The 69,256-nt window shown below is 34.4% G+C and overlaps 7 protein-coding genes and 1 non-coding gene across 10 annotated transcripts; 4 read left to right on the top strand and 4 right to left on the bottom strand.

Moving 5' to 3' along the window:
- Nucleotides 1-2,763: 2,763 nt before the first annotated feature.
- Nucleotides 2,764-7,080, bottom strand: LOC121243998 (pentatricopeptide repeat-containing protein At3g09040, mitochondrial). Its single transcript, XM_041142048.1, has 2 exons — nucleotides 6,936-7,080; nucleotides 2,764-6,109 (listed from the first exon to the last, which is right to left on the bottom strand). Exons 1-2 carry the CDS (start codon nucleotides 7,068-7,070, stop codon nucleotides 3,167-3,169), a joined length of 3,078 nt encoding a protein of 1,025 aa, XP_040997982.1. The 5' UTR covers nucleotides 7,071-7,080; the 3' UTR covers nucleotides 2,764-3,166.
- Nucleotides 7,081-8,843: 1,763 nt separating this feature from the next.
- LOC121243997 lies at nucleotides 8,844-12,241 on the bottom strand. Its single transcript, XM_041142047.1, has 5 exons — nucleotides 11,615-12,241; nucleotides 11,274-11,341; nucleotides 11,015-11,190; nucleotides 9,872-9,980; nucleotides 8,844-9,264 (listed from the first exon to the last, which is right to left on the bottom strand). Exons 1-5 carry the CDS (start codon nucleotides 11,895-11,897, stop codon nucleotides 8,956-8,958), a joined length of 945 nt encoding a protein of 314 aa, XP_040997981.1. The 5' UTR covers nucleotides 11,898-12,241; the 3' UTR covers nucleotides 8,844-8,955.
- A 538-nt stretch (nucleotides 12,242-12,779) lies between these two features.
- LOC121243996 (putative UDP-glucuronate:xylan alpha-glucuronosyltransferase 3) lies at nucleotides 12,780-17,650 on the bottom strand. The gene is given in 6 exon segments (XM_041142046.1): nucleotides 12,780-13,828; nucleotides 13,831-13,995; nucleotides 14,560-15,197; nucleotides 15,467-15,673; nucleotides 17,167-17,269; nucleotides 17,381-17,650. Coding segments are annotated over 5 exon segments (1,935 nt in total). The 5' UTR covers nucleotides 17,229-17,269; nucleotides 17,381-17,650; the 3' UTR covers nucleotides 12,780-12,965.
- An 11,605-nt stretch (nucleotides 17,651-29,255) lies between these two features.
- On the top strand, nucleotides 29,256-35,920 carry LOC121243993 (vacuolar protein sorting-associated protein 45 homolog). 2 transcript variants are annotated; one of them, XM_041142044.1, is made up of 13 exons: nucleotides 29,256-29,542; nucleotides 30,389-30,590; nucleotides 30,711-30,790; nucleotides 31,171-31,398; nucleotides 31,506-31,631; nucleotides 31,737-31,817; nucleotides 31,908-32,049; nucleotides 32,162-32,340; nucleotides 32,876-33,031; nucleotides 33,170-33,277; nucleotides 33,355-33,476; nucleotides 34,864-34,998; nucleotides 35,486-35,920. In XM_041142044.1, the coding sequence occupies exons 1-13, from the start codon at nucleotides 29,453-29,455 to the stop codon at nucleotides 35,544-35,546; spliced, it is 1,710 nt and encodes a 569-aa protein (XP_040997978.1). In that variant the 5' UTR covers nucleotides 29,256-29,452; the 3' UTR covers nucleotides 35,547-35,920. The 2 variants fall into 2 exon arrangements, with proteins under 2 accessions (XP_040997978.1, XP_040997979.1); XM_041142045.1 differs by having other exon boundaries at nucleotides 29,258-29,542; nucleotides 34,867-34,998.
- Nucleotides 35,921-38,471: 2,551 nt separating this feature from the next.
- Nucleotides 38,472-41,032, top strand: LOC121244773. The gene is made up of 5 exons (XM_041142981.1): nucleotides 38,472-38,682; nucleotides 38,771-38,851; nucleotides 39,240-39,302; nucleotides 40,175-40,360; nucleotides 40,982-41,032. Exons 1-4 carry the CDS (start codon nucleotides 38,617-38,619, stop codon nucleotides 40,310-40,312), a joined length of 348 nt encoding a protein of 115 aa, XP_040998915.1. The 5' UTR covers nucleotides 38,472-38,616; the 3' UTR covers nucleotides 40,313-40,360; nucleotides 40,982-41,032.
- A 3,022-nt stretch (nucleotides 41,033-44,054) lies between these two features.
- LOC121243992 lies at nucleotides 44,055-45,394 on the bottom strand. The gene is made up of 3 exons (XM_041142043.1): nucleotides 45,111-45,394; nucleotides 44,759-44,972; nucleotides 44,055-44,678 (listed from the first exon to the last, which is right to left on the bottom strand). Exons 1-3 carry the CDS (start codon nucleotides 45,264-45,266, stop codon nucleotides 44,353-44,355), a joined length of 696 nt encoding a protein of 231 aa, XP_040997977.1. The 5' UTR covers nucleotides 45,267-45,394; the 3' UTR covers nucleotides 44,055-44,352.
- Nucleotides 45,395-47,115: 1,721 nt separating this feature from the next.
- On the top strand, nucleotides 47,116-52,168 carry LOC121243991 (protein LAZ1 homolog 1). Of its 2 annotated transcripts, XM_041142041.1 has the most exons (9): nucleotides 47,116-47,272; nucleotides 47,630-48,019; nucleotides 48,228-48,284; nucleotides 49,178-49,286; nucleotides 49,588-49,772; nucleotides 49,881-49,969; nucleotides 50,274-50,529; nucleotides 51,254-51,499; nucleotides 51,584-52,168. In XM_041142041.1, exons 2-9 carry the CDS (start codon nucleotides 47,804-47,806, stop codon nucleotides 51,878-51,880), a joined length of 1,455 nt encoding a protein of 484 aa, XP_040997975.1. In that variant the 5' UTR covers nucleotides 47,116-47,272; nucleotides 47,630-47,803; the 3' UTR covers nucleotides 51,881-52,168. The 2 variants fall into 2 exon arrangements, with proteins under 2 accessions (XP_040997975.1, XP_040997976.1); XM_041142042.1 differs by lacking the exon at nucleotides 47,630-48,019 and having other exon boundaries at nucleotides 47,168-47,272.
- A 1,335-nt stretch (nucleotides 52,169-53,503) lies between these two features.
- On the top strand, nucleotides 53,504-53,604 carry LOC121245146. The gene has a single exon (XR_005936558.1). It is a non-coding gene; the product is annotated as a small nucleolar RNA Z221/R21b (small nucleolar RNA).
- The last annotated feature ends 15,652 nt before the right edge of the window (nucleotides 53,605-69,256 follow it).

Genomic DNA, 69,256 nt, shown 5'->3' with positions numbered 1-69,256 from the left:
TTGAGTGCAAGATATTCCTAGTTAGTATCAGTGATTTGTCTATGTTTGGTTTGACCACTTTCAAATTCCAGGGAGGACAAAGAACGCTTGAAAATTGTCAGGTTTTGCACGTATATTGCATGTCTCCTTCATGACTAATAAATTATCATTGTTGTGTACTTTTGTCTCAAATCCAGCAATTTTGGGCATATTGTTTACACATGTTGTGCAGCATAAAAGATTATTCAGGTACTTCATCAAACTGATGGAGCATGCTAGATAGGTTTCTATATGTATTCATGTTTTACGAAGTTGGAGTTGAGTATACACATTTTTATGCAAATCTAATTATTCAAGCTAACATTAAAAAGAAAAAATCAGCTAGAAGTCCAGAGTCAGCTTTTATGCAGAATACATAAACATCATAGGTCAAGCCTTACTCCAGCCATTGTACTGCTGAATTTGGTAAATTTCTGCTTATCATTGTTGTTGTTTAGCCAAGTATTTTGTACTTATGAAGGTTATATAATTTTTCCAACTGCTCACTTGTTTTTTCCTGTAAAATCTCAAGGAATAGCAATCCAGCTTAGGCCACTAGATCATGAATAAAACATCCAAAAATTATTAATTGACGGCAATATATTACAAAATACTAATCGATCCCTAGAAAGGTAGCATCAGATTGGGCATTTCTAAACTTTTATGAGACAAATCTGTTAGATGAGCATCCATTACTACTATCTTTAAAAATTTTCTTATCATTCCTTCTGGATGTATTTTAGTTTTTGATTTGGGTGTACTAGCTATGTATATATTATTGAATAAATTGGTACGTAAATATTTTATACAAAAAGATTCACTTCATTTGACCTAAAGATGAATGCTTCAGTAGTTCATGTAATGGTCTGAAATAAATCTCTTTGCATATACAGCAGCCTCTCTCAATCTCGGGGCCTTGAATTGATGAGTGGTGCAATCAGAGATCAGCTTATACATGTGATGCTTGATCTGAGCCTGGATGATAACAATATTGATCTTGGATCACAATTTTGCTGTTATTAATGTCATTTCCAAGCAAAACTTGATTTCCTCGTTAAAGATGTCGTCGGTTTGGACAATGTACACTCAAATTTGAAACTTCAGCTGCAATGTATTGCAATTTAAGGATTAGAGAGGTTTGTTTTGAGTGTGTAATGCTTTCTTTTTCAGCATGTTGTACTACTTTAATGTTTAGAGAGATGACTGTTATGGACATTTTGCTTTTGAATTTGTCATATTTAACGTTGAAATTCTTGAGTTGTATGCAAGGACAAGCAAGATGTCGATTCTTCATATGGGCAAATATACTTCATTTGATAGAGGAGAAAATTTTGACAAGAGAGAATGCAATTCGGAAGAGGGAGGATGATCATGTATTGCTGTGTGAGTTATGAAACTTAGAAAAAAGAAGATAAACTAATAGAAAGAGAGAATGATCTTCACAAGCTTGAGGACGAACTTTGAAGGCGGATAGTAGATAATAGATATGCACTTATATTATTGTGTTTGTACCAAGTTTTATCTATTGTAATAGTTTCTAGTTAGTTGAGACTATTTCTATTAGTTTTATCATCAATGTGTACTGAGTTTTATTTATTGCTGAAGATGAATTTAGTACATTTTATTCTCTCTATTACTTCATAAGAGCGCAAAGCTCATGATGTGACTGATATTATGATTATAATGTACTAAAGGTACTAATGGAGGTCCTATGGATTTCTCATGAATTTTTTAATATAGCCTAAACGTTTAAGCAAAGTTAAATCTGGTTGATCGTTGCAGAAGCAACCATGACTGAACAACATTTTTCTTTCTTTTGACTGAACAAGAAATCATGGTCAGACAAAAAATAAAGTGCAACAGTCAACAACTAGCAAGCATCAAAATCTAATTTGGAGTCTCCAACCATTACATTTACTTACCAATCACACAAATATTATGTTTTGGCATACAGTGACAAACATGGGGCTAGAACATAAAACCCATGCCAAGAAAGAGTATTACAACAAGCTACAAATTACAAATTACATTACAACCAACTACTCCACAATAATAATTAAATGAAAACAACACAGATTCTGAAATGGCCTCAGCTTCTCCATTGAAGGACCTCTTTTCATTACATTGTATCTTCATCTCCTGCACCTAGAATTGAACGCCTATTTGTAGCAAGCAAATATTTGAATATATGTTTTGCATTGTGTCCAAGTTTTTAGTGACTTGACTCCCATTCTAAGATTTGAGATAGCTGGTTTGAATTGGAAAACACTCCTCAAAGTTCATTATTTTCTTTGAAGCTTATTAATTTCATTCCCACAAGGTACTGAGATTTGATAGGCGCGATAGACACTTACATAAAAATAATAAGCAAAACTACATAACAGAGATATAATTCTGAACATAATATAGATGTTTTATTAGTGTTAAAAATAAACTCAGGGAAATTAACACCTAGGTCTTGTGGGAGAAGGGAGAGGGAGGGAGGACCTTCCTCCAGGAGGGTCTCTTGGGAGAGCTTGTTTGTCATTTATGCATGATGTTCTTCATCCTTAGCCTTGTAAATAAGACTTTTGTCCACTTACGACAATCTGGCCTACCATCTATATTGTCTGCATAAAAAACACTTCTCTTTCATCTTCATCACTCGGGCAGTCTTCATATTTTCACAGATAGTTGTCAGATAGAAATTATCCACAGGAATTTTTTTTTTTCAAATAATTCAATTTGTTAAAAAAGAATGAAAAATGTTATTCATGGTGCTTATTTTACCACGAGAGAGAAGATTTTACCAATCTGACTTCCTATATAGTCATCTCAAATTCAAAAGGTGTTCAGTTTTTCCCGCAGCATCTATTTGGCAAGACATTATTTGAGCCCTCAAGAAATTTCTTACCTCTCCACATTGATAAGATGCACTTGGGTGGCAGACTTCCATGACTATCATCAATCAACCCACACGTAAAATCAGAGAAGATGAATTTCATGCAGATCTAGACCTCCAAAACATCGGTCCAGCCAACTTCTGCCTCAAAGCCAAATGGTCCTTGGGAATGTCTTCTCACCAATTTATGTTCTCTGCTCTGGCATACACATGCAGGATTTTGACATTGCGTTTGCTAAGACAAGGATAGATATAAGATAGCCTTTATCACCCTTCATCAAGCAAGAAAGAATCAGTCTCAGCAACATAATCATCTTCTTTCATTAGTGCCGTCAAATCCTTCAGGGTTTCATGGATTTCTACAGAACTGGCGTGAGACTTATCCCCAGCAACAAATAAGTCCTTCTTTTGTCCCACTTCAATCCAGCTACATCCAGGGAACTTCCTAACTCCTTTTTCTTTCATTGCCCTCCTCAAAAAGTTAACCCCATCCCAGTTTCCCGATGCAGCATATATATTAGAAAGTAGCACATAGGATGAAGAATTTTGGGGATCCAACTCAATGAGTTCCTCAGCAGCCCGCCGCCCCCTTATGTCATCTCCATGTAATCTGCAAGCACCAAGTAATGTGGCCCAAATCATAGCATCGGGTTTGAATTTTAGTTTGTCAATGAATTCTTCCGCTTCTTTAAGGAAACCCCATCGGCCATAAAGATCAACCATGCAGGCATAATGATCTACTCTGGGCTGAATGCAGTAGTAATTCAACATTGTGTCAAAGATCTGATGGCCTTCAGATATTCTCCCCGCATGACTACATGCAGTGAGAACACCAAGGAAAGTGACATCATCAGGCATAACATGTGTTTGCTTCATCTCATTGAATATCTGAAGTGCACATTCTGCATAACCATTTTTGGCTAAGCCCACTATCATAGAGTTCCAAGAAATAACGTCATTTTTACAACCCATTTCTTCAAAAACTTGCACAGACCCTTTTACATCCCCACATTTAGCATACATATCTACAAGAGCACTACTCGTTAACTCATCTAAGTGAAAACCAGTGTGGAAAATGAGGGAATGGATCTCACTACCATCTGTCAAAGAAGATAAGACAGCACATGCACGAAGAACACTAGCAAATGTAGCTTGATCAGGTAGGACATTCTCGCTACGCATTTCTCGATAGAACTGCAAAGCCTCCTCACTGCAATCAATTTGAGTGAGCCCTGAAATAATAGCAGTCCACAACACTCTACTTTTTGGATTTGGGAATTCTGAGAAAAGAATATACGCATCTGCTTTTCTATGGGATCTCAAATACATGCCCAAAAGAGATACACCCAAAAAGTCACCACCATACAAATGGCCCCACTTTACGGTAAGGCAGTGGATTTGGATTCCCAGTGTTAGCAGAAGTGGTCCATTACAAGCATCTAAAAGGCTTGCGAAAGTAATTTCAGTTGGATTCAATCCTACTTCATGCATCTCACAAAACAAATCTATTGCTTCCTCCAAATTATTTTGAGCATACCCAGCAATCATAGCATTCATGGAGGCCACACTTCGCTCAGGCATGGAAGAGAAAACTTTGTGTGCAGCTCCAATCACTGCACACTTTACATACATGCCAATAAGCGAGCTCGCGGCATAAAGGCTTGTTTCCAGACCAGATTTAACCGAGAGACAATGGATTTGTTTTCCTTGCCTAAGTGCTTGAACATTTGCACAAGCACTGAGTATACTGGCTAGGGACACCTCATCAGGAACAATTCCAGATAAATTCATTCTACGGAACATGTAGAAAGCCTCATCCTCCTCCTCTTCCTGCACATACCCCACAATAATTGCATTCCAAGAGATATTATCTCGATTGCTTATGAGCTCAAACTGTTTCCTTGCCTCCTTGAGAGCCCCAGATTTAGCATACATATCAACCAATGCATTACCCACGAATAAGTTTGACGACAATCCACTCTTGATAATAAAAGAATGCAATTGGCGGCCCATTTCTATGTATTCCAAGCAAGCACATGCACTCAAAATGCTAGTGTAGGTAAAGTCATCGGGACGAAAGCCACATCCTTTCATGTTAGAAAAAAGCTTGATGACTTCATGGGCATACCCATTCTGTGCATAACCTCCAAGCATTGCATTCCACAAGACAGCATTTTTCTCATTTAAAGCATTGAATATTTTATTTGCAGCATCCAGTTCCTCGCACTTAGCGTACATATTAATCAATGAACTTCCTGCATAGACATTAGAATCCAACCCCTGTTTAATTGCATGAGCATGAACTAACAAGCCATAATCTAGAGCTCTCAAACTGGCAATTGCACTTAAAATACTTCCAAGTGTAGACCTTGTGGATTTTACTCCAGCGTTCCTCATTTTCAGGAAATAAGTTATAGCTTCCATATAGCAACCATTCTGGGCATGCCCTGAAATCATCAGGTTCCATGCAATAACATTCGGATTAGGCATCCTCGCAAACATTTCACGTACATCATCAAGCCTTCGAAGATTGACACACGCACTTATAACAGTCACAAAGGCCACCTGATCTGGAACACGGCAAGATTTCTGCATCTCCTCAAAAACTTTCAGCGCCTCCTCAGGCAAACCAACTTGAACATAACCAGAAATCATGGCAGTCCAAGAAACTGTATCTAAATCCACAGCCCCATCAAATATTTTCCGAGCATCACTCACACAATTGCACTTGGCATACATATCAATAAGTGCACCTTCACAGAAAGTGATTGACTCGAACCCTGTCTTAACAACACAACAATGAACTTGCCTACCATACTTGATGCCCACCAGTCTTGCACAAGCAGACAAGATGATTGCATACGTGAACTCATTTGGAAATACCCCAGAGTTCATCAATAACCCGAAATACTTAACAGCCTGTTCCAACAAACCCAGCCTTGAATACATAGACAGAACCGAGTTCCAAGCCAATACACCCCTCTTCTCCAGCAGGTTAAACGCCTTCTCGGCAAAGTCCACATTGCCACACTTAGCATAAAGATCTAAGATGGCGTTTCCTAGAGACCCTTTTGACCCAACACCAAGTTTCACGCTCAGTGAATGGATAATTTTTCCGGTATTTGAAGCATGAGCAATCAGCTGAGGCATTTCGTCGAACAGGTTGTGTTTCTTGACCCGGTTGCATTGTTGTAAGCAGGCTTTCAAGAGATGGATAGGCCTACAACCCAACCAACCCAGGCTGTGTCTGTGCACGACCTGACCCGATCTGGCTCCCATGACAACACAAACCGGCTAGACCTGACCCGAGTCGGGTCAACCCGACCCCGTAAGAACACGCTGGAACCTTCAGTGCTTCATGCCCAAAACACTTGATGATCCAAACTCTGATTCATCATCATCACTATCGAGTCACATGATTCTGATCCAAACTCTGGACAAGAAATACATTGAAGTAATATGAAATCTAACACATTCAACAGAACCAGGGAATCAACAGCCACACAAAGATACTCAGGTGGGCAAAGGTCTGGAAATCAATCAGATAACCTTTACTGGCGAAATCGAAAAAAGAAACAAGAAACAAAAATAACCTAGAATGGGCGAGAGCCATATTTGAGGGCGAGAAGCTCGGGACTATAGAAGAAGGCATTGACGGCACGAGACATGGCCCTTGCTCGGCCTGCAGATCCTCCGCTCGGTTCCCTCGAAAGACCAGCCCGGAGGCGACCCCACCCCCAGCCCCAGCCCCATCTCTCAGCACAAGCACAGTTCTCGGCTTCGGCTCCACCAAAGCTGCTCGGGTTGGTTCTTCTCGGCAACCAAATAGAAACTAGTGAAGAGAAGTGGGGAGGGAGGGAACGGTGGCGCACTGGCGATGCAAAGAGAAGTTGGGTGGGGTGGTGGTGGAGCCAGCGTTTCAGGTTGTTTTAAGAGGCGGGTTGTTAGCAGGTCAAACCCGATTATCATTTCAAACCGGTTTTTCGGTGCGGGTCGGGTCCTTTATTTATTTATTTTTTTTTTTTCAAGGCCTCAGATGGGTATATAAATGATTCTCTGAAGCCAGAAGGGGTTCTGGGTTAGGGATCAGCTGGGTGGAGAACTTGTGTCGATGAGAGATGGAATGAGCGTGGGAGATGATTGATGTTCTGTTGGGAATTCTGAGGCGCATTGACCCGAAGGCGTTTGCGACATGACTCGGTTGGGTAAGTTCGTTAAGTAGTGCTCGTTGACGTGGCCTTTCCAAACGGTTTGCGTCGTGGAAATTCTTTTAGCACGATATACATGTTTTTTTTAAATAAAATGAGGCATTGGGAGGTGCTAACTGAATATTTTATATAAAAATAAATTTACAAATTAAACTGTTTTGATATAATATATCAGATTTAATATAATAATGTCATTTGAATTTATAAATTTATTTTTATAAAATCTGTTTATGGATGAATTATTTTTATAAGGCAAACAACATTTTCATCTTATTATAAAATAATCTATTATTAAAGTTATTTACATGATCATTACTTTTTTTAATAATTTGATATTTTGTAATTCAACGAAAGTGCTCGTGTTCGTATTTAAAGACTACTCAATAATTACACAAATAATAACTTTTAGAAGTTAAAAATGAGTTAATAATGAACTAATACCAATTAATCCTATTAAAAATATATCTCTTGCATGTTTAAAAAAACGCATGATAATTTAATAGACTGATTCAAAAAATTTCCTTCCAACCCAGTTTAATTCCTATAAATTAATGAGATGGAAATTTTGTGACGGGTAATAATAGGCTTACTATTCTATTACTATTTATCTACTACCTAAGTGTATTACAAGTTTTTTTTTTTTATCATTTTTTAAGTATTTTTTTAACATCCTTAATCATTAAGAAAAATTTAAAAAATATATATAACTTTACTAATACTCACTTTCTTAATCATTAAGTAAAATAAAAAATTAAAAAAAAATCAAATACAAAAAGAGTAGTAGATGGGTAGTAGTATGGTAGTAATCCTATCATTATTCTTAAACTAGTTTATGTGAATCCATGTCATTCTTCTCGTGGGGAGGCTTTACCTAGAAAATAATGGCTAAATCTTAACTACTTCTCGAGTACACTACCAAAGTGGTAGCTCAGTTGATACGAGTTGGTATTTCATGGCTTCGGATTAGGAGTTCAAGTTAGGACATAAGTTGAAACCACTTATAGTGGTAAAACTTGATTTTTAGGGCCATGAAATGAGATTTGGACCAACTAGATACTTTGAGGCTATTGTGGTGCAGGAATGATTGCTACGTTGGTCGCCCCCACCTCTCATTTATTGTTAAAAAAAAAAAAAAACTTCTAGAATACAAATGAGATTATACTCTCAACATATCACATGATTTCATATAATTAAATTTTTTTATATGATCATCGATGTTTAATAATGTAACATCGGATGATTGGATATCAGTACCATTTGTCCATATTTTGAGAATATCTAAAATTGGCAGAAGATAGTTAATAGAAGGTTGAAAACACAATTCTTAGAGCCTGTTTTACATTTTTCCAAAGCTTATACATGATCAACCAACCCTTGGCCAAAACCCCAAAGCCAAAAATTCGTGCAGCAACGGTTGTTGATGCACAAGCCTTGGATAATAGTTTCTCAGGCATGCCTCTAAGCACCTAATGATATGCATTCTGTAAACATTAATTAGGACTCGTTTCAGAAAGTTAAGAGACATTTTCCTGACTAATCACAACTGAAATTTCTTTCTAGTACTTGCCTATGAAAAAACCGTGTCACTTCAAGAGCATACAATTGAAAGCAGCCTGATAGTGATGGCTAGACTTCTAAGAAACTTGGATCTATTCATCAAAAACCATGTAATACAAAATTTGCAACTCATCATTTTGGAGACAGAATTATGTGCAAAGGATGGAAATTTAAGAAGATGAATTTTAAAGAATGGAGAATTATTTATGTGCAATGCTATATCTAAGAATATTTAGGGAGTTTCCTGGAGAGGCACATGATTTTTACAGAGAACTATAAAAAATAAAACTATCAAATATCAGAATACAACCGGACTAAACATAAGGAATCAAATGGTGTGTTCAAACGCCACTCCCTTTGCTTTTTGCTAAGTGGTCTCCCTTTCCCTGCTTTCTCTCTATTTATCCTCACATTGGCTAGACCCCAAGTGCAGCATTTACTTTCCATGTCAAAAGAAACAAGCCTGAAAACACCATCACTTTCTACTGATGAACTATTTGCTGCAACCTGATTGGCATATTTCACATACATAGGCCGATCCTTGAATCGATCAAGGTCGTGTGGAATCCGAACTACCCTTTCAACACCAGGAGATGATACCTGAAAGGAAATAGATAAATTTAGATCCAAAAGGTGAAAAGATCGCAGACATGAACACATTTTAGATTTCCTTTCTAAAAGATAAACATTGAACCAGATACCTATATTTAAAACCCATTGGCCTTCATTTTAATGAAATGAATATCAGTGCCGGCTCAATGGTTAGGCCATTAAAAGGCAGTTGCCTAAGGCCCCCCAAAGAGCAAGGCCCCAAAAACTATAAATGCCTTGGTGTATTTTGGAAAAAATAAAATAAAATAAGGTCTAAAATGAGATGAATGTTTATTTATAAATGATGATGATAGAAAGCCCATGCATTGATGAGTAAAAAAAGTCAACAATTATTTTAAAATGTAAATGATATTAAGTGATGTCATGTTAAAATCTAGTGGCTTTATTTTAAGTTTTTGTCTTAGGCCTCAATTGACATTGAGCCGCCCTTGATGCATATACTGCTCATCTCGTGACTTTAAGCCATCACAAACCTATATGTCCTAAGACAGGTCTACGTGTCAAAGACACAGGTTGATGAATCTTCACAAGGTTTCTCCTCTGCACAGTTATGTTTTACCCTCCAAAAGCATTAAAAAGAACTAGGAAAAGGTACCTCCAAAGATATATTCTCAGGTATTGATTTACTGAGCTCTGCTTCATCCAAACGTGCTCTATAGGTTGCTGAAAAAGCTTCAATATCTTCCATGCTGGGGGAACCAGACCTGAAAAAGAAATGTAGGAATCTCCTACCTTAAAGATGGGCCTTAAATCAATTTCAAAAATTATTTGCATAGAGTCCGTTTTCAATCCCTCACAATCATTTGAGGGCTACAGGTATTTTCTGAACCTGATCTAACCAACCTTTCCAAAACCACAACTTTGTTCAAATTCAAATATGTCCATATGGAAAATGATGAAAAGTAAAAAATAAATAAATTTTTTATCAAAAAAATAATAATAAATAAATTTTGGATAAGTGAAAAAAAAAAAAAAAACCTGAGTAGGTTCATAAAACTATTAAATAATATGAGTAATGTGTTACAAAGATCCCATAGAACATCTTGACATACTTGCCAATCATCAACAATGCTTCGCACAACTAAATACTAGCACACTGTTCACTTCTGTACTTCTCCACTGCCAAAACACAATGACTTGTGCAATTCATACAGTCACACATGAAACATGAGCCAAAAAACTGAATTTGCCTTAAAAGCTCCATCCCATCAACTTCAATTTGGTAAACACAATGTATATTACATCTTAATCTTATGAATTCCACTCAGAGAGACTTTACAGCAACATATCTAGCCAAATTCTAAACAGCTGAAAGACGATATCTTTTTGGACAGGTTTTCATAAACAACGATGGTAGTCTTATCTGGTGCAGATCTTTACAATATAAAAGATGTGATTTTTCACAACAGAAAGCTCCCTCTCAACAGCCTTCTAGTTGATTCATACTTGATATCAAGTTTCTCATAAAAAATTAGGATGGAGAAATTATGATTCAAACAAAAGATGCTAAAAGAGTCAGTTTGGGAACATTTTCTAGCATATCTCATTCAATACAATTCATGGCTACTTGAATGTGTTAAGAATGCTCGGCTATTAAATATTATGACAAATAAAACAGATTTATTGACTCATACAAAGCATCCAAGAGAGAACCTAGTGAGAAAGTTTTCATATATGGTGTTCTTGATTGCAGAGACTATCATTTTTTTTCTTATAGACAGTGTCAATAGATTTTTACTTGTTTGAGAGCTTCTCGATGCGCACTTGAATGGTGGAATTCAACATTGTTTTAAAGGCATATATTCTCAAGTCACCATCGAAGGATTGGGAAACCTCTTCTGCCATTCTTAGTGCTTCTTCGTCCCACCAGGTCCCAGCAAGGGAAATTCCACCTCCTCCAACTCCATCTCCGGCCTTCAGAAAAAAGGGGCAACGTGATGTTCAGTATGGAATCAACTTCATTACACAGAAGTACGAAAAGGTTAACTAAAACTTACACAGACTTCGGCCTTGTCCTCCTCGTACTCTTCTTCAAAATAATCATCAACATCATCCATTGTTGTCTCTAAACAATCGAGTATTTAATTCAAACTTAACTTCAAATTATATAACATACAAGAAATTTTCTAATACTAAGAAATGGTAGGAAAACAATGAAGTTACTACTCTACTTGGGACAAAGTAACAAACACATGACAACATAGTTATTGCACTTTTATCTAAAATCTACCAAATAAAGGAAAAATATACGATAGTTACTATTATCTTCAAAAGTCCAGTTTGATAATTTTCAATTTTATATAACAAATATAGAAGAAGAGAGTAAATGGGTCCTTACCATCTTCAAAGTCATCAAAGAGAGCCTCGTCTTCCTCATCGACCAGCGATACTTCTTCAACAATGGATGGTTTGAGAACTGGCTCAGCAGCTTCTGAGTCTCTCTTCCCGGCGTAGATTATATGGGTCCTGTTGGTGGTATATGGAAATGGGTACGTCCAAAATGGAAACGGTAAGTTGCGGTAGGGTGAGAGAGAGCGCCTGCAGAAGCAGCTCCTCATAGTTATTGTTGGAGGAAATGAAACCGCAGAGGTTCTCAGATTACATGATGCTATCAAGTTCATCTTTTTGGGTTTCCCCGAAACTGAAATTGTGCTCGAAAGTGTTATGAGTTCGCCAAATTGGATGAGAGAGAGAGAGAGCGAGCTGAAACCTGCTTATCCATTTGTTCCTCGAGAAGACGGGGGATTTGTTTCGAAAAGAAAAGTGTAGAAGAAGGGCTGTCGTTTAAGTCGTTCGTTTATGTAATCCTACTCCGACGTCGTTTGAATTCATTCTGTCGTTTTTTTTTTTATCCCCTATGTTTTGTGTGTGAGATCTATATATCCCTTGGTGGGTTTTGAGCAAGACATTAACTTTAGGAAGTACTGCATCAGTTCTAGCTTCATGGAGCTTCAGCCAAAACGGTTGTCCTGCAAACATATGTTAACATGCCTGACCTGTGCAAGTCCTAAAGTCCAACCCTTTTTATCTGCTGAAATGTTCACAGAATGGTAAATGTGAGTTGTAAAGCCTTCCAATAATCACCACAACCTCCACTAATCGAAAACCATCTTGTCCCAGTCCAAGAAAGTAGCCGATCCGCTAGGCCAGGTAATTTTCTTTTATTAATGACAATTTGGGAGATCATTCAAAGTTATGGAGTTGGAGAATCTACAATCCAATTTGCAGAGAAGAAATGCAGAAAAAAGAGCATCAAAAAAGTGTTTCAATTTTTCAACTTGAATGCAGTGAACTTGAAGACAAAATGTATTGCTAAGCATCCAACAAAGAGTTATTGAGATCTTTGCAAACATGGTTATAGTTAACTATCTATGCACAGTAACATTAAATTGGACATAAATTCCGAAAAGGGAAAAAAAAGATTTCTTGAGATGACTACAGATCATGATAACTAACGCCTTCAGCTTCAAAATGAATTGAGGGCGTACAATCTACGCTGCGAGTGGGGAAACCTGTATAAATATGTTTTGAAAAGAATGGTATGGTAAAGTACATGAAAGTCATAAACCGATACACAAAAGATATAAGATGAAGTAGACACACTTCTTTATGATATGTTTCAGAACAAAAAAAATGAGCTGAAACGCATCGTCTGGATGGAAGACTGAGTATGCAGAAAAAGAACCAAGTCACAAAGAAGAGAGAGATTTGGTAGTAACTACAGGTAGAGCTTGAGTAACAGTAGCATTATCTGTCCAGTTTTTTTCACCCCAGTGCCATAACATACTCTCCCAGAAGCAGAAATCCTCAAAACATGTCTTCAAACGCTTGTCTTTTATCTTAATTTTCCAATGACCATCAGTGTAATTTCCTTTCTCAGCTTGCCTCCGATCCCACTCCAATGCTGCCTTTTGCTTAGACCTCAGCAAACAAAACTTCTGCAAATTTTCTGGCATGGCATCATGCACCTTCCACCACCTTTTATGCGCAACATCACTGGCAAACTCCTGCAAAATGTCCACATTCCAGTTGCAATCATAGTCCCGAAAGCAAAGCCAAGGCTTATTGCCCAGGTAGTGGAGGACATAAAGGATTGGAGGTTCAGCCCCAAAGAGACGAGTTTTCATCTCTTTCTTTCCCTCCTCATCGCCTTCCCAGAAGTGCTTCAAGAAATTCATATGTTTTGGAATTCGGTGCCACCATGTGAAGATTTCGTTTAGATACCCTTGGTCCCCACCATTATAGGACACTATCTCATTGATGTGTTCCATTAGCAGCTGGAATGTACACTCTGACGGTTCAATCACCATCACACCTGAGTTGAACAGAGTAGCATTATTTCCTATAGCAGATATTTCTGGCATCTCAAACAGGAAATCGATATTTCTAAGAATAAGCAGGTCAGCATCAATGAAAATAATCTTGTCATATTCTGTCAACTGCCAGAGACGGAATTTGCTGTAATTCCATTCATTGTACGCATCCTTCTCAGCTTTTGGGTTCCTGATCCTTTGGATTGTATGGACTTTCCAGCCAGCAGCCTCCAATCCTCCCTGTGATATTCGCTAATCGTTTCATCAACAAGGATAACAAAATCTCGAGTTGAACCAGCCATACGGATGCTCTGAGCAGCAACTATGGCCCCACAAACATACACATGCGCAGAGTGCAGAATTGTTGCATAAGCTTCACGATGTGCTCTCTCTGAGTAGAAATTTTCTGTTTACAAATAAGTTAGTTTCTCAATTTCATGTACTTTTGCAAGTAAAAACACATTTAACTCTAAAAAGAAATCATTAATCTTCTATTCTTTTTTCTTTCCTTTTTTGAGTTTGATTCTTTTCATGCATGTGACATCAGATCAGAGGACTGAACTTCATCAGCTATATGGTGAGGAATTTCTTGTCAAGAAAATCGAATAATTAAAAACGTCATTTTCTTTGACAACCAGAACTAGGTCCAGTCAAGACAGTTAGGATTGCCTAATCAAAATATTAAGGAAGTACTAAAACTCTTATTGGCTTGTTCTTTGCCAAGCTGAAATGGTTGGTCTGTGTACTTCTTTGATAGATTTAATTTAACTCGGAAAAGCCTAATTATGGATATGAAAACTTCTAATCCCCCTCGTCCCGCCCTGCCCCTTGCATTCCCCTAAAAGAAAAATAAAAACAGACAGATGACCATCAGCTTTTTTCAGGCTGACTTATAAAAAGTTGAAGAGGGGGAAGGAAACACACACACACAAACCAACCCCCAGCAACATGCGCTTGGTTTAAAACTGACCTTTAGCCTTGAGAGGGACGGCAAGTTCACATGACCCGACTGGAAGCTGCAGCTTATTCCTCAGGGTATTCAGGTCAGGTTGAAAGAGCCACACATTCCTTTCATGTATGAGAAGTTCCTTGCACGTGAAGAGGTTTGGTATTGGGAAGCACTCGGTTACTATAAGCACTCGCACTGGATGATAACCTTTGGATGCGGCAGCAATCCTTGCTGCTTCAAGCTGCAAGTGCAAACGAGCCACATCTCTTGACCAGCTCCCTGACTTGTTGCAAGGAAGTTTGACTGCCACAAGATCAATCCGTGGTTTTCCAGGTACTTTAAGTTTGGGAAGAGAAGGGCAGGTAGGAACCTCAAATTCTTCTTCTTCATCTATCCATTCAGGGTATAGGGATTCCCATGTAATGTTGTGTGACACGTAGTCCAGGTGCAGAACAACATGCTCAACATCCGGTATCAGCTGCTTCCAGTGATCAATCTCATTGTCATTAAAGTTTAACAAGCCAATTCCCTGATACTCATTACTGTCAGTCAATTTCTCAATAATGTTTGAGATTTTATCCCAGTTAATGTCTAAAACTGACAAATAACGTGGATCTACAGCAACACTCTCTCTTATCCATCTGTCTACAAAAGTTGGCCTGCAAACAGTAAACATCTCCTTCAAAATCTGCTGAAGATAAAAATAAAACTTAAATGCTCCATGCTTTATGGTGAATAAAGATTTATGTGACAATTGCAACTCCAGAAAAGGAGGCATGAGCTTTTAGTAATTTTTCATAAAAGAAGCAAATCAAATTGTAAGCTTATAGAAGCTCGATGTAATGTGAACTAAACGAAAAGCAAGAAACTGCCAAGTGGAAAACTAAATGTGGTAGCAAGAAGTGAAAGCAAGGGGAGTAATACTTACCACGGTACAGAATTTGATCGATGATCTGTATTATAAATGCTTGGAGAGTGGAAGAATGTTGCAAATGCTCCCAAGATAATAATCACCAGCACAAGTTTTAAGGTAGGTTTGCAATTTAAATTCCTATCTTGGACGGATATGTGGAGGGCCTTCGCAACATCTTTAAAATCTTTACTTTTTCGAGGCTTTCTTTTGTTAGATTCATCGCTGTACAAAGAAGGCAAGAACTACATCAATGCATCTATGAAGGAAGTGAACAACAATAGGAATACTGATAATAATGACTGCAACAAATTCTATGATAGTGCAGACAACTTCCATACACAACCGAACTACCTAGTTCAGTTTCGTAATCAGTGCACTCCAAAATTGAGCAGACAGATGCACGAAAACCCCAAATGAAAATTTATGCATCACCAACCCATTCAATTTCCTCTTCAAATAAAACCAAGATGAGCTTTGAAGAAATAGGGAAGGCTATGCAGGGAATTTGTGTCGGACTGTGAGTTACTAATCCACCTAAAACCAGTTAGTATTAGGGAAGACACTTGATTTTGTTATGACATTTCACACCCCTCCATAAACCTGTCTTTAGAGCGATCACGGGAAGTGGCATTGTGGGCTCCAACAATCCCTCCCTTATGATGTGTTCCATGACTCGAACCCATGACCTCTAGTTCTGATACCACTTTTCTGATCGTGAGCTACCAATCCACCTAAAACCAATTCGCATATACTTAAGTCTTTTATGGCATTCAACATTTCACCCAGCTGGTCTGTTTTTAGAACAATTGCAGAGAGCAGTATTATGGACAGTAATAATTTGGAATATGGACTAATAAGAGAGGGCAATGGTTTGATCATAAAAACGCAGATCTGAAGACCTCTCAACATCTCATTTGAGATTCACCCTCCAATATGGGGTTTGAAAAGAAAAAAACAGTTTGTTTTATTCTTTATAAAAACATATAAATAAAATGGACATATCAACTGAAAAGCTAGATAACAACATATAAATGCAAGCAATAGACCTAGAGACGGTACCAAAACCATCTGTCATAGGAAAAAGTCGACTGTCCTAATAAACTCCAATATAATGCCTTGAACACTATTATGTGAAGGTCTTTGGTGCGACGTCAAACATCTTGGCTTGTTATACATTACTTGTGAAGAAAGGTGCTTTACACTTAATTGGAGCAAATGCAGCGACAACGACAATGTTTTGATGTTCTGAAACCATTCCAAGGTAGAGTACCATTTGTTGTCAAATGGGAGTTGACCAAATGCAGAAGTATCAACTATGAAGTATCAAGGCTCTTACTGCACTAGTCAGCCCCCCGAATGAAATAAAGCCTTAATCACAACTAATTGGGGGCAGATGGGGAGCTAAAATGAAAATAGATATGTCAATGGAAACGGATCAATGGCCTTCCCAACGATAAAACACCATATCTAACCACGCAAACTATAACCAAAAAAACACCAAAGAAAGTATCACTAAAACCAAAGACCCAAAAGGAAAATTTTAACAGCACTAAAATCTTGTAAACAATATTTCATTCATGGTGCTCGGATCTACATAATTAATTTAAATGAGAGATACGAAACGACTAAAACCAGAAATTGGAAATTTCAGCAAATGCCAGCAAACAAGTTATGAATAACCAAGAAAATATATAGTGAAAGGAAGGAAAGCTGACATTGTGGAAGCCGAAAATCGTAGTCTGGGTTCAATATGACCAGGGGAGGAGGGTCCTCTCATCTTGTCAATTCAGTTGCGGCATGGGGGAGGCATCATCTAATCTGCAAAAAATATAAAAATGTCAAAACTTTCATAAACAATCACGCTTTTTTTCCCCTGAAAACACCGGGAAAATTTTTTAAGAACAACAAAGTACGGAAAAAGACAGAGACCCTTTAATCCGTGGGCCATGGCAGAGGAGGATTCGAGTTCTCTGAGAAAGCAGGCGGAGGCTGCGACCGGAAACGATCAATGTTTTTCGAGAGTCAAAGACTGGAGAGATCAACAATACTTTGGACCGACTCGTGTGAGCAAAAACATTGCTCACTGACACCGTAAAGAAGGAGAATTTACCTTTGGGGGCAGGTTTTTTATTTGATTATTCTTCAACTTGTCCTCTCGAATGTTTATTAGATTTTTGTCTTTCCCTTACAAAGCCGAAGGTGATTGAGCTTCATCCAAGACTGGATTTTTACAAGTGCTGAGTCACTGAGTGTAAAAGTTAAATTGGACCAAATTCAACCGGTCTTTATGTAAAAACTAAAAAAAAAAAATTGCAATCAGAGAATGCATAAATATTATATAATCTATTTAAAATAAATAAGTAAATATAATATATATAAAAAAAATTAAACTTTTAATAATAAATCTCACTCTTTTTAAAAAATATTTGACGACACTTGCACACTTATATCTAGGATTACTTTTCTTGTTTCTTTATTTTTTTAAGAGTACCGACACCAACAACTAATATTCAACCATTTTAACACTTTATAATAAAACAATATTTTTATTTTAAACCTAAGAATCAGATTAAATCATAAGTCAATGAATTTCTTTAAAATAATGAATTGTTAATTATTAAGTTGTAAATGAGCTGTCGAGTTATTATTTTTGTTCTTTTATAAGGAGTAGGTGGAGGTGTTAGTTATTCAACAAATGATTTTTTTGTTCTCTATCCCATGATTGATTTGTGTGGATTGATAATGATTGAATCATATGGATATGATGACAAGCTTTTCTCGCTAGATATGTTATCTATTTTTCTTATTTTTAAAAAAATATTACATGAATTTTTCTTATTGCAATCTCTGGACTGCATTGCAAACTTAATGAAATACAGTGTTTTATTTAGCATTTCATTACAGGGAATAAATCAGTACTCCTTAGACATAGTGAAATCGAATTTTCGAAAGAAAAGTGACAAGGAACTCGCCCAGTCAAGGAACAAACCAGTGATTCGTTCAGATGAAATCACCACCCCTTTATACCATCGTCGTTGCCCAATGAAGTTGAAACCAGCCCATACTTAGATGAAGTCGCCCCCTTGCACTCAGATGAAATCGCCCCCTGTGCCCAGATGAGATCGCTCCATATCTAAATGAAATTAACCAAGGCAGTGCCCCTCACCCCACAGTTCCAGTTCAAGCAACTGAGCCTCATTATTGTTTAAATTAATCACCCAAACTCCACATTTTAAACCTACTATTGTTTCGTAAAACCAAAACTCCACGTTTCAAACACACTATCAGGATCGAAAGACATAAATTAAAATGAAGAATAGTGATCAAAGTAATATGAAATGGGAAAAAAAAAACCTTGAGAAAAACAATCGAACAATGGAGTTGTGCTTTGCGTCAATGGTGGCCAAGGAGGTTGTAGAAACCTTAAGGAAAACCTTGAGGAAATGGTGAGGAAAACAGTGGAAATTTGCTAGGGCTCGCACAGAGGCCAAAACCATATTCTGATTTCAATGTTTTTGCCTTTTTGAGCTGCTGCTTCCAGTGTTTTGTTTGACAAAATTATGGTGTCATCTTCGTTGCCTGTAAGTTTAAGTCCCTCCCACAAAGTAGAGAGATCACTATTAGACATTCTTACAAGCTCCACTAACCATTTAGGAAGACAGTGCTCTCTGTCAAGACAGAGAGAAAAATCCTTACTACATCAAGAATGACCTAGTTTCAATGTTTTGGTTAGAGGTGATACCCGCCCCTACGGGGCGAGGCCACCTCTTCCCCACCCCCGCCCCCGCATATGCGGGGGTGGGGAATTTTTCCCCGTACCCCGCCCCCGCATGAGCGGGGGCAGGGTCCCCCGTCCGTTGGCTGGGGTGAAGGGGTGGACCCCCACCCGTCCGTACCCCCGCATCCCCCTACTGGGCCTTTGGCCCAGTACATTTTTCTGGGCCCTAAATGGCCCAGAATAGGTTTTTGGGCCCCTTTGGGCCCATAATTCGTTTTTGGGCCACTTTGGGCCCATAATTTATTTTTGGGCAACTTTAAACCCATTATTTAGATTAAAAAATATATAGATTTAAAAACAAAAAAATAATAATAATATATATATATAGAATCATAGATTGAACTATTAAGTAGATATTAAGTTTCAACTATTAACTAATTAAGTAATAATTATCACTAAGGCAGTAAGACACTATGTTAAAATAAATAGTTTACAATTATACAAATTAAGAGAACTAATAAACTATTACATTATTACAAACTTCTCTAAAAAAAATTATAAATTGTACAATTAACTATTGTAGCAACATTACAATTAATTGTAAATTAACAAAATCATAATTTTTCAATTTGATCAATTTGATTTTGGGGTGGAGCCGTAGCGGTGAGTTCACTGAGTGGTGAGTTGTGATTGTTGTGTCGATTGCTGTGAGACTGAAAATCAAGATCATAAAAGTTAATAAGTTATAAAACCTAAAATATTAATAAGTTCAAAATAAAACAAATTAGAATTAAAAAGTTATAAATATGAAACAAAATTTTAAATGCAAAAAACAATTAAGGGAGAAATTGTGCAAATCATGGCAATGGTGGGTCTAATACAAAGTTATACTGCATCGGAGGTAGCCGTAGACGCTGTCTCATGTATCATTATAAGTATTAAATTTGAAATCAAATTAATGAATACCAATTAAATGAAAATAAATAAATTAAAATAAGAAAATAGAAAATGAAATTAAAATAAATACCAGATCCAGACTGATCATCACCCTCCTCCTCGACGTTGGCCTCCTCATACTTAAGAACATCCGGAACATGAATTGGAGTTTCCTTGATCCAATTCTGCGTGCAAATCAAAGCCTTCACAGTGGCAGGAGCTAATGAACTCCGAAATGAATCTAATACACGCCCTCCGGTGCTAAAGGCCGACTCTGAGGCTACGGTGGTAACAGAGATGGCCAAAAGTGTGCGGGCTATCTCTCCAAGGATTGGATACTTTACGGCATTCACCTTCCACCAACTTAATATATCGAAATCTCGCTAAAATGGTAGAATCTCTGCTAATAAGTATCTGTCTATCTCTGACTGAGCCTCTACAGAACTCCGAAGGAAGGGGGTTTGCTCATATCTCTCACTCTACTCCAATCTACGTCTTTTCCCAACCTCGACTTTAGGAAACTGTGAGCCTGAGACTGAGGGGTAGGTGTAGGTGCCGCAATATTACCACCTCGCAGAGTGGAAAACTCATCAAATAATCTAGTAAAGGTTTCTCGAACCCTTGTTGCAATAAGCTCCGCTTATACTTGCCTATACGCAAGGCACAATCCAAATATCATACCATCCAACTTATACCTCGGGTAAAAGATGACAGCTACATATAACAAAATATTAGCCTTAGTTAAATCTCCCCAATACTTGTCGTACTTTATCCTCATAATCAATGTCATCTCCCACAGCCTAATGTGACCACTCGCGACCATGTCATTTGATTCTTCTTTTACCCTACATATTTGCTGACATACAACATTGGATGTAGGGTATAAAATTTCAGATAGTCTCGTGGTGACATCGTAAAAAAATCTCAAAAACTCTACAAAAATAGCTACAATTTTCCCAATCATCATCTATGGGTTTCCCCAATCCCCCGTGATGATCAAAATATTTAACATATTCGATGTCTTCGTCACCCAATAATGCAAATGCCAACTTATATTCTTGGGCCGCCTCCAACATCAGAAATGTTGAGTTCCATTGTGTAGGCATATCAGTACAAAGGCAATTCTTAGATGTTAAACTCGCAGATCTCGTAGCAATCTTGAATTTCTCCAACCTCGAAGGAGAAGATCTCACCCATCTCACAGCAGTCTTAACTCGAGCAATCGAGTCATGAAAATTCCTCAAACCATTAATGACAATCAAATTCAGAATATGTGTCACACATCTCACATGCAAACACTCACCACCCATGAGTGTCTTATTTACCTCTTTAAGATAGGTTTTCAAATGTTCTAATGCAACATCGTTAGACGAGGCATTATCGACTGTGACTGTAACAACTCGGGTCAACCTCCACTCCTTTATTGCGGCCTCCAAGGCCTTCCCAATTGTCTCACCCTTATGATCAGTGATTTTACAAAATTTTATAATTTTCTTTTGCAATGTTCAATGACAATCAATAAAATGCACAGTCAAAAACATATAATTAAAATTTTGGATTGATGTCCAAGTGTCAGTGGTGAGACAAACAAATTGATCTGCCGATTGACCCCTCAACTTCTCATTTTCAATGTAAAAATATTTTTTTACATCATTTGCCACTGTGTGGCGAGAAGGAATATTAAACCTTAGTTCCAATTAGTGAGAATACGCTTAGAACCTTTTCTCATTAACAAGTTGAAAAGGTAGCTCGTCCATTATGACCATACAAGTTAAGTGTCTTCTACACTCATCGAGATCATACTCAGTATACCCCCTCAAAGTTGCACCCCCACTAGTCTCATCCGTCATTTTTTGAAGTCTAATTTTTAATCTAGATTGGCTTTTCTATTGTAATGATCTTAATATTGGACTTTTTTTGCATTACTCTTCTAAGTGCACATTTAATTGTGAGGTGCCATGTTTCCTATAGTGACATCTATAAATTTTTCCACAATGGTTACACTTGGCTTGGAGGTTATTTGAGTCACCACCCTCTAGTTTGGTGAAATGACTTCAAACTATTGAAGTAGGTTTCTTGTTGAGCTTGGGGGCGGGGTAAGGTGCCGTAGGGCTAGGGGTAGGGGTATGGGTATGAGTAGGAGGGGTAGGTGTAGGAGTAGGGGTAGGGATGCCCTCAGCCTGGAAAGAAAAGCTCGCACTAGAATCTGCTGACATATCCATAAACTTAAGCAAATAATAAATTTGAAATTATAGAAAACATAGCAACTATATAATGAACATTAAAAAAAAGTAGAATAAAAAAAAGTATCACTTGACATATATATATATATATATATATATATATTCATAACTACTACGAAAACACGATAAAAAAAAAAAAAATATTGAGCACTTTCATTATAAATGTAGTAAAGTATATTAACAATATAGTTTCTTAGACTTGAAAGACTATAAACATAGTAACTATATAATGAACATAAAATTTAATATGTCATAGTGGTGAAAATTTTCGAAGAAAAACAAAATAAGTCTTTTTAATATGAATATTTTTAATATATGTCATTGCATAATTTTCATGAGTGTAGTCTTCGGGGCTAACTTATTAAGATTATTATAATGTCAACGTGGTAGTTCCACTACAGTCCTACTCTTCAAAACTGTAAATTTTTTTTTAGAGCAAGACCAAGAGGAAGAGCAGACTGATGTTCCAAAGTACATTGATTAAGAAGTTTTTTGGAATGATGATATTGTAAACATTGAACACTTTGGAGACATGATATTTGTGTATAGATGTACATATCTGTAAAATGAGAGGTTAGTATGTTCAGTTTATGATATACGGTTTGTTATGTGAACATTTTGGTGATAATTAATGTTTATATTGGGATGTAAATTTATATCGTACGAGTTTTAGATTACTTTTTAATTATAAATTATTATTGGATATTGTTAGTAATTTGCTAGATCCATTTGTGATAATTGTCATTAACGTGCACGTGAAGGGTGGGTAACCATTGTTACATATTTCTCAAATCCAAAACAAATTGAGTGCGTGACACTTGAACTGTTGAATCTCACAAAACTAGTCAATCCAAGTAAATAATCCACGTGAGGTTTGTTAATTGTTATTGCAATCACTGAAAATCACCACTATGACATATTAAATTTTGTTGAAGCAAATTAATTTAGGGTATTTCGAAACCCTAAATTAATTTAGGGGTTGCAAAGATTGAAACCCCTAAATTAATTTAGGGTTTCGGATTGGAGCCCTAAATTAATTTAGGGTTCCAATCCAAATTAATTAGACACAAATTAAAAAAAAAAAACAAACGGACGGACGAGACTCATTCAAAGTTCAAACCACATTCACAATCTAAGCTCCACAGCACACAATTCACAAAATCTCATCCTCCATCTCCGATAAACCTCATCCTTCCTCCAATCTCCATTAAAAATATAAATCACAAAAAAATAAAATTTTGAATTTAGGGTTTCTTACCTTCGGACCTTTGGTGACGGAGATGAAGAGAGAGGGACAGGGTGCGAGTCGTGCGACGACGACGACGACGACGACGGGGATGGCGATGCAGAGAGAGGGACCGAGTGCAGCGATGGGAACTCAGAGAGAGGGAGAGACTGAGAGCGAGGGAGAACTGAGAGGGGAAATGGGAATTGGAACCGGGTGGGTTTTTTTTTTTATATATATAAATATATAATATATTAATATATATAGATAGATGCAAGGAGGGGCGGGGGTCACTCCCATCCTGCCCCCGCCCCCGGGGGGAGGGCCAGATGATGGCGGGTGGCCTCGCCCCCTGCATAGGCCGGACGGGACGATCTACCCTGCTGCCCACCCCTAGTTTTGGTTTAGGTTATAGAAGAAAGAGTGGTAATGTAGTCAATTTAAGCCTAAAAATAGGACAATTTGGTCCTTTCATATATGGGTATGCAATACAGTCCTCCTTAGAAGACTCTATATAGCACGGCTCATATTACATATTGTCTTAGAATCTATAAATTTTATGCATTTTTTTATATGAATTTTAAATTTATACATTTTAAAAAAATGATATTTACACACTCTAAAATCATAAATATTATTTCCTATTAGGCACCGTTTGGATAGTGAGATGAGATGAGATAATTTTATACGAAAATTTAATAAAATATTATTTTTAATATTATTATTGTTTTAAAATTTGAAAAAATTAAATTTTTTATTATATTTTATATAAAAATTTAAAAAAATTATAATAATAAAATGAGATGAAACTGTTTTTATATCCGAACCATTATATATCATATTATTAAACAAAAGTAACGAAAGTGTTATATAAAAAGAATAATTATATAATCACGGGTAGGGCTGCAAATGGTCCGGTCGGTCCAGTCCGACGATGGACCGAATGTTTTCGGTCCATCATTTTTCAGGACCGGACGTGACCGAACACCCAAAGGGACTGGACCGGACCGATCAGTCCGGTCCTGCTTAATTTTTTTTATTTTTTTATATAATTAATAAAAATTTTTTATTTAAAATACTAAATTAAATTAAGTGACTTATTAATGTGGATTATGTAACAAACTCAATAAAAAAATATTTTATATAGTCAATGATAATAAATTAGATGAAAATTATATTAATAATTTATATAATTACTATATAATTAACTAATTGATATTATATATTAGTTAATTCATAGAATATTAACAAGTGTTAATAACATATTTAAAATTTTATATTGTTAATAGTGATATGTTAGATGAAGATACATATATATATATATTATTGTTAATTTATAAAATATTAACAAGTATTAATAATATATTTAAAATTTTATATTGTTAATTGTATAATTATTATATATAAAATATATATAAATTTTTTTTTTTCATTCGATCCGGTCCGATCCAAAAAATTCTTGGACCATAGACCAAACCGAAAAATTTCAATCCTCTAAAATATAGACCAGATTAAGTCTCGATCCGATCCGGTCCAGACCGAAACTGTTGGGTCCATCACCCCTAATCACGGGAAAGGCTTTTACGAATATGCCAAAAATTTTACTGTTTACCGTACCGTAACAAAACGATAAACCTGTTTAGCCTTTCCTCTAAATTTATTATTTATGATATAAAACCTTATTTTCCTTAATATTTAACTCTTTTCGAGGGAAAACATCTCTAAAGTCTCGGTTAGTAGTATTATTATTATTTTTTTCTTGTTCTTATAGTACGGATCAATATATCAAATACAGAGAATAATAGGGATCAGATTTCTATAATGATCTGATTTAGATGTTTTCTACAACTACAGATATAAAAATAACAAAAATGATAAATTACCAACTATTAACAATTTGTCTATAATCTTGAATTAAAATAGTATATTTTAAAAAATTTTAGTTTGATTTTTATTTTAATGTGATTTTTTAAATATTTAAAAAATATTATTTTATTGAGAATTGTAAATGAATTGTAATTGAGTTATAAGTCTATCACTACGCTAAAAATAATAGAGAAATGATAAACTAATCACTAGTTTACAATTAGTTGACAATTATCTAATAATATATTAATTTTTAAAAATTTTCCTTTTATTTTGTTTTAATTTGTTGGATTTAAATTTTAAAATAATATTATGTAACAATGAAGTTGTAAATGGCTGGTATATCAGTCCTCAAAATAATATGAGACTTCGCAATATTTTAATTTTAAAACCAAGAAAATATTTGTAAACTCTGTGGTATAAACTATAAAGCTCGTGCATATCATTTAAAAAAAGTTTAGGCTGGCTTGAAAATCTTATTTTTATTTTTATTTTTATTTTTATAGATTTTTTCTTTTCAAGATAATGTAGTAGAACAATATTAAAAGAGAAATGATATTTGTAGTTATAGAGTGTGCAAGTGCCTGTAAAAAAAAAGTGATTAAATATGGGACACACATGAAAAAATTTAATTTCTTAGTGGTGAACCTTACTCTTTTTTGAAAATGAGTGTGCATCACTTACACAACCTATAATTATATCTAACATTATTTATATTAGGCTGCGTTTGAATGTTAAACTGAGTTGAGTTAAAATGATAAAATATTGTTAAAATATTATTTTTATTTTTAATTATTATTTTGAAATTTGAAAATTTTGAATTGTTTATTATATTTTTTATATTGAAATTTGAAAAAGTTGTAATAATGAGTTGAGATAAGTTGTACAATTCACATATGTCTATCTCTTTTCTAGCCATGAATCTAAATAGGATAAATAATGATAGAGTTGTACAATTCACCATTGAGGAAGTAGTTATGGCTCAAACCGGACATTCCACAGCGAGGAGGGGCTCCTATGATCTCGCCTAGGGAGGATTACTACGTTGGTTGCCCCCGCCTCCCATTTTATTTTTAAAAAAAAAGTACATCATCTGTAGCAAGAGCCTTCTTAGCTAGACAATGAGCCACCTAGTTGGTAGCTCTCTTGATGTGATTCATTACCCAGTACTCGAACTTGTTAAGGCTCTTCTTCACCTATGATATTATCAAACCAGCTTGACTCCAATGTTCTCCTTTCCCATTGAACTCATTTACAACATTAAGTGAACCTCTATCAAGAATTATCTTGCTTAGACAAATATCTGAACCCAGTAAAATAGAATGAAGAGTTGCATACGCTTCTACAAGATGTGGATCAAGAAATATAGATATGTTCATTCTCATTGTGGCTATGATCTTCCCTTCCTAGTCTTAAATAATTGTTCCTATACCAATTCTGCATTTCTATTGGTCTATTACAGCATCCTAATTGATCTTGTAGTAACCATTAGGAGGAGCTTTCCACTGATTCAAGGGTGCTGACTCTATAGTAGAATGAATTGATGTCTTGTGGTGCAGCAGCCTAAAATCCTGCAATTTTTGTGTAGTTTGTTTCAGAAGAGATTTAGAACTAGTGAAATCTTTTTGAAACACCACCTCATTCATTTTCTTCCATATCCTCCAAGCCACCACTGCCATTTCTGCCAACAGTTCCTCATCCAAATCATCAAGCATTCTAAGCATGAGTTCTCTAAAGGTCTGTTGCATAATGCTCCTCTTCTACAACTATGTAACGCATTGACTATATACATCTCTCACTGATTCACATTCCCATATGGAGTTTTAGTTCGAAGATAAGCATTCATTAGTCTTATAATATTTATTAATCATTTAATATGGCTTAAGATGATAACAAAATGGGCCAAATTTCAAATTTTAAAAGATAAATAAGAAATGTGACATTTCTATGAAAGTTTATGCTTAACTTTTTCACTAAGAAAAGAACCTTCTATCGGAATAATTATTTATTTTTATTTTAGTGTACTAATCTCTTTTTTGTTTTAAAAAAAGTGAGGAGGTGTGCAGAGAGAATGACAATAAAATATTAGAACAATCTCAAAGACATAAAGGAATCCCTCCCTATAACTCATGAATTAGGAGTTTTTGCAACAAAAATGTAAATTTGACATAAATTATGAGTTAATGAAACCTTTTAGACGAATCATTTCACAAAATTTTAGGAGCAAAAACTCATCAAAATTGCCAATCCATTACTCAAGAGTCAAAGCCAACATTGAAAGTAGTACAAAGTATGGACACCTACCCCAAATTTTAAGTCCCTTTCATGACTTCAAGACAATGCAATTCTCACAACATGATAATTAAACTCTTATCAATAAAATTATATGGAACTTTCCCATGTAATAGGTTGGACAGACCCTTAGGCTTTGTTTATTTTCACAACTCATTTCAACTCAATTTATTTCATATTATTTAATTATTACAATTTTATTAAATTTTCACACAAAATAAAATAAATAATTCAACTTTTTTAAATTTTAAAATAAAAATAATATTAAAAAAAAATATTCTAATAATATTTTATTCAACTTTTAACTTTAATGTTAACTCATATCATTTCATCTCATTTGCGAAAACAAACGAGGCTTTATTATATTTGATTTTCTTATACAAATGTTCACTCTTTCTTCTAACAGTTAATACAGCTATTTAAATCTCCATCAAGCTCTTCTCTAGATATATTCTCAAATATTAGGTTCAAAACATCTCTTTCTGTTGCTATATTATAAGGATTCGGCATTCACTTCCGACCTCTATCTATTTTAGTTGAGTAAGGGAGGCCTCACAGTCGCTTGCCGCCCAACTCCATAATAACAAGCTTTTTGACCGAATTGGATAATTCAATAAAAGAAGAAGATAGATATAATATTAAATATTAATGGAAAATGCTACTTAGACTGATAAAATTGATTAATTGTGATTTTTATTTTTTTAACTTAATGATTAAAAAAATTATTATTAGTGAATTGATATATATATTTTTTTTATTTTTTTTAAAATGTTTTAAAATATATAAAAAATGGTTGAAATAAAAAAATAAAAAATAAAAATAAAAATAAAAAAGTACATTTACACTTGTCGGTTAACTTCCTTGGTTAGAAATATCGATCCCAGTAACATTATCCAATATTGGTTCATTTTCTTAGAAAGTCTTACATGGACAATGTATGACTTATACGAACTTTGACTTCCTAGGATTGTGTTTGATTGTTAAATCAAACTCAACTCATCTCAAATCAATTATTAATAAAACTCACTATTTTTTCAACTTTTTATAAAAAAGTTAAACTCATCTCAACCTATTTTATATATTTTAATAAAAAAAATTAAACCCATATCAATAAGACCCACAAAATACTATTATTCATTACTAAACTCAACATCCAAACGTTAGTCATAATAATCAAGAATCTTAATTTCCAACACTCTTATATCATAGCTAGCATTAACCAATAAATCGAGGTAAAAATATAAATCTTTTTGAATATCTCGTAGAAGTGATGACATCTGTAAAAGATATAATTGGATTGAAAAAAATAAAATATGTTTTTATTAATATTTTTTAAAAATGACTATTTATTTGAGAAAAAAGATTGGAGGAATTGTTTGGTTATTGTGAAAGCTGTATGAATTTTGTTTTGTTAAAAAATATTATACTTTTTAAAAAAAATATTATTATACTGTAATACTTAATTAATTTTATTTAATACGATTTGTTTTTCTTTTTATTGCAAAATAGATTTCAATAACCTGAAACGCTGCGTTGTTTGCTTGTTATCAGCCCACCTTCGTTCGCCGTCGGAGTTCTTGTTCTCTCGTTCCAGATCTGTCTCTCTCTTAACTTTAACGGGCTCCTGAATCCATTTCACCGGCTCTTCAACTTCGCAACCACCGTCACTCACCGTTTTCATCAGAAAAAAGAGTACTTGATTCTGATTGGAGCCGCCGAACATGGTGCTGGTATCGGCCGTACGTGATTACATCAACCGGATGTTGCATGACATCTCGGGCATGAAGGTCCTTATCCTCGATTCTCAAACGGTATGATATATCCCTCAAATTTCCGGTTTTTTCATTTCTTTAAAGAATTAAGAATTTAAGACCATCTTCTGTTTGGACTTTGCGGAAGTTAGAGGACAATGATTAGGAAGATTTGAAGTATTTAAATTTGATATGTTGATCTTTTTTTTTTTTTTCATTTCATTTATTATTTACTTGTATGTTTATTAACTGGAGTCAGATAGCGTGAAATTTGAGATATGAATTATCTTCTCTAATTGCTCATAGGATACTTGCCTGGTAGCCTAGCTGGTGATTCTGTTGAATTGTATTGATCAGTTTTCCTTGTCTGAAATTCATATATAACGCCGATCATAAAGTTTAATTTTCATAGGGAGAAACAACGGCTTGGGACTTGTTCGATGTACTGTGAACATGAATATGAAAATGCTTGATCTTATTTTCTATTCGTGGGGGTGCACTTGGGCTGGCATGTGTACTGAACTTTCATGAGGAGGGCGATTACAAGAAAAAATGGCACTGAGCCTCAGTGCCTCACTAACCTTACTGAAATTATTGACAGTAATGTCTTCTTTTCTTTTGGTTGAATAAACCCCTACCCGTTGATAGATTTTAGCGTGCATTGCTATTTGGTTCCTTCAATGTTCATGATGGGAACAAACTGCCAATTTCCTTTAGTTGTCTTTCTGAAGCTTCGCCATCGATTTGATCCCGTTACATTTGACTTTTAGGTGCAGTTTAGCAATTTTTGAACTTTTAAGTCCTTGATTAATATCACTTACTTTATTAGATTCAGATCATTCTAGAGGGTTAAGCAAGAAACATAAATATGGGTTTTGATAATGCATTTTGGTTGATGATGTGCAGGTTAGTATAGTTAGTGTTGCATACTCCCAGTCAGAGCTTCTTCAGAAAGAAGTATTCTTGGTAGAGTTGGTAGATTCCATTTCCAAGTCAAAAGAATCAATGTCACATCTTAAGGCGGTTTTCTTCCTCCGACCCACATCAGAGAATATCCACCACTTGCGGCGCCAGCTAGCTAGTCCTAGATTTGGAGAGTACCACCTATGTTAGTTTCTTTATACTGAGAGAAGTTACAGAAAAACTTGTGTTTGACATTAATTAAATTTTTTTTCCAGATTATTATATATTGAATTAGAGTTCCTTTTTTATACCCAACTTGGTACAGTTTTCTCCAACATGTTGAAGGATACACAGATTCATATTTTAGCTGATTCAGATGAACAGGAAGTTGTCCAGCAGGTTCAGGTAACTCTTTAATGCCTAATACTGTATTGCTTTAGTATTTTTTTTGGTGGTTTAATTTTATTTATTTATTTATTTTGGATCGTGTCATTCTCAGAAAAATGAAATTAGGAAACTATCATAGTTGCATTCAAGCAAACAGGAAGAATAGGTGAAAATAAAGTTCTAGGGTAAGCTTATCATATAATTTGGACGTCATTCTCATGGGCCTATATATATGGCATTGGCATTGGTTTGATCATAGTCACTGCATGGTTATTTGTTTACTTTAGCTGTCTAATTTATGCTCTGATGCATGAGTAGGTTCATTCGTTTGACCCAGTGGTAATGTTACCTCAGATTAGATTCTACCTAAGATATATTGATTTTCTTGGGCTTTGCAGGAATTCTATGCGGACTTTGTAGCAAGTGATCCTTTCCATTTCTCTTTGAATGTGCCATCAAATCACCTTTATATGCTTCCAGCAGTTGTAGATCCTTCGAATTTGCAGAACTTCTGTGACCGAGTCGTTGATGGCATTGCAGCTATTTTTTTGGCATTGAAAAGAAGACCTATTATTCGATATCAAAGGACCTCTGATATTGCTAAGAGGATAGCACAGGAAACGACAGTAAGTAAAATGAACCACAAGAAGTTATATATGAGCTGGTTACGAATTTTTCACATTCTGTTTCAAAATTAGTATCCTAATTTATATACACTTATGGGCTGTTACAGAAACTGATGTACCAGCAGGAAAGTGGGCTTTTTGACTTCAGGCGAACAGAATTTTCTCCATTGTTGCTGGTAATTGATAGGAGGGATGATCCTGTGACCCCGTTGCTGAATCAGTGGACGTACCAGGTATTTCTGCTTCTGACTGCACTTTTATGATTTTTATAATAACTGCCCCTTTTATCATGGAATTTCAACGCATGTGCAACTTGTTTGCTGCATGATGTTCCATAGGCAATGCTTCATGAGTTGATAGGTATTCAAGACAACAAGGTGGATTTGAGAAGCATTGGAAAAATCCCGAAGGATCAACAGGTTGAGTTGCATTTTCCTTTGCGGTGCACGTATTTAATTTTATGTTTTGCATTGCTGAGATAAGGATCTTTGTCCGATTTATTCTTATAGGAGGTTGTGTTGTCATCAGAACAAGATGCCTTCTTCAAAGCTAACATGTATGAGAATTTTGGAGATATTGGAATGAATATCAAGCGGTTGGTGGATGAATTTCAGCAGATTGCAAAGAGTAACCAGACCATCCAGACAATAGGTTCATATGAGGCTTTATGCATATTCACAAGATATTGTATTAATAAAGTACTATTAGATGCTGTGGCTTGGGGCACAATATTTGGTTATTTCAATGTTTTGAATTTCTGCAGAAGACATGGCCAAATTTGTTGACAACTACCCTGAGTACAGAAAAATGCATGGTAATGTTTCAAAGCATGTGAGTTTGGTCACAGAAATGAGCAAGATCGTTGAAGAGCACAAACTTATGTTAGTTTCGCAAACAGAACAGGATTTGGCTTGCAATGGTGGTCAAGTGGCAGCTTTTGAGGTAGTTCAGTAGACTTTGTGTCGATCAATGTTCTGAATAAGAAATACATTTTCTTAAATTTACTAAACATACCTTAATACAGATTCCTCGTTTGTAATCCCAACGCAACCAGTTGTAATATGTTGCTGATCTGATTAACGATATATGATCTTGAATCAAGCACAAGGACCAGATTCACCTTAGCTTACTTATTTGAACTTTTCTCGCTGATTGGAAGTATATGAAAGCATTTCTATGGAATTAACCCTATCTATCATACATATTAAAGGAGTTATGCAATGATATGTTACGATTTGATTTTTAACTTACTTTTCCATGTTACTAAATTATAAGGTCTTCGGAAATTTCATTTGTACTGGTAGTATTTTATGTGCCTTTCAAGTTACCGTTTCACAAATTGTTCATGTATTGTGATTGACTTTGAGATAGCTTTTGAGTACATTCTTAATGACAGCTTGAAACTAGAGTCAGAAACATATTTTATAAGGTTCAACGGCTGAGCAATGACCTTCATTTCTTTCAAACTTCTGTGCAGGCAGTGACTAATCTTTTAAACAATGAAAGCATATCTGATATTGACTGTCTACGCTTGGTGATGTTGTATGCTTTGCGCTATGAGAAGGAAAGCCCTGTTCAATTGATGCAGCTTTTCAACAAACTGGCTTCTCGGTCTCCCAAGTACAAGCCTGGGGTAAAATAAACAAACCAGTATATCTTTTCTGCATGCTTAGAATCTGTAGTAGAGCAGAAAATATGTTGTAAACTTGTTTTCCTTGCTAATGGCTAGAAGATTCACAGTTTTGACAAATTGGTCATCATTGTTTTACAGCTTGTCCAGTTCCTCTTGAAGCAAGCGGGTGTTGATAAACGAACTGGGGATCTTTATGGAAATCGGGATCTTCTGAATATTGCTCGTAACATGGCTCGTGGACTGAAGGTTTGTCCGGAAAAACTTTACTTCCCCCGCTTGTGAATGTGGTTGGATGCTTATAAATCATTTTCCCACTGCTGTAGGGGGTTGAGAATGTGTACACTCAGCACCAACCTCTTTTATTCCAAACTATGGAAAGCATTACCAAGGGACGGTTGAGAGATGCGGACTATCCGTATATTGGCAATCACTTTCAGCAGGGCAGGTTTGTTACTAAATAACTGTTCTTCCCGACAAGCCTTTTATTTCTCTTGAAGTTTTGGAATGTTATGTGATCTCTTTTTAATCCCTGGGTCACTGCAATGTTCTCAGAGGAGACCTTTGGTAGTAAAATTTGCAGAACTTTTACTTTGTTGCTAATGTTGGGGGAACTAGATGCTGGAATGGGATTAATATTGAGCTGCTGAAGTGGTAAATGTATTTATATAAATATGAATAAACTAAAAAATTCAAGAAGTAGTACCAAGATAATAAAAGTTCTTTAACTAATTTTACTTTTTAGGAATGTGAATAATTTACGAGGAACACTCACTTCATAAAAATTGACGACCTTCCAAAACAGCATGTACTTTTAGAAGTTGTTGAAAGAAGGTATGGAGGTCCCTAGTAAATATACATACAAATTGCATCAAATATTCTATGGCAGGTTACACTCTAGGTGGACCATTTTTAATTTACACGTTTCATATCTAAGGAGTTTGACCTCTTGCATGTTTTTGGCATTGATGCTTCACCTTGACAGTGTTGCCCAGTGTTGGTCTGATGGGGCACTTATACAAGACCAGTGCACGTTGACAGCAGATTTCTGAGGTGACTGATTTGGCTGGGTTCCCTCTATTTGTTGGAGGCACCTCTTCTAACACCACAGTCCCATACTGGGGAAATGAATTACATAGAGTGATTAAGTTATAAAGGTTCATGAGTGCTAAGTTCCACATTTGCTACTAACTAGGTGAAATTGGGCTTCATAAGTGATTATGGGGAAGTTTCTAATTGACTAGTATTTTTAAGGTTATACCGTTTGCTTTCCCCAAGTTGTTACATATGGTATCCAAGACACCTAGTAAGGCCAACCATGTCATACTGGAGCATTGTATAAAATGGCCCTAACGAGAAAACTTTAAATCAATTGGTCTTTTTGGGGTTATAGTGCAGATGCGGCTAACGTTTCCCTGGGTCATTATACTGCTAAAACCACCCGGCTTACCTCAAAAACTTACATTCAAGGTAACCGCTAAGATTTTTTAAGATCTAAAATCACAAACGTCTATAAATTCCAAAACCAACAGCAATGGTAAGCTACTAGTATACGTTAATGTCCAAGTTGAGGTATATTAAGACAACACCTTTACTCCCGAGTTTCTCCACCAGTTTACTCAAATTCTCCTATCATCCTCCTTTTGGTTTGCCTGTTAACATCCTTTAGTAAAGAATTTACAGGCTTAGACAGATTGTATTGTAGGATTAAATTAACAGACTGTATTTGAGATGCTTTAATTTTTTTAAGTGAGTATGATATTGATGTGATAGTTAAAAAAATTGCACAAGGTTATGGGTAGTATTGTTTGAATGACATGCACTTCATTTTTAAGCAGGCTTCAGGAAGTAGTGATATTCATTGTTGGAGGGACAACATATGAAGAATCACGTTCTGTTGCACTACAAAATGCAAGCAATTCTGGAATTCGCTTTATTCTTGGTGGTTCTGTGGTTCTGAATTCTAAGAGGTTTGCTTCTGAATCATTGTTGTGACTTTTTTATAGAGGTACCTGGATCTAATAGGCATAACAGAAGTTTGCTCTTGTGCTGCTAGCTTTGCTTTGTGCTTGGCACACTAGCATTAGCTTGAAATGTAACTTTTACGCTTGCATCAGTTGCAAAATTGAGAAAGTTGTTGTAGGTTGGTTTGTATCAAGTTAATATGCATACAGGCCATGATTTGTAGCTTCTAAAAGTTTTAGAGGAAGTAAAATGTTGAGAGTTCCAGTCAGGTGGATTCAATCCTGACCCAAGCATGGAGAGAATAGAAGGTTGTTACTCGTTATAAGTAGACAGCTAATGTAAAAATGCTAGTCACACCTTACAGAACAGAATGCCTAATGTAAATATTCATAAGTTTTTGGTTATACATTGCTTCTTTGAGATTGGTTTACTCCATTGAAGTAGTATATGTGAATGCTTTCTGATCCAGTAATCGTTTGGTGGGAAGTGCAGGTTTCTGAAGGACTTGGAAGAAGCTCAGAGGATAGCTCGTTCTAGCCCTGCTGTGGTGTGAAGCCTGCCATATTTAGCACAGCTCGAGTACCAGTTGGATTAATATTTGTGGCTTTACACAGGGAGTTCGGCCCAGTTGGTAAGAGGAGTTTGATGGGAGATCAACATAATCGATCCAAAGTTCCTAAGCAAGATACACTCAATATTCACCAATCTGCATAGGAATAATCAGTCAATAGGTTCTGAGTAGACAAGTCACAAAAACCAAGTAGCAATTAGAAAAGATTTTAGCCGAGCATAATGATAAAGAATTTATTGACAAGAACCAATTTTTGGATAACCAAATATCGCCCAATTTCTCTATAACATATTGTAAAATCATATACCCTTATTCTTTTTATGTAAATGCTTGATGATATATCCATTTTGTAGCAATACTTGAAAGTTACTGTGAGAGCTAACTGCTGAGCATATAGTTCATCCATGGGTTTTGTTTGCTTGGCAATCATTGATCTGGTAAGTAGTGGAAGTTAATATTATGTGTATGCATGCCAGAAATTTTATTTTTCCCATTCAGGGTATTTTACACACACTTTGATCGGGGAATTTATATATGAGAAATGATAGTTGCAGTCGTGAGTGTACAAGTGCTGTGTAATCACTTTGAAAAAAGTGAATAAATATAGGATCTACATGAAAAAAAAATTAAATTTTTTAACAATAGATCTTACTTTTTTTCAAAACGACTGTACTACGTTTACACATTTCATGACATGTAACATTACTCTATATATTATTTTGCTGGTGCCATGAATAATGTTATCTAGGGGCATTTTCTGCTTATTTTGATTGGCAATTCTTCCAAATACATTTCTGGATCTGGTCAACACGTTTCAGTCACCATCCAGATTGTTAATGAAGCCAAGCCAAAACTTTGTTCTCTCTGCTTGCTTTGTCTGTATGCAGAGATTTTTTAAATATTGTGGAACCCTCCATATAGATTTGTACAAACAAAGCATATTTATTATTATTATTCAATTATTATAATCATGAAAGGATAAATTATTACTTTAGAATTTCATTAAATTCCCTTAGAGACTGCCTCAACTCTTTTTATCAGACTCATAAATACTGAATTTAGCAAGATAATTATCGTGGCTTTGTTTAATTATTCTTAAATGAGAAAGGATATTTATAGTTCTAAGTGTGCAAATTTTACCTATTTCTTTTAAAAAAATAGTTAAATTTAAAATTTACATCAAAAAAATTATTTTTTAATAATAAATTTTACTTATTTTTAAAAAGACTGCAAGACTTATTTAGTATAAAATTTTAAAGTGTCACTTCCATCAGAATCAACAACGCCCTATGCCTGCTGGTGGACGTGGACTATTATAATTGGATATCGGAATCATAACCAGTCTAAAATTAAATAACGTAATATCAATTTCTTGGATATATGATACAGATCATAAGATAATGACACGTAGCTACTTTTACAGTACGTTAATATCGATGATTATAATAAACACTAAGATAGGATTCGTTTCCCATATTATAATAAATACTATAGTCAGTAAAAAGATTTTTTAAAAATAAATTTATAAATTAATATAATTTTATGTGATATATTAAATATAATTTATAAAAAAAATAATTTTATAATCTGACGTACTAAATCAAATCACGTAATTTATAAATTTATTTTTATAAAATTCTGTTAAAACACTTCTCTAATATATATAATCATTTAAATTCTGTTTGAAGGTAATAACTGAGGCATATTTTAGGTGTCAAAATTGATTTTAAATAATGATTATATTTAATTATTCCACTAATTTGAATTGTTTAATTTTAAACAGAGATATAGATAATTCGAACAATATTAAATTGAAGAGTGGGTCTAGTAAGCTAGCTAATTAAGCTATATGAACCGTGTGGGTCTAGTAAATAGAATCAATAAAAGTACTAAAAAATTCATATAGACAAATTCTTCAAAGGCTGCACGTAGTCCCGAAAGAGGCTTTTGATATTAGGAGTATGGCAGATCATGAGCATCCTAGCTAGCTTTTGGAGGGGTCTCTTTCCGCTCTCACTACAAGAAAAATGACTTTTTACGGTGATTTTTGTTTTGTTGCAAAAAAAATTGCCGCAATAAGTAACTATTTACGGCGAAAATAAAATCGTCGCAGCTTGTTCACATCGACTTTGAATTTAAACTCAGTGGTGCAATCATTTTCTTTATTGCAGCGATTTTTTACTATATTGTGGCGAAAATAATCGCTGCAATAAGAAACAATGTGTTGCAACGGAGGAAAATCGTTGGAACACTTCTCTTGGGCGCCAAAACGCATTTTCTTTTATTTTTCCCCCCTGTTTTGTTCCCGAGTACAGGTCCCTTCTCCACTTCGACGTTCTTCCCATTTTCGCCTACCTGCAAATCCCCCCACCCCCACACGGCTTCATCTCCATTTTCAACATCAGGGCACAAAGCTATGTAGTCCTCTTCATTTCCCTTCTGTGGAAGCTAGGATCCTCGTCATTTCCACCCTTCTCCACTTCGACGTACGTTCTTCCCCATTTTCGCCTACCTGCAAATCCACCCATCCCCACACGACTTCATCTCCATTTTTTACATCAGGGCACAAAGCTTCTACTCCTCCACTTAATTTTCCTTCCGCGAAAGCTAGGGTTGTCATTTCCTCTCCATACAAAATCGCATGCCTCCATCATTCTTCTCAGAGTGATTTGTTTTCACTATAGGTATCTCTACAACTCATTTTCTGTTCTCTCCCCCTTCATCAGTGCTAGTTACTTCACAAAAATTGGCCTTTTTGTTTGTAGACTAATTTCTAGATGTTTGAATCTAAAAGCAGGTCCTTTCTTGTACAAGATTTTTTTGTATATTGGGATTTTGTATACATGTTGATGTGGGTATCAGATTAGGGCAAGATTTTGGCATTGGGTACCTGTTTAGAGAGAGAGGGAGGATAGAAGTGTAAGGAGGCAGCATGCTTTTCATTTATTTTAACTTTCTACGTATATTTAAAATATCTATGTGTATGTGTGCACTTGCATTTTTTAATTAATTCATAAATTAGTTCTATTCATTTCATGGATTATGTTTCGTTATGCAGGATGAGTTTGCTAGCTTGCCTGCTATTGTTCCAAAAGGTCCCATTGCCATATTTGGTTTGGTAATTGTTGGGAATGGCATTGATACGTTCTTTCTGAACCAAACATGTAATTTCCAGGATTGTACTCATATTATTCTAAATGTTTCAGGGTGGTGGAACTACTGCTTGGCTAATGCTTGACTTGTGGCCTTCATTGCAACTTGATGGCTGGGAGATTGATGGAATTATAAGGAACCCCTAAGTATCTTTTCCAGTAGACTTATATATATATATATATATATATATATATATATTATGAAAAATGATGATTTCCATCATGATCTGGTTTCTTCCTAATAAATTAACTTCATTTTGTATGAAATATGTATTTTGCTTTTCTATAGGTCTATTGTTGGTCTTGCAATGTGTCAGTTAGATGGTTACTGTCAGTAATATACTTTTAGATTTGAGACCCCCAAAGACCAATGAACTTACTAATTAAAAAGTTACTTGAGGCTATATATATAAATATATATACACATTCGGGACCAACTTCAATCTCAAAATGCTTTAAATTACTTTTCTCTTCAACTAATTTTCAAGAGGGAGCCTAGAGGAAACTCATTGCAATGTGCTAGTTATACCATCTCATTTTAATTGACTTGTTTTCTGAAGGAAAAGTATTGCCACAGTTGCAAGAGGTACACATCTCATTTGTTACATAAAAATTCGGCCTTGGCTTTTGAAATAATGTTTTGGTCTCTGATGCTCAATGTTACCAGTTTTCAAACAAGGCATTTTGTTTATAAATATGTATTATGCGGTCAGCAACTGAGTGAGAATTTTGTTTCAATTGGTGCAAAGTCTAACTAAAATAGATAAATACAGAACAAATTATATAATACTATTTTGGCAGAACAATTTTGATGATTTCAATTCAAAAACTAGTTATTATTTTTTTCACTTTTTCATATTCTCAAGTTGTTTCATCAATAATGTTAACAAAAACATCTTTTTTAACATATGTAATCAGATCGTTTGGTTACGCAACTGATTCTTTACAATGCTATCAAAATTATCTCTCCCAATGCATGTAGTCTCTCTCTCATCTTTTTCTTTCTTTAATGAACCCACGCGAGTTGAGAGTGGACAGGGCCATTTTTTGGAGGGGCCCACTTAAGATTAATATTCAGAAATAGGAATTTTAAATGGGAGTAGTTAAAGAATGAACCAGAGTGTTGCGGTAGTTGGAATCACTTTTTTTTTTTCCAACATATAGTACTACTTCTAAGTAAATGAATTTTACTTTTGCTCTATGTGAAAAAATTTCACCCACTAGAGATAATGTGGCTCTGCCAATATATGCAGTTCTAGATCAAAGATTGTGGAAAGTTTTAATCATACGCTTCACTGTGATCATTTTGTGTTTTGAGCCAAGTTTCTACACTGCATTATCCTTTGCCGTATATGATTGCCTACACCTTAAGTTTTTTCTTGTCATCCACAGCGATTGATTGGCATATTTTTTTCCACATACACTGTTGATTATTCCTTGTGTGAGTGTCTTTGGCAGGTCAATACTTGGTTAGAATTGACTGATAGATTGATGCCCAAGGGTCGTCTCACGGTGAACTGCGGTGGCATCAATGAAGTATCTGTTGTGACAGATGGAGTGCCTCGTCCTGAGACTTCTTCAATTGATGGCCACTGAGTGCAAAATTCTACTATCCAGGCACTACTGAAAGCATTTCCGGAACAAGTAGGGATTCTTCCATTGAAAATATTATGTTCATTTCATTACTCATATTTCTGCATCTACTCTGCATACTATTTTTTTATTACTTATATAAAAAAAATGTTTCTGCATCTACTCTTTCTTCAAGAGTTATGTAAAAATAGTATCTCCCTTCTCTAATTAATACTGTTGTCATTGGATATGATCTTCATTACTACTCATATGCATGATCTTCATTATTGCTCATGCATTGATCCCCTGCCTTATGTACAATGTTTTCAAATTGTCCCTGTTCTGCTTGCTTCATCCCTACAAAAGAGACTTCAAGAAATTGCAATCCCAAACAGCCTAAGAATGGAGACTTTTTAATTAAAAATTCCAAAACGTCCTTAAAGTAGTAAAGATTAATTTCAAAATAATAATGATAATAATAATAATAGCACAAGAGATTGAAATCCCTTATTGGAGATGTACAAGTTAGTTGCATGTGTATTTCTGTTTTTTTAAAGTTGAGATGTACTCTGGTTCTCATTTTTATGCCCCCCTTCCCCTCTCCATACATAATTTGATTTTTCTTGTTATTAATATCCAGTGTAGCCTTTATGTCAACAAAAAGCTCATGGTTTTGAAATTTGACCATTACAGTTGAGCTGGAAGAGAATGCCTAAAAGGGATGGTGAAAATTACCTTGCACTAATGCATTGGGTAATTAATGTAGATTACAGAGTTAATCCAAAAACCATAGCACTTATAATATGAAAATTGGAGTAGGAGTTCTTGGATCAGTACAATTTATCACTAGCTAATCCAAAACCGTGGCATCTAATAAATCAATCATTTCTATCTTTAAAAAGCTCTAGATAAAGTCACTTTTTATGGAGTTAAATGCAGTGGATTAGACCATGAACATTATAGGTGATTGCAATTGCAAAAATAATGGACAAAGCACTAATTATATGTCATCTTTTGTTTTCCTTAGTTTTGAACAATAGAATGGATATATGTTTGATAAAAAAAGATGAAGCACAACTTGGGTATAGTTTATCAGGATTAATTTTGTGGAATTGTTTTTCCTTTTTTTTTTAATTTTTTGAAATATCTTTTCCGGCGACTAAATTTCGCCGGAAATAAGTTTTTGTACACAAAACATATTTCCGGCGATTATATATCGCAGGAAATACAGTTTATCAGCACCATATGGTATTTGCGGTGAATATTATTCACTGCAAAAAAGATTTCGCAGCGATTTAACTAAGCCGTTGGAATAGATCTCACATTAGCGGCGATTTTTACAACGCTGGTATTGATCTATACCGGCGCACTATTATCGCCGCAATTGTTAAATCGCTGTAATTAATCTTTCCCAACGATTAACAACTGAATCGATCTTGCAATTGCGGCGATCAAAGGTACTTTTTGCAGCGAATAAAAATCGCTGGGAAAGAAAATCTTTGCCAACGATTTTTGGCTTCCGTTGGAGTAGATCAAAAGTGGGGCTTTAATACCGGCGAACTTCCAGCGATTTATAAATCGCTGGAATAGGTGAGAGGCGGCGATTTTGTTGGTTTTGCCAGAGAAAGTGAATCGCTGGTAAAGATGATTCCCCTTGTAGTGTCTCATCATCATCTCTTTCATTTTCTTGCTTACTTTGGCTCTAATTGGTTGACATTCATATATATGATCACAAAGCTTTTAAGAATGGAAAGATTTGGATAAGGTCGTCGATCGAGCTAGAATATATATTTTTGTGAATTTTTTTATTAATGATTAATTAACATAAAAAAATGTATTTATTTTTACATTTTTTATGATTGATATATAAACGATTATCTATTTTTTAGCTAGCTAGATCTTACTATAAGAAAAATGAGTACTTGTGACGAATTATTTACGATGAGATCAATGATTATATGTAACTAAAATAGACTCATTTTGAAAAAAAATAATCATTTTAATATAATCATTTTGAGTATACAAACAAAGTTAAGAGAGATAACCGAGCTGTTACTATACCGTACATGAATCACATAATTGAAATATTATCAAAATAATTATATAATATTTACGTATTTTACGGTTATATATACGTAGAATTACTCCTCTCGTTACATAAACATAAATATTTCAATTGAGTCCAAAATTTTGACGATTTTAATATAGATCATGACCGAAATAGGTGATCTTACGATACAAAATTGAGTCCAAAATTTCCAAAAAAGGGACAAAATTACTCGGCTAAATTATTGGCAATTAGTGTGGAAAAGAATGTAGACTCTCTCTCTCTCTCTCTGTCTCTCTGTGGGGCCGTTTTGGAGCTAGCTAGCTTTGCAAAGCAGAACTAGAGATTATCTTTCTTGATCAGCTTTTCTTCTAGTGACGTTCGATCAAAGACTCTAGGGATGTGGTGTAGGGCTTGAAATTTTAAAATCACGTGGACCTAAAATCCTAGCCTTATCCACAATCAGCCTTGTAATTGGTTTATCTCCACATATAATTGATTAATTTCCATCTCTCACCATGATATATATCAATATATTCATAATCACGTCCTGTGAATTGCAAAACTTAAACAAAGAGACCACAAAAGTCAGAAATGGGTTTTCAAGGAGCTGAGAGAGAGAGAGAGAGAGAGAGAGAGAGAGAGAGAGAGAGAGACCTTTGGAGCGAGCGATCGAAAGTGCAAACGAAAATGTTTTACAGAGAGAAGCTTCATAACCATCCATCTTGATCAGTCTTATCAATAACCCTTTCATCAGATTAGTAGGTTCCCTTCCAATTCCCTGCATATCCCTTATTACATGCATCAATATTTGAATTCCCAAGTACCTCAATCTCAGCATCTGTGGCCCAGCTTGGAAGTATCTCCTAGGAAAAATGCAAAAGGTACGCACATTAATCAGAGCCTCATGAAAGCAAATAAATTAAAGAAGATGTTAAGACAAAGAATAAGGCAAATCTTAATTAGAGAGAGAGAGAGAGAGAGAGAGATCAGGGAGAAAGGATTTGAAGTTGTAGTCGTCTTGTAGAGTTCATATAGAGATACGTACTGTAAGGTTAGATATGGGAGCTAATGAGATGGGAGAGGCTGAGGATCTCATGAATGAAGTCTCTGACCATTTGAATCATTTGAAGCAGTTCTTCTTCTGTTATGCTACATATATAACATTCCTTCTGCTTCTGATCCCAAGGAGGTAATACAACAAGCTTTTGTTGCTGTTCTCCTCTCTCTCTCTCTCTCTCTCTCTCTCTCACACACACACACACATTTATATATATATATATATATAAAACTATATAAGCTATTTGGTACCCATGGCGGACGAAATGGTTGTGATCATGTTATTGTCATGAAAACAAACAAAAAGTTGGTCCAGTACTAGAGGGTCGACGCATGCTCAATTTTTAAATATATCAATATTCTCTTAGTAGTACTTCGGGATCCTTAATGATGTACACTGGTACGTACAATGGGTTAATTAATATAACATATTAATATATACAGATGTCACCATACTCCAAACATTTATAATGATCATCAAGACATATATATCGATCGGGAGCTTTCGACTGCAAATAACAGTTCCGCACATGACTTTTCCATAATTTTGTTTTGGACTAAGGTTCTCAATTTGAGAATCATATTGCATGGTTTTTCTCCTGGGAAGAACTTTCTCAACCCATTTGTTTGGCAGCTGAGTAAATCGATCGAGCTGGAAGGTAATCGGAAAGCAAAAAGTATATATTGATCGATATTCATGATTTAATTATCAGCTTACATGAGCTATAGTATATATATCTCTCCTCTTGTCCATTTTGACTTGTCCAAAACCATACAAAAACTGAATCTAGAAAAAGACCTAAGATAAAAAAACTGAGGTCTTCCCCTACGAAATAAAAAACTCCAAACTCACAAAAAAGAAAGCCAAAAAACCTCCATTTTTGTTAGGCTTCAAAAGCACCTGCATCGGCCAGTACTTCTTTTCATGCATACCCAATTAACCCTAATTATGGGTGGCTCAGACGGAGACTTTCTTGCAGTTCTTAGAAAGCCATTTGGATTGCATGTAGCTGGTTTTTCTCCAGGGAGGAATGTAGAGGCCGCTCTCTCTTAGTGATCGTTTCATTGCTGAGCATATCAGAGAGACTATCTTCTCGAGCTTCTCTTCAGTCCCAACAAAGATGGAAGGGATGATGTTTGCGAGCTCCATGTAACTTGGCGTAGGCCTTGCCAATACAAACTGAGACCTAAAATCCATATCCACAATAAGCCTTGTTGGATTCTGATCATTTCCACTTCTCACCATGACATCAATATATTCATATTTTCCTGTGTATTGCAGAACTGAATCAAAGAGATCAAGTCAGTAAGTTATGGGTCTTCAAGAATAGGAGAGAGAGAGAGAGAGAGAGAGAGAGAGAGACCTTCGGATGGATCTATGAAGCGACTCCTGGAACGACCAAAAGTGGAAACCCAAGAAGTAGTGCAGACAGAAGCTTGATAGCCTTCCATCTGCAGTTTCTTCACCATCCATTTCTTCCGATCGTTAGGTCCACATGCGATTCCCATATTCCTCTCATGCATAGATATTTTCTCAAGGACCTTAACCTCGGTCTCTGTGGGCGAACTGATTATCTCCTAAGCAAAACGCAAAAGGTAACAAGGAAAATCAGACCCACATAACAGATAATTAATAAACAATGCAAAGTTTCCAGCATATACAAATATCACAGAGAGAGAGAGAGAGATTTGAAGTTGTAGAAGAGATAAAGATACCTGTAAGAGGTCGCTGGTCATGAGGAATTGCAGATATGGGGGCTGATCATCATTTTGAGAGAGAACAGTACTGAAAGATGGGGCTGAGATGGGAGAGAACTCTGACTCGCTGAACTCTCCGACGATTGGAAAAACTTCTTCTGCACTTCTACTCATATTCCTCCTAATTTCTTCCCAGTGAAGAAAAGTCTAGGGACAGATCGAGGCTTATAATTCTTAAAATGTATGTAATAAGAAAGAGGCCAGTTTGGTATTTTGTGGTGTTGCGTTGGAGGTAACTAGCTAGTCTGGTCGTCGAGGAATTCCCCGGAAACTTTCAAGATGTTACTATGATTTTTAATTTAATCATCTTATCCACCGAAAAATTAAAAAAATAACATTCTTATTAATTTTGACTTTGATTTAAGGCCAATGTAGATTTTATATAATATAATAATTAATAATTATTGATGGATCATTTAGTCTTAATTTGGGTACGTTATTTTCAGAATATTTCACTATTATTTATTATTTTATTATTATTTTTCACATATTTTTTACTACTATTCAATAATATCCTATTATTAATTTTTTATTATTATTCACAGAATACTTAAAAATATCTTACTATCCAAACGTAACCTAAGTATTATTTCAAATCTTGATCATATACATTACAATAACAAATATTATAAGATATTCACCTATTTCTTTTAAACAAAATTAGATTCTAAAATTTGGGTAATTTAAGAGAATCTGAATTAAAGATCGAGCGAAATTCACTTGTTTTGGTGTGGTCATGTTTTTGATAATTAAGGGATCATGAGTTCTTCACGATAAATCATGTCATAACTAATGATGTACTCACAATTTCTTTTATTATTTTTTTTATAATTTATTTTACAATTAACTAGTGCAATTGTGTCATTAAATTAAAATTAATTTAATTTAACAAAATTTTCGTTCTTTTTTTAAAATACCATTTAATTTAGATAGAATAATTGTAAAATATATAGCAGTACGTTTATTATTTTAAAATAACATATATCTAAAACTTAGACTATAAACTTATTAAACTGTCTAAGTACCATTCATTGTAACCTCTTTATAATAATTAATATTAAAAATCATGATCAAAGTGTTAGTAATGACAGTGATTATGAGGGTGATAATGATTTAACATAATAACTATTATATATACATATAGATATAGTGTTAAGAGTAATGTTAGTTACATTCTTAAGGTGTGTAAGTTGTATACGCTCTTTGAAATAAACTCGAGTCTATTATTAAAAAATAATTTTTTCAGGTGAATCTCATATTTATTCATTTTTTTTTCAAAAAAAATATGTTATATATGCACATCTGAAAATTACAAATATTATTTCTCATATCATTAAAAAAAAATGAGATTCTTGATTTTTTAGACGCCTTTTTACTTTGGTAGAGTGAAGGACCGAATTTATATATTCTAAGTAAATAGAATACAAAAATTTTATATGTAGATATTTTTGTGTATTATTTGTGTATTCTATTAATGTAATTAGTTGTGTTATTTTTTTAATATAAAATAATTATTTTAACTAATCATATTAATAAAATATATAAAAAATATATACAAACAAAATTAAACTGAATATTATAATATTTATTATAATATCTAGGCCTAACATGGGCCTTAAAACTATTCCTCCTCACAAAAGCCCACATTGGGCTGGTAGGTAAGATTAGGCCTTTTACTTGTAGTTGGTACTGGCTGGTAAATTCCAGGCTTGACATGGACATCTTCCGTCCGCTAATCCACAACTGACGTGGAACCCAGATCTCGTTCCAAGTCTCTGCCACGTGAGCCTGCTGCCGTGGAAAAAAAAGTAAAAGCACAGATATTCGGATTACCAAAAGCCCGAAGGTTTCGCATCAAAAGACACCTCAGCAAATGGCCTTCGGGACCCGTGTTCTTATTTAATCTCACGGTTGAGCTTTGGCTGTGAGGAAAATAAGTTTGCTGTCACCGTGGTAGTAGCCTTATTCCTTGTAGAACCAGAGAACAAAAAATTTCGTGCGCAGTGATCCCAACTGCCGAAGCAAAATTCAGTTTACTTTCCCTTCTTTCTAATTCGATTTTCCAGGAAAATAATATCGCGACCTTTTGATATTCTCCAGAGGAAATTTCTCAAGCAGAGGTTCGCGCCTATCCCTATTTTGACTTTCGATCATACTCTTTCTTTGAAAAACATAACATGTGTAGGTTTTTTTTGGTTTGTTTCCGATTAGCGGTAATAGGGTTGTCGTCGCTCTATTATCGATATTCTAGGGTTTTGGGTTTTCTTTTATTTTTGTCCATGTGGTGGATTTCGACCTGTTTTGGAGAATGTGGTTTTGTTTGAATAGAGGGATGGACTTAGTTTCATTGAGAATTATAGGTTTGTTTCTAGGGAAGAACTTTCCTTGCCCGCTTGTTTGGTAGCAGAGAAAAAAGAGGAAAAAAAAATTAAATTTGAAGTTCTTAATATGATGATTTATTGCGTTGTATTTTTCAGAGATAAGAAGAAAAAAAGTTGGAAAGAATTGAAGTCCAAAAAGCTACCTAAACCGATTGTGTCAGCTTGAACATACTCCCAAAGTTGAAACTCTACGATCATGAAGTGCAGTACGACACCTGCACGTTGCGATTATCGGTTCATCAAGTAGAATTTATTATATAGTTCTACTCAATGGGATGGAGAGGGGTTTTCTATTCGCTGTTTTTTCTTCTCAAACTGGTTGAGTCCTCCCGTGGATCAGGGAAAATGTGGTTACTTAACTTGGGTGCCGAGTCAACAATATTCTCCAGCTGGCCAATCTTCAGCGCAAGTATATTTGTAGCTGTTGCGGTTGTGCTCTCCATGTATTTGATATTTGAGCATTTAGCTGCTTATAACCAACCAGAGGTTCTTTTATTTATTTATTTTTGTATTATTCTTTTGGTGTATTCACATAATCCCTGTACTATACTGCTATTCTCATATTGCTTCTATCTGTATAATCAACCTTGTATCATCTTTTTGGCTTGGCTAGTTCCACGTAGATTATTACTATTGATTTCTTTTGACATTTTCATCCAAAGTTGATGATAGCTGTAATGGTTGTAAATTTCAGGAGCAGAAGTTTCTAATTGGTCTCATTCTGATGGTTCCTGTCTATGCACTAGAATCGGTATGACTGATGCTACTTTTTTTTTTTAAATGTTTATTTCCCCTTCATTTTGTTTTGCTTTTTTACCCAATGGTCTGCTTGTTTTTCCTTAAATTTCCTGGTAGTTTTTGTTTAACTTTCTATGGCTTATCAATGTTGTAATGCCTGTTATTGGATGATGGCTTTTTTAAATCATGAAGTTAAGATGATTTTTATTGCTTGTTGTTGGATGATGCTTGTACTTCATTTCGATAAAAGTGGTTTTCTGATTACGGTTGGTTCTTCATAAATTTGGATTCCACTGGATAGAGTTCTGAGGACAGTGGAGTACATTGTCAGCAAAGGCAAGCAGTTCTGACAAACCTAAAATATTCGAATCTGCTTGTCAACATTTTCCCAGAAAAAGTTCAGCTAATAGAACATATAGCCAGCTCTTGTATGTTTAGAACTAATTTCATGTTGTGGAAGTGTTTGTGCTTCTGTTTTTGTCACTGTTAACTTTCTCATGAATGTTGCATTTATGTTGTTCACTTATTTTTTTTTTTTGCTATGGCTCAAGTGGTGATGGGTGGGGTGAAGTTGAGATCAGTCTTCGGTTAAAAAGAAAGTGAAATATCTGGAGTCTTATGGAGCTTTTATGTTAACTTTCTTTGAGAGACATCCGATTGCCTTCTTGTATCTCTTGTTGCATAAGAGCTTAAACACATATTATAAAATCAATTCTAATGAACAATATACACTACTGCATTTGAGAAATTTTGGTTACAGAGTTTGACCTTTACTGTTCACATGCTCAAAAAGCCTATTACCCATCTAAATTTTGGGCATTGGCTTGCCTGCATTGCATGAGGAATTCAGCTTGTCTCACTGTGTAGTTTTAGTATTTCATTTGTTGACTAATTGTCTGGGTGCAGATTTTGTCACTTTTGAATTCAGATGCCGCATTCAACTGTGAAGTAATTCGGGACTGCTATGAGGCTTTTGCATTGTATTGCTTTGAGAGATACCTGATAGCCTGCTTAGGTATGTTGATTGTGCCTGCATGCATGTGTAGATATATTTATTTTAGCGGTTACAATCATCATCTCTTTAATCTGTTATATTGGATGATACAATCAGTTTTTAATGGAGTTGAGTTTTGTTTTTGCATCTCTTTTCTTCCTTTTAATAGTTGTTGCAAGCTGGCTTGCACGCTTTGATGTGACATAAGTAATTGATAGGTTGGATAATTGAAATTATGAAGTTCCTGATATCAATGTAATATTATTGACCTTAGAATTTGATATTATTTTCATTTATTTGACAAAAAAATTGCTGCTTGTAGGTGGTGAAGAAAGGACAATTGAGTTCATGGAAAGTCAGAGGCTACTAGATTCCAGCACACCTCTTTTGAAAGAAGCTTATACTTATGGAGTTGTAGAACATCCTTTTCCGCTAAATTTTGTCCTAAGAGATTGGTATCTTGGTTCTGACTTCTATAATGCTGTGAAAATTGGCATCGTTCAATATGTATGTGTGCACCTTTTAATTGAAGATTATTGCATTGTTCTTTTTGTTTTGTTTTTTGTTTTGCATTTCACAGTCCCTGTTTGGTGCTTACCTAAATATTATTTCCAGATGATACTGAAGATGATCTGTGCACTGCTAGCAATGATTCTAGAAGCTTTTGGGGTTTATGGGGAAGGGAAATTTGAGTGGAATTACGGGTAATACATTCTCACCAAAACTCAGAAGGTTTTAATCAGCTTGTGAATTTATAATGATAGACATGCACAAACGCATGTTCACTCACAAAGGCACATAAATGCTCACATCTATAAATGCACTTTCCAGACATCCTCCCCCCATACACAAACATGTTCACACGACTGTTTATAAGTGCACAATTGAGAAATATATGTGCATGCTTGTGTTTACCAAAGGTCAAGCTGAGAATACATTTTGCTTTGCGTTTTGTTAAGTTTCTCTGCTGTTGTTGCAATTATCTCAGTGTCTCTCATTTGTTTGCAGCTATCCATACTTGGCAGTTGTTCTTAATTTCAGTCAGACATGGGCTCTATATTGCCTTGTACAGTTCTATACCGTTATTAAGGATAAATTGGAACCAATTAAACCCCTGGCAAAGTTTTTGACTTTCAAATCTATTGTATTCCTGACATGGTGGCAAGGCATTGCCGTTGCATTTCTTTTTTCCATGGGATTTTTTAAAGGATCTTTGGCTCAGGAGCTGCAAACACGTATTCAAGACTACATCATCTGTATAGAGGTATGAATCGGAAATACACATGTATGATTACTTTTCATTTCCTGACAAACATGTTACTTTCAAACTTCTTTTGACTTTAGAATAGTTTTTTAGATGATATTTAATTTTGAGGTTTTTTACCAAGTTTTCCTTTCAAAATTGAACTCTTTTGATGTTTTGATAATATGGGTAGAAAAGGTTTTGTGGTCATTAGTGCGAGTAAATTATAGTTTGAAAGTGGGGTGCAAACTACCTTTTCCAGATTTTGTGATTTATTTTTAGCTTATTTAGTGCTTTAGGTTTAATCTTTTCACTTATTTGTTTCTTTTTTATAATAGACCACTGATAAAGATTATTTATTGTTATATTTTGTTTAGTTGGTCACGGTTTGTTACATGGTCGGATTGTGACATTCTTATTTTCTTCTAAAATACTTTTTTTTGATAGGAAAAGTAAGAAAATCTTACTTTTAAAATACTGTGGAATAAAAAAAACTTGATGCTATACCGCTTGCATCCTACAGCATTGAACAGGCATTGGGTGTGCCTTTGTGGCTTCTAAATGCTGAAACACCATACTGGTTTTGTTAACCAATCTGTGTTTGTGAAGTAATTTATGAAGCGCAATGTTTTTTGTTGTTTGAGTATTTGATAGTTAGTCATATCAAGATAAAACCTTTATTTAATTTTGCGGATGATCAAGAGTCTACACTTGCACGGCTTCTAATTTTAAGCTTGCCAAATAGATGGGTGTTGCTGCTGTGGTGCACTTGCATGTCTTCCCAGCAGTACCTTACAAACGAGGAGAACGATGTGTTCGCAATGTAGCTGTGATGGCAGACTATGCCTCATTAGGAGCACCTCCTGATCCAGAGGAGGTTCGTGATTGTGAGAGATCAACTAGAATGCGCCTGGCTCGGCATGATGAGCGAGAAAAACGTTTGAATTTCCCCCAGAGTGTCCGTGATGTAGTCCTTGGAAGTGGTGAAATTGTGAGATACCAAACCTTTGCATTTTAGTTCTTGAATTTCCTTAGGCTTATTTTTTCTCTTTTGCTGACGAATTTGCTCTTTCAGATTGTTGATGACATGAAGTACACCGTATCGCATGTTGTAGAACCAGTTGAAAGGGGAATTGCAAAAATAAATGAAACCTTCCAACAGATATCCGAAAATGTGAAACGCCACGAGGAACAGAGGAGGAGCATCAAGGATGATAGTTATCTCATCCCGTTGAATTCATGGACGAGGGAATTTTCTGAAGTTGACGATAATCTTGTCGAAGGCAGTGTCAGTGACAGTGGTCTATCCATTGGGAGAAGACAGCATAACCTATCGAAAGCCTCGGCATCTCGAACTAAAACTGGCAGATAATGTTCACAGCTATATATATATCATGTAAATACGCACAACTGAAATTCATATTGCACCACTCGGTGCGGCGTGATTTTTCGTTGCCGTCGCGGAAGAGTTGGTGGCTGTGGGGGGTAAGGCATCAAGGGGTCCTAAGAGAATTGTTAATTGGGAAAGGGTCGATTGAGAGACCAAAAAAATGATGGCCAATTGGCCAATAGTCCATAACACCTATGTTACTGTTATATCCGAACTCTTAACAATGAAATGAATCGCCCTGGGAGAATATGCTTGATTTATGTTCAAAAATTCTGTTTGAAAGTTGGTACAAAGCACTAGCTTTTGATGCAACAAACATCATACTAGGTTAAATAATTAAATTTTAAGGGTTTTTTTTTTTTTTTTTTTTTTTTTTTTTTTTTTTTTTTTTTTTTTTTTAAATCTTCTTCTTATTAACGGCGTGGAGGGTGTTCATTTCAGATTGTAAACAAAGTATTCTTCTATATTATGATAAAAACCCAACCTATAATCCAAAAGTTTTAAGAATGTTAAATATTAAACCCTAACTTTTAGAATTATAACATTTCAATATGCTTCTGAATTTGATGTCCACAACAGCCCATGACACTGACTCGGTGGTGGTCTTTTTCTTAACCTATAGGTCGTCCTTCTATTTGAACTTGTGAGATGGTTAAATACTAATTGTTAAAAACTCTACCAATCCAAAAGTCTTATAATTGCTAGTTCTTAATTTGGTCAAGTCCTTAACTCTTATGAGATCATATGAGATCATAACATATTACCAGTAACTTCATTATAATAAATATATAAATCTGTTATTATTTTAAAAAGAATATGTTAAGTCGAGGTGTGTTCCATGTCCCTTGGATGGAGATAAATGATATTTACAGTTTTAGGGTGTGTAAGACTTACACACCCTCTTTTAAAAAAATAGTTAAATTTGGGATCCACACGAAAAATAATTTTTTTAATAATGAATCTCACTTTAACTTAAAAGGAGTGTACAAAACTTGCATACCCTAGAGACTATATCTAGCATTATTTATACGTGCTGACATGTCAACTATTAAAATAGTGAAGACTTTGAAACTTGAAATTCAAAATTCAAATTAAAAAAAAAAACTGATAGAATAGGATGAATATTCAATACGTATGTTATTGTGTATAAAATTATACTCAATAGCACTACTCATCATTCTAACACCATACATCTGTTAATAAAAGAAATAAAAAATAGAAAATAAAAGTAAGTGTGGTGTAAATATAATAAGTATAAATATAGACGAGGATAAAACGTCATCACACCTTTTAAAAAGAATAAATCTTCACAATATCTTCACATTCTACACTCCGTATTTTTTTTAATTTTTATTATTTTTTTCTTTTATCAAATATTTATTACATGAATAATGAATAGAAAATTTGTTCTTGGCGTCCGTCTCCTTCTCTGCCTCTCTCTATATATATTGTTGTTCGATAAAACCCTACGCCGATAGTAATCTTCTTCTTCTTCTAGTATCGCTCTGTCTCTCAAGCTAGCTCTCTAATATATGTTCATAGTTTAGGAAATGTTAGGGTTTTTTGGGCAATGAATTTCCATGAAGGATTATAATTTCCGGAGAGGGACGGTGATGAGTACCTGAGAAAGTCATGCACCACTCTGACGATTTTTACATCGATCTGTGCTGATAAATTTTCTCATACCCATAACATTCTCTGAGTTCCTTTCCTTGCATATTAGTTTTCTCTTTTCTGCAATCATTTCTTGTTTAAATCTCTTTGCTTTATTGTTTAGAATTTTCTGTATGATTTTACAAAACTCTTGATTGAAGGGGGGGGGGAATCAGATGATGGGGTCTTCTTCTTAATCAGATAGAAGACCTAAGCCATGATGCGGACCTATACTCTGTGAGGATGATCTTTGGTTTCTGATGGTTCCTTCTTTGATATTCCTGTTAACCTATTTCTGCATAATTGTTTCATTTTGATTCTAAAAGCTCTTTCTTTCTCATACCTAGCTTGAAATAATGGGCTTAACAAAATTGGATCTTTTAATTTCACTAGTTGAAAGAAAAATTGGGTGAAAGACAACAACCCAAAGTACTTGGATTTGTTTGTGTTCTGAGAGGGTTAAATGATAACATTGCTATCAATTGGACGTAATTGATAATTACGTAATAAATGAAATTTATGAGTAATGTTAGATATAATTATGAATTATGTAAGTATCGTATATTTTTTTTTAAAAAAAATAAAATTTATTATTAAAAAATTAATTTTTTCGTGTGAATTTTTGAAATTTATGACTGAATTATCATTGCTATTTTTAAAATTATATCAGTTTGGTGACTACACACTACCCATGTATATTTCTTAGAAATACAGTCTTGTTTGTTTTCGAAAAACATCTCATTTCATCTCATCTCACCTCATCATTACAACTTTCTCAAATCTCCACAAAAAATAAAATAAAAAATTCAACTTTTTCAAATTCTAAAACAAAAATAATATTAAAAAATATATTCTAACATTATTTTATTCAACTTTTTAACTTTAATCTCATCTCATCTCATCTCTGAAAACAAACTGGCCTTAACTTCATCTGCAAATTCTGACCACGAAAATGTCCACAAATACTGAGTAATTTTCCTTTTTTAACCAAAGAAATTCTGGAAAAAAACAAGAATATCTTGTTTTCCATGCAGGAAGTTCCACCTAACACTATCCTATTTTTATATATAATACTTAAAAAGAAAAATTTTATTTATCATCTTTATATTATGTATAATTTTTTTTATTTGTTAAATATATAATATATGAATGATGGAGTACAGAAAATTAATTAATTTAGAAAGAAATGCGTAATACACAAGTTTCAAATATACAATTATTTTGAAAAATAGTTAATTCCACCATATAAAAAAAAGAAAAAAAAAAAAAAAGAAAAAGAAAAATATTTTTATTGTGAGACTCACGGTTTTTTTTTTTTAATAGCAAGGGGTGACCTTATTTTCTTCATTTTTTTGCCTTTTTCGGTGAACGTTTTATTTTTTACAACTCTGCCTTTGAATGCTATATGTATAAAATCAATATGTAATTTTCAAAATACCAAATTTTATTGTTGAGAAGTCGCATAATATATTTCCGAGTTATGTTATTATTAAATAAATATTATATATACAATTAATTAAACTTATAAAATAAAATGATACATATAATAAAATTACTACATTTATTTAAATTTAAATATTTAATTGAGTTATTCATTTTTGTTTAGAATTAGTAGTAATGTATTTTTCCTAACTTATATATTTTGTTTACTTAATTTATGCCCATTTATTTTAGCTCACTATATTAATAGTACTTCTTGGTCACTCTTCACTCAAATTCTTTTGTAAGACTTATCATTGCTAGCATAGAAATAGATAGGGGTGGGCAAAAACTTTAAAATTTCGACTCCAGTTGAATATTGACAAGGGTTCCATTGGTCGGAGTCAGAGCTCCGACTCCATTAGTCGGAGTCAAAGTCGAAGTCAAAGTTCGGAGCCCACATGAGCTCCACATAGGGGCTTTGAACTATGTGGGCTTCGAACTCCGACATATTTTTTTTTAAAAAAATCACATAATCAAAACGACGTCGTTTCACTTCAAGATGAGTGACGTCGTTTCGCTCAGAAGGGGCCCCAGAACGCAGGACCCCTACTGAAGTAACTAAATGACGACGACGTTTCGTGAAGAAGGGGGTCCAAAACACAGGACCCCCTTCTTACCCCCTCACTTTCGCACAACACCCATCTGCAACTCCCTCTATCTCCCTCATCTCCACACTGTGCTTCACCTCTCCCTCCGCCTACTATCACCTGAGGCTGCCGTGAGTTACATTCCGAAGTTCATCACAAATTATAAGCCTTTTGGTACTTACTCATTCACTCAGTTTTTTTTTTTTTTTTGTAGAATTTTAGGGTTCTAAAATCATTTAATTGTCACATTGTGGTTTGGAATTTGTGAAATGTGTATGATTTGTTGTTCATTTCAATTATTTGTTATTTACATTTCAATGATTTCAATTTTTAGGCTATTAAATTTAAGAATTGGAGGATTTAGGTTTTGAAAAAATTAGGTCTTTTTGTTCCAGATAATGTTTACTCAAGTGTCGCTCGAGTGAACGTCACATAAATTGTTCGATTGAGCCTTCGCTCGAGTGTAGCTTGAGCAAACATCACACATATTGTTCGCTCTAGTGTGGCTCGAGCAGTCATTTAGTTTTTTTGTATTTTATTTATTTTTAAAATCACAAACACGACTAGACACATGTTTTTCCTTTTCAATGTATTTATAATTTGCAAATAATTTTCATAATATGTTAAATGATAGTTGTTTGTTAATTATTTCATATTATTTGCATAGCAAATTATGGTGCTACACCATCTCACTGCGATTCTCCACAAGAGGATGACGTATAGTCATTGGCGTCATCTACAAGTACTTCAGGCCGTAGACCCTCATCTAGAGCAGCTATTTCTTGTGCAAGTAGTCGAGTCTTAATAGATCTAGAAGAAGTTGATATGCTTAATAAGGATGAGGAGTTGATGAATGTTGAGGCTAATCCATCGGCACAACTTAGTAAAAAAAGTCATGGATATGAGAACATTTCACCAAAGTTTCCGGTGATCGTGAGAACTCGTAGGCTCGATGTAATTATTGTGGACAACTATGCAGCTATCATTCGAAAAAGTAAGGCACATCAGTATTAATGTCACATCTTACGGGCTGCCAGCGATATAAGATACACAAAGGGCTGGTGGCAACTGATCAGACAAAACTGAGTTAGGAGACTTCTACAGCCACTGATGACATGCAGATTATGAAGCTATCAATTTCTCAATAAAGTGAGAAGATGTTGATGGATGTTCTTACAGAGATGATCATCACTGATGAGATGCCTTTTACCAAGGTTGACAAGGCAGACTTCTGAAAATTTGTGCACACTTTAAAACCACGACTTCCTATACGGTATACCGTGGTGTGCGATTGTTTGAAGAGGCATGCCAAGGAGAAGGCAGTGATGAAGGAAATGTTTGTCGCCACTAGCCATAATGTCATTTACGACTGATAAATGGACCTCCATACAGAATGTTGGCTACATGTGTATCACAACCCACTTTATTAATAGTCAGTGGATGTTGCACAAGCGGATTATTGGTTTTAAAGAAATTGTTGATCATAAGGGTTTATCCATTGGCAAGGAAATGAATGACTGTATAGATGATTGATGGATCATAAAAGTGTTTTATATCACGGTTGATAATGCCAGTGCGAATGACGTTGCCATTGATTGGTTCAGGTTGAATATGACGGTAAATGAGGATATCATTCGTGAGAATTAGTTTATTCATGTTCAATATTGTGCCAATATCATTAACCTCATAGTTTCTAAGAGGTTTAAGAAGGTTGATGATTTCATTATTAAAGTCCAAAACCTTGTGAGATATGTAGAGCTTCTCCTCAACGGCTCTGCCAGTTTAAGGCAATAGCCAAACAACTTGGAATCCTATCTACAGTTTCAGGCAATTAGACGTTCCGACTTGATAGAATTCTACATACATGATGTTGTATGTAGCGCAGAAGTACCAAACAACGTTCGAGCGAATAAGGTTCTAGGATGGGGGCATTATATATGCTTTGTTGGAGTCAGTTGGGGGGAGAAGGGTGCTCGGTGTGCCGGATATAGTTAATTAGGTCAATGTCAGGTATTTTGTTCCATTTTTGAAGTTATTTTATGACATAACTATGTGGATATGTGGGACAAAATATTCTACTACAAACATGTACTTCGAGAAGCTCTCGGGACTTTATAACCACTTGCAACAGAGTTATGCTGGCAGTGTGGGTTTGTTGAATGAAATGACTATGATGATGAAATACAAATGTTATAAATATTAGGGGATGTTGAGAATATAAATAGATTATTATTTGTGGTTGTGATCCTTGACCCCCGGTATAAGTTGGTGATTGTAGAAGATTGGATTAGAGACGTCCTCGACAATGAGGGCATTGATTAGTTTATTAGATCGCTTAAATGATATATTGATAATTTATATAGCCATTACAACAATAATAGTCAATTTTCAACCAAAGGTAGTAGCTCCTCACGCCCTACCGACTCGACATCTTTCTGGGATGACACACATGCACAAAGTTTAAATTTATTACGACTACGACGGTATCATCAAAACTGTACATCGAGGAATATTATGCAGTGTAAGTCTGAGTTTGAGTGTTACTTTATGGAAGATGTCGAGACACCTAGTGAAATATTCCATATATTAACTTAGTGGAAGTTGAATTCTGGCAAGTTTCCAGTCCTTTCCCGAATAGCAAGGGATGTACTATCCATTCATATCACTACGGTTGCCTCTGAGTCCGCATTTAGCACCGAAAGTCATGTCTTGGATACTTATCGGAGTTCATTGTCTCCCACCACCGTCGAGGCCCTCGTTTACACACAGATCTGGTTAAGTTCAACGCCTATTAGAGTAGATACCATTGATGCCGAGAGCTATAGGCTTGAATTATGTAACTTTATGATTTTAAATAATTATTTACATAATTTTAATAATTTTATTATTTAATTTATAATTTATATGATTTTGCAAACATAGTTGTGAACCTAAGACTAATTGTGGATGACTGAGATGGAAGCATTATGGGATGACCCCTTTATTGGTGAGAAACTCAATACCATGATTACCATCATACAAAACTCGTCATAGTTAGAAGTAGAGGTGAGTTCATAATATGTGTCCGATTTTATGTTATATATTACTTGGCTGATGGTTTATAAGTCTATAGTTAAATGACTAAAGCATAATGCATCTGATCAATAAAACTTCATGCAGAAAAATTGAAAATCACAATCTAGTCATCAACTCAAATGCATGGACTGTTAAGACTGCTGCGGGGGACATTATTTATATTTTGGTATTGTAAATTTAAATTTAAATTTATTGTTTGCACACATTATTACCTATTTTTGTATTGTACATGATTTAGTCATTGTATTTAAATTTTAGTTTTTTAACTTGTTTTTTTTATAGTATTTATATTTTTTAAATTAATTTTTTACATTATTTTGTTTTTCTATAATAGTATTTTTTTTTTACATCAAATCAACTCCGATAGGAGCTCTAAGCTCCAACCTCCGATCGGAGTTGAACTCCACTCCGACTCCAATCGGAGTTGGAGTCGGAGTCGGAGCACATTTTGACCTCCAACCCCAATCGAAGTCGGAAGTCCGAGGTTGGAGGTGGACATTTTGATTTTGTCGGAGTCAGAGTCCACCCAAGAAATAGAGGTGAATAAGTGACCAAAATATCAAATTGCTAAGTTAGAATTTTAAAAATAAAATTTCTAACATACTAACAATCTTTTAAATATTTACTTACCATATAATACCTTAAGATATTTAATTATATGGACTATTTTTTAATTAAGAAATTTAGTTATATTTAGGTACTAGTGATATAAATTTTCAATTTTTAATGACCAAAATGTACTACAAGTTGTCCATGATATATTAATAATAAAATCCATATTGCATCTCATTGTGTATTGTGATGTAGAATATCTTAGTTTTGATTGATCTCTGAAGAGAGATATAAATAGATGAAACGGTTATAATATCTATCTCTATTATATAAGAGGCTATCAAACGGAAATTCATGTCTTAATGGAGTTACAGTAATTTTAATTCTTTTCCATTAACTTTCTGTTTGATAGCCTCTCTCTCAATTTTAAATTCCCAGAAACCAGACCCTCTCTCTAGAAACCAAACCAGACTCTCTCTAGAAACTAGATCCTCTCTCTCTAGAAACTCGCTCGTCCGAATCAAGTTGGAGGGAAGGGGGCCTTCGGCTCCTTCTTCCTCTTCCTCTCCTCGTCGGCCCTTTGTCTCCGGTGGTTTTTTTTGTTTGTTTTTTTCAGGTTTTTGACCATCGTCTGACACGCGCACCACCAGGAGAAGCCTCACATGTTGATCTTGCGGTCGACTAGATTGGGAGCCAATCGGAGAGGTGCGTTGCACCGACGTGCGGTTTAAAGGAAACCCGTGGGGTTCTCAAACCACCACGATTCATCTTCCGTTTTGTTTTTTTCCCATCGATTCACATATTTCCATTTTCACCCCTTCCGTTTTGTTTGTTTCCTATTTTTTTCCTTCTTACTTGCGTCGCACATGACTCCACCGCATGCCGCCATCACACATTCTTCGTTTTTGTGTCGGTGCTGTGTGGGCAAGGTTTTTGTTGATTCTACTTCTTTTCACTCTATGGGATGTGAATTTGAAGGATGATTTGATTTTTTTTTTTTCCGTTTCGTGTGGATTTTTTTATTTCATTTTTTTGCTTGTTAGGTTTTTGTTCTCCATTTTTTTTTGGATGTGAATCTGCTTGTTGAATTTTTGTTCATCGGTATGGACCATTTTTTGGAATCTGAAGGATTTTTTTATTTTTTTTCCGTTTCATGTGGATTTTTTTATTTATTTCATTTTTATGTTTGTTGGATTTTTGTTCTCCATTTTTTTTTTTTTGGATTTGTCAATTGCTTGGATGTGAGTTTCTTGTTCATTCTTCTAGGTATGTTTTAGTTTTTAGTGTGGATCCTCTCTCATCTCTTTGTGGGATGTGAATCTGAAGAGCAATTTGAAAATTCTTTCTAGTCTTGTTGTTCTTCAACTCAAAACCATTTTTTTTTTTTTGTTTTTCTGCTTGTTGATTTTTCTTTTCCATATTTTTTTGTTGAGTGTAAGTTTGCTTGTTGGATTTTCCATTTGTCATTATGAACCAAATTTTTTTGGCTCGAGCAGTTGCTTGGATGTGATTTTGTTTTTGCTTCATCTAGGGACTAGGTATGCTTTACTTTTTTGCTTCATCCCAACCATGGATTCTGAGGAGAAGTAGCTCAATGAGCTGGGTTACAAGCAAGAACTCCAAAGATAAATGATTATTCTTTGTTCGATTTTTCCTGCTACTTTGTTTTTGGTTTCCCTCTGCAATGTTCTTGTTTCATTGTATATATTTTCTTCTTCCTCGTTGTTTAATTATATAAAATCCTATACTTTTTCTTGTTGATGATGATTTTTTTTTTAATTTCCTTTATTGTTTAATTTGTTGTGGACTTTGTTCAAAATACTTGCAATATCGTTTTCACGATGATCACTTTTATATGGATTACTCCACTGTATGGTTCAAACCTTCAATAAGCATGTCCTGCAAGTCTTGTGTGGGGTTGGGTGGTAGTTTCGTTCTTCACCTGGTTTGTTGGATTTGTGATATCTGCGATCTGTTCTTCTTTCGCTTGGATGTGATTTTGTTTTGCTTCATCCAGGTGTGATTTACTTTTTTGCTTCATGGTTGATAGATTAATTAACTTAATCATGTATATCTTTTTGACTTATGGACCATTTGAATTGTCTTTTATGGAAAAATATAAAAGAGAAACATATTGGATCTTCTTTATGTCCTGCTTTTTGATTTAAATTAGATTGATCGAGATTCGACCAAAAAGAAAAAGAATGATTATTACCATTGAATTGTTATTGTAAACTACATTAAGATTTTAATTTTAATTTTCTTTTTAACTTGTTGGAAGGCTTATGCAGAATCACAAACACTGCAGAGCATCATTTTATTATGCACTGGAACAAATAAGGATGGAGGATATCTTGCCCCAAAGTGGTTATTCTTATGCATGTACACATACCTGACTATTATTTGGGCATTTCTCAACACTTTTGCATTACAAGTGATTGCCTTCATCGACATAATCTCAATATGGTGGCAGGTATATTAGTTAGATAGGCTTGTTTGTAGACTCTTATATATATATATATACTAACTATATACTCATTGGAATCACCTAATAATTAATCATCTGAACTTCACCTATCAATGTTCATTTAATGATGTTGTCGTAGTTGGTAAGCCTGCATTAGACTTTCATATTAATTGATTAGCTGTTATTGTCACTACGTCTGATTAATATAATAATTTTTAGTAAAATATATATTATCCTTCAGGCTACTTTTGACATAAGCGCCATACAAGTTCCCTCCAGTCACAATTATGGACCCTCAAATTAGATACCCTTACAAAGTTTGTAAGGGTATCTAATAGTAGAACCCTGAATAGTAGAACTCATGCATTTAGTATTTGAAAGTACTGTGTACACTGTTGCAGGAGGATCAAGATGGGATATTGATAGGAATGATTAAAAGTTTGCCTGTATATGTAAATAACTAATTTAAACCTAGCCTCTCAAAATGCAAAGCAATAGCATCTATATATATATATATATATATTTAGGTTGCGTTTGAATGTTAAATTGAGTTGAGTTGAGATAATAAAATATTGTTAGAATATTATTTTTTAATATTATTATTATTTTGAGATTTGAAAAAGTTGAATTGTTTATTATATTTTGTGTTAGAATTTAAAAAAAGTTGTAATGATGAGTTAAGATGAATTAAAATATCAACTCATCTCATCTAATCATTACAATTTTTTTAAATTTCCACATAAAATAAAATAAACAATTAAACTTTTTCAAATCTCAAAATAAAAATAATATTAAAAAAATATATTTTAACAATATTTTATTCAACTTTTAATTTTAATCTCATTTCATCTTATCTAAAAAACAAACGAGGCCTTCATTTCACCAGTTGAAAGAAAAATTGAGTGAAAGACAACAACCAAAGTACTTGGATTTGTTTGTCTTAGAGGGTTAAGGTCTTGTTTATTTTCACAACTTCTCTAAACTTATTTTATATAATCATTATAATTTTTTTAAATTTTCATACAAAATAAAATAAATAATTCAGTTATTTTAAATCTCAAAACAAAAATAATATTAAAAAATAGAAATACTTTAGCCACAAAGAGATTACATAAAAATAAATCTAAAAACTGACGTGGATTGATGCAGTGCATCAGATTGTAAATTTGTGAGTTTATTTTTATGTAATCTATTTGTATGTAACAGCTCTCTTAAAAAATATATTCTAATAATATTTTATTTAATTTTTTAATTTTAATTTCAATTCATCTTATCTCATTTACGAAAATAAACTAAACTTAAATGATAAGATTGCTATCAATTGGTGGATAATTATGTGATAAATGAATTTTCCGAACACTCCATTAATCAAAGGATTGTGATAATGTTGTTGGATTGCTGTTGTGACCTCTCTCAAGAATGATTGATTTAAGTCGTAGAGACGTTGCATGTTGTACTATAATACGGAGCAACTTGCCAACTTGTTTGAATATAGAATTGTTAAAATTATCTCAGTTTGGTGACTACACACGACCCCACGTGTATTTCTTAGAAATACTGAAAATAAAACTTGCTGATAATGCAGCAAGTTCCAAAATGATGTAACTTACCGTACAGTTTGAATTTAGAGGTGAGTTAAAATAATTTATTAATAATAAAATAAAAATTAAATTATTTATAATATTTTATATATAAATTTGAGAAAGTTGTAATGATGAGTTGAAATGAGTTGAAATGAATTTTAGATTCAAGCGAAGCAAAATTCTCTAAGACCCTGCTTTGGTGTATAACTAAATTATTTTATTTTATTTTATATAATTATTATAATTTTTTTAAACTCTCATATAAAATAATATTTTATTTTATTAAATCTTAAAATAAAAATAATATTTTATTTAACTTTTAATTTAAACATTCAATCATCTATTTAACTAAACGAGTATAAATTTTTGAACCGTATGAATGGTCTATGCAAGATGAATTAGCTTCAGCCTTGCACAAGAGTTAGATATTTTTGTATCTTTGAATCATCTTCCTAGGCTGGTGTTGTGGTCCTGTGGAGAAGTAGAACAACAATTGAACAGCAATTGCGTGAGAGCATTGGTATTGGACTCATCAAATGAGTTGAATCTTCAAAATTTGATAAATTTATATTTAAAATCACTGCATTGAAATGACTAAATACTAAAATCTGAATATTTAAGCTACAGTGCATTTCAATTTATCTTCTTAGGCTGATGTTGTGGTCTTGTGGTGAAGTAGAACAACAATTGAACAACTATTGCGTAAAAGCAGCCATCTTCTATTCAACTTCATCTGCAAATTCTAACCACGAAAATGTCCACAAATACTGACAAATCTTCCTTTTTTAACCAAAGAAATTCTGGAAAAATAAAAAAATCATGTTTTCCATGCACGAAATTCCACCTAGCACTGTCCTATTTTTATATATAATACTTAAAAAAAAATTCTATTCATTTATATTACACATGATTTTTTTTCTTATTAATTAAATATATAATATATAAATGATGAGTAGAATAAATCAATTAATTTAATAAGAATAAAATCAAAAAGTCTAGATAGCATGTGCAGCAGCTGCCGCCCATCACAAAGTCTCCCAAAAAAGAAATGCTTAACACACAAGTTTCAAATATACAATTATTTTGTAAAATAGTTAATTTCACCATAAAAAAAAAAAAAATATATATATATATATATATATATATATATATATATAAAACTTATTGTGAGACTCATATATATATATATATTTATTTTCTTCCCATTTGGTTGTAAGATTCAATTGAGATCAACTCAGTTCAGTTTAATTTTAAACTAAGTCTAACATCTAAATACCTAACTCTCAAATTACTAAACTCATTTTAACTCAAAACCTTCTTATATATATGAGATCCACAACCTTTTTCAACTTAACACATTTTTATATGTGAGATCTACAATCTTTATTAATTTTTCATAAATAGTACTAAACTCATCTTAACATCCAAACACATCTAAACTCATTTTAGATGGTCCCAAATAACTCACATTATCTGTTAAATTCACTACTATTCATAAAGAATTCAGCTCAATTCAACATCCAAACGCACTCTAAATAGCAAAGGGTGGCCTTATTTTTTATTTTATTTTATTTTATTTTATTTTTTTGCATTTTTCGGTGAATGTTTTATTTTTTTACAACACTGCCTTTGAATGCTATATCTATAAAATCAATATGTAATTTTCAAAATACCAAATTTTATTGTTGAGAAGTCCCATAATATATTTTAGATGAAAAAATCTAGGCAGCAGGCACACACTCTAGTAAAGTGACAGAGGGAAAAAAAAGAAGAAGTTACATAGTATGTGCAATGAGTGCATTGTTACAGTAGTTTCTCTCTAATTTTCCTCATTTTCGATTTATGTTATTATGAAATAAATATTATATACAATTAATTAAACTTATAAAATAAAATGATATATATAATAAAATTACTACGTTTATTTAAATTTAAATATTTAATTAGGTTGTTCAATTCATGCCCTTTAATTCTAGCACACTACATAAATAGTACTTCTTGATCACTCTTCACTCAAATTCTTTTGTGAGACTTATCATTGCTAGCATAGAAATAGATAGAGGTGGGCAAAAACTATGAAATTTCAACTCTAGTCAAATTCCGATAAGGCTTCAACTCCATTTGTCAAAGTGGGAGTTGGAGTTCGGAGCCTATAATCACATAATCAAAACGACGTCATTCCACTTGAAGAGGAACGACATCGTTTCGCTTACTAGAGTAACTAAACGTCGTTTCGTGAAGAATGGGTCCAAAACGCAGGACCCCCTTCTCTCCCCTCACTTTCGCACATCCCTTTCTCCCTCCTCTCCACATTACGCTTCACCTTCCCTGCCGTCTGCCGTCATTTGAGGCCGCCTCGAGCCACTTCCAGAGTTTATCACAAATTGTAAGCCACTCGACACTCACTCATTCACTTAGTTTTTTTGTATAATTTTAGGATTCCAAAATCATTTAATTGTCACATTGTGGTTTGAAATTTGTGAAATTTGTATGATTTGTTATTCATTTCAATTGTTTGTTATTTGCATTTCAATGATTTCGATTTTTACGCTATTAAATTTAAGAATTGAGGGATTTAAATTTGGAAAAAATGGATTTTTTTTTTTGTTCCAGACAACATTCACTTGAGTGTTGCTCGAGCGAACATCACATAGATTGTTCAATCGAGTCTTCGCTCGAGTGTGGCTCAAGCGAATATCACACAGATTGTTCGCTCGCGAGCCTACACTAGAGTGTGGCTCGAGCAGACGTTCAATTTTTTGTGTTTTATTTATTTTTAAAATCACAAACACAACTAAACACATATGTTTACTTTTCAATGTGCTTCCAATTTGTAGATAATTTTCATAACATGTTAAATGACGGTTGTTTGTTAATTATTTCAGATTATTTGCATAGAAAATTATAGATGCTATATCATCTTGCCGCGATTCTCCACAAAAAAGATGACGCATAATAGTTGGCATCACTAATAAGTACTTCGAGCCGTAGACTCCTATCTAAAACAACTACTTCCTGTGCAAGTAGTCGAGTTCTAATATATCTATAATATGTTGATATGGTTAATGAGGAGGAGGAGAAGTTGATGAATATTGAGGCCGATCCACAAGCGCCATCTAGTAAAAAAAGGTTGTGGACATGTGAATATTTCACCAAAGTTCCTGGTGACCGTAAGAATCTGCAGGCTTGATGCTACTATGGTAAACTATGTGATTGTCATTCGAAGAAGCAAAACATGTCAGTATTAATATCATATCTTACGGGCTGCCAATGGTATAAGATACACAAAAGGTTAGTGGCAACTGATTAGATGAAGCTGAGTTACGAGACTTCTATGGCCACTAATGGCACACAGATTATGATTCAATACAGTAAGAAGATGTTGAGGAATGTTCTTACAGAGATGATTATCACTGATGAGATTTTTTTTACCATAGTTGACAAGGCAAGCTTCTGCAAATTTGTGCACACTTTAAAGACATGACTTCTCATACCTTCACGGTATATTGTGATATGCGATTGTTTGAAGAGGTATGCCAAGGAGAACGCAGTGATGAAGGAAATGCTTGTCGCCACTGGCCAGAGAGTGTTATTTACGGCTGATACATGAACCTTCATACAGAATGTGGGTTACATGTGTATCATAGGCCACTTCATTGGCAGTGAGTGGCCGTTGCACAAGCGGTTTATCGAATTCAAAAAAATTGTTAATCACAACGATTTATCCATTGGCAAGGAGATGGATGACTGTATAAAGGATTGGAAGATCAGAAAAGTGCTTTGTATCACGGTTGATAATATCAGTGCGAATGACATTGCCATTGATTGGTTCAGACTTAATATGAGATAAATAAGGATATCATTCGTGAGAACTAGCTTATCCATATTTGATGTTGTGTCAATATCATCATTCTCATAGTTTCTGAGGGGGTCAAGGAAGTTGATGATTTCATTACTAAAATCTAAAACATTGTGAGATATGTGAGAGCTTCCCCCCAACGGCTCTGCCAATTTAAGGCCATAGTTGAACAACTTGAGATCCCATCTGTTAGTATGTTGCAACTAGACGTTCCAACTCGATGGAACTCTATATACAAGATGTTGGATGTAGCGCAAAAGTGCCAAACAACGTTCGAGCGGATGAAGGTCTAGGATGGGGGCATGAGGTATGCTTTGCTGGAGTCAGTTGGGAAGATAAGGGGGCTTGATGCGTCGATCACAGTTGACTGGGCCATTGTCAGATATTTTGTTCAATTTTTGAAGTTATTTTATAAAATAACTATGTGATATCTGTGACCAAATATCCTACTACGAACATATAGTTCGAGAAGCTCTCAGGACTTTATGATTACTTATAACAGAGTTGTGTTGACAATGTGAGTTTGTTGGATGCAACAATTATGAGGATGAAATACAAATATAATAATTATTAGGGGGATGTTAAGAAGATAAATAGACTATTATTTGTTACTGCGATCCTTAGCCTCCGATATAAATTGACGATTGTAGAAGATTGGATTAAGTACGTTCTCATGATGAGGACACTGATTAGTTTATTAGATCGCTTAAATGTGATATTGATGATTTATATAGTCATTATAACAACAATGGTTAGTTTTCAACCGAAGGAAGTAGCTCTTCACGCTTGACCGGCTCAACATTTTTCTGGGATGACACACATATACAAAGTTCAAATTTTTTACAGCTATGACTGTATCATCAAAACCGTGCATCGAGAAATATTATGCAGTGTAAGTCTAAGCTTGAGCGTTACTTTATGGAAGATGTCGAGGCACCTAGCGAAACATTCCATATATTAATTTGGTGGAAGGTAAATTTTGGCAAGTTTCCAGTCCTTTCTTGAAGAGCCAGAGATGTACTAGCCATTCTTATCACTACGGTTGTCTCTGAGTCGGCATTTAGCACTGAAGGTTGTGTCTTGGATGCTTATCGGAGTTCATTGTCTTTGACCACTATCGAGGCCCTCTTTTGCATACATAACTGGTTAAGTTCAATGATTGTTAGAGTAGATACCGTTGATGCCGAGAGCTATAAGCTTGAATTAGATAACTTTATGATTTTAAATAATTATTTACATAATTTTAATATTTTTATTATTTAATTTATAATTTATATGATTTTGTAGATCTAGCTGTGAACTTCAGACTAATTGTGAATGACTAAGATGGACGCATCGTGGGATGACCCCTTTATTAGTGAGAAACTCAATACCATGATTACCATCATGCAAAACTCGTCATAGTTAGAGGTGAAGGTGAGTTCATAATGTGTCATATTTTATGTCATATATCACTTGGCTAATGATTTAGAAGTCTATAGTTCAATGACTAAAGAAAATATAGTGCATCTGATAATAAAACTTTATGTAGGAAAACTGAAAATCATTATCGAGTCATCGACTCAAATGCATGGACTATCAGGACTAATGTATGGACATTATTTATATTTTGGTGTTCTAAATTTAAATTCATTTCGAATTTGTAGTTTTAAATTTAAATTTATCGTTTGTACACATTAAATCACTTATTCTTGTATTGTACATGATTTAGTCATTGTATTTAAATTTTAGCTTTTTAACTTATTTTTTTACAATATTTTAGATTTTTTAAATTAATTTTTTTACATTATTTTGTTTTTCTTTAGTAATATTTAATAATATTTTTTTACATTAAATCAACTCTATTTCGGAGCTCCGAGCTTTGACCTTCAATTGGAGTTGAACTCCACTCCGACTCCAATCAGAGTCCGAGCCCACCCCTAGAAATAGAGGTGAATAAGTGACCAGAATATCAAATTGCTAAGTTATAATTTTAAAAATAAAATTTTTAACGCACTGACAATCTTTTAAAGATCTACTTACCATATGATACCTCAAGATATTTAATTAGATGGACTATTTTTTAATTAATAAATTTAGTTATATTTAGGTTCTAGTGAT

The sequence above is a fragment of the Juglans microcarpa x Juglans regia genome, chromosome 8S (assembly GCF_004785595.1).
Source record: "Juglans microcarpa x Juglans regia isolate MS1-56 chromosome 8S, Jm3101_v1.0, whole genome shotgun sequence".
Classification (NCBI taxonomy): domain Eukaryota; kingdom Viridiplantae; phylum Streptophyta; class Magnoliopsida; order Fagales; family Juglandaceae; genus Juglans; species Juglans microcarpa x Juglans regia.
The sequence above is the reverse complement of the archived record's forward strand: the minus strand, read 5'-3'. Positions and strand labels throughout refer to the sequence as shown.

Excerpts from the sequence above, each read along its gene's own strand:
- LOC121243991 (XM_041142041.1), top strand. The coding sequence starts at position 47,804 with ATGGGATGGAGAGGGGTTTTCTATTCGCTGTTTTTTCTTCTCAAACTG. Across the intron at positions 48,285-49,177 it reads CTGTCTATGCACTAGAATCG|ATTTTGTCACTTTTGAATTC; the intron begins GTATGACTGATG and ends GTCTGGGTGCAG. Across the intron at positions 49,773-49,880 it reads AAATTGGCATCGTTCAATAT|ATGATACTGAAGATGATCTG; the intron begins GTATGTGTGCAC and ends TATTATTTCCAG.
- LOC121243997 (XM_041142047.1), bottom strand. The coding sequence starts at position 11,897 with ATGAACTTGATAGCATCATGTAATCTGAGAACCTCTGCGGTTTCATTT. Across the intron at positions 11,342-11,614 it reads CTTTGATGACTTTGAAGATG|AGACAACAATGGATGATGTT; the intron begins GTAAGGACCCAT and ends TCGATTGTTTAG. Across the intron at positions 9,265-9,871 it reads CTGAGAATATATCTTTGGAG|GTATCATCTCCTGGTGTTGA; the intron begins GTACCTTTTCCT and ends ATTTCCTTTCAG.
- LOC121244773 (XM_041142981.1), top strand. The coding sequence starts at position 38,617 with ATGCAGGATGAGTTTGCTAGCTTGCCTGCTATTGTTCCAAAAGGTCCC. Across the intron at positions 38,852-39,239 it reads GGGAGATTGATGGAATTATA|TTATACCATCTCATTTTAAT; the intron begins AGGAACCCCTAA and ends GCAATGTGCTAG. Across the intron at positions 39,303-40,174 it reads TATTGCCACAGTTGCAAGAG|GTCAATACTTGGTTAGAATT; the intron begins GTACACATCTCA and ends TGTCTTTGGCAG.
- LOC121243998 (XM_041142048.1), bottom strand. The coding sequence starts at position 7,070 with ATGCGCCTCAGAATTCCCAACAGAACATCAATCATCTCCCACGCTCAT. Across the intron at positions 6,110-6,935 it reads AGAATCATTTATATACCCAT|CTCTTGAAAGCCTGCTTACA; the intron begins CTGAGGCCTTGA and ends AGGCCTATCCAT.
- LOC121243992 (XM_041142043.1), bottom strand. The coding sequence starts at position 45,266 with ATGAGTAGAAGTGCAGAAGAAGTTTTTCCAATCGTCGGAGAGTTCAGC. Across the intron at positions 44,973-45,110 it reads TGACCAGCGACCTCTTACAG|GAGATAATCAGTTCGCCCAC; the intron begins GTATCTTTATCT and ends CGTTTTGCTTAG. Across the intron at positions 44,679-44,758 it reads CTTCATAGATCCATCCGAAG|TTCTGCAATACACAGGAAAA; the intron begins GTCTCTCTCTCT and ends TCTTTGATTCAG.
- LOC121243993 (XM_041142044.1), top strand. The coding sequence starts at position 29,453 with ATGGTGCTGGTATCGGCCGTACGTGATTACATCAACCGGATGTTGCAT. Across the intron at positions 32,050-32,161 it reads CCAGACCATCCAGACAATAG|AAGACATGGCCAAATTTGTT; the intron begins GTTCATATGAGG and ends GAATTTCTGCAG. Across the intron at positions 33,477-34,863 it reads AATCACTTTCAGCAGGGCAG|CAGGCTTCAGGAAGTAGTGA; the intron begins GTTTGTTACTAA and ends TTCATTTTTAAG.